Raw genomic sequence first — 72,089 nt, 5'->3', positions numbered from 1 at the left:
AGTCTTTGTTACCATCTAACAAATTTTATATATATATAGTATTCTTTGATCTTTTATGGCCAACACTTGTATATGAGAATTTCAAACTTTGAAAGTGTTTATTCATAACTCAATGGGAAATGGAAATTCTGCGGAGGAACTAATTAGGTAACAGCTGCATTCAATAGTACTCCAATCACCCCTGTGTAGTCTAGTAACCCATACCCAATCTACTAGCTACAATAATAGTAATTTTTCTTCCTGCAAATATCTTTTTGCTTTACGATCAATTGGATTTCCAGTCAAAACATAACAATCTTGAAATGGTTGAATTTCAAAAGCTGTTTATTAACTAAAGTAATGAATTTATGTTCAGATGACTGTTTAATAAAGTGAAATGGCTACTTTATTGTATGATAAATTGAAGCAGGTAGTTAAATTAATATTTAACAATTTTAGACTATCAAGTTAACTTGATATATATCAAGCTAATTGTAATTCTAGTAACACTCTGGTGGACAGGTAATTCTTTCAGTCTTTTTGTCATGGTTACTAACATGAGAATATCATTAGAATTAGTATGAGAATATCATTTGTAGAAAAACTAAGTCTGACTAGGATCTTTAAAAGACTTATAAATAGAATAAATCTACAGTCTTGAAAATACTGAGTTTAATTGGTGATATTGAGTGAGTTGATCAGCAGTGAGTTGACCATCCCTTATTTCAAATTTTCTTAATCTCTTCACCCAATTCACACTCTTATTATTTTGTTTAAGCATGGTTCTATGATTGAAGGTTAAAAGAAAATGTATATCTGCTGGCAAAATCTGAATCAATTAATACATTTAATAAGCTGATTTTATAGAATACAGAATTTTTAAAAACTACTTTAAATTCTGGTTTTCTTCATTCAATATTGTTCTAAAATAAACAAAGGGCAATATTCCAATCTGATATTAATTATATGGATTGCATAGAGGTCAGATTGAGTAATAAACTTTTGTATAATTAGTTATTTTTTTTATAAATAATTCACCCCAGATAAACAATATGTAGTATGATATTGCAGTCTCTAACACTTGAAGATCGTGCATGAGAATGTAAATGTAATAAAATACAATCATGAATAGATGAAAATTATATTAACCAAAACCATCAATAACTTAAAGCATATTTTAAATGTAGTTTTAAAGTATATGCAAATTCCTACTTAAATTATATTGAAAAACCATAGTTAAAAACACACTTGAATTTTTTCTTTATAAATACAAATAATTTGCTGTATATAAAGAAATGCCGGCCTCTGTGGCACGTGTGGTAATGTCTCGGCCTTTAATCCAGAGGTCCTGGGTTCGAATCCTGGTCAGGCAGGGTATTTTTCACACATGCTACAAAATACTCATCTCATCCTCTGAGAAAAGAATTGCTTGACTGCGAACCCAGAGGTTAAACAAAAAACAAAAAAAAAAAAAAACAAAAAGGGTATAAAGAAATAAAACAAGTGAAAGAATGATAAAATTAGTTAAAACACAACATGATTTATCTTGAAAATGGGTACTGCATTATTAAGAAAAGCTGAAGTTTGTGATAACAATTTTTTCTGCTTAACAAAACCGTTTAAGAAAATAGTTTTGCTGGGAAAATAAACTCAACATTTTGTTCCTTTATAAAGCATTCTTGTACTCTGCAAAACTGAGTAAATTCTATTAAGCAGAATTATAGTTATCGAAAATTTTGTTTATGATTGGCAAAAAAAAATTTATTTAGTTAATTTAACCTGAATTGTACAGTTTACAGTTAACCTTAACTACATTATAATACTTAATGAATGAATTCAATTTTGTTTGATTGACTGTGCTGAGTTTTTTATAATTTATTTAGTTTTTAATACATTTTTCGATTATTTTGTTACGACTGGATTACTGAATGGCAAAAAGTTGGCCATTACCATTCTTACAAAGAGCATACAACAGATTACCTTTACAATCCAGCTGTTACAATGTTTGAGAGTAAAAAATGTTTGAAAATATTTTCTGTTGCATTATGGAATTAAAAAGGTTAGAATGTAGAAGTTAAGAAGGAGGAATCTAAAACATAATATTGCTGCTTAGAATGTTCAACAGTTTGTTTGTATTCAAGTTACAACTAAAATTGTAGAGATATAAATGCACCATCTAAATAAAATACATCATCATAATGATTGTGTTACAATTTTTAAAATAGTTTATGTAAATTTTTTTACATGTTCATTTTGATTAGTTATCAGTTTGATTTTTTCTATATTTAAAAAAACGTTTTAAAAATATATATAGTTGCATTGCTGATTAACCTTAAAATGCCAGTTTTTTGTCAGTCACATTTATGAACAAATAAACTCTGTTCTGTGATGTAAGCATTGTATCCAGTTCATATTTGGATTATCCACTGTGAGCTAAAAACAAAATTTATAGAAAAAAAATCAGATCTTTGCTACAACATCAGGTTCTTAGAATTAGTTAAATTCATAAAATTTAGTTCAATGGATTAAACAGATCTATCATGTGATATTAATGTAACAGTTTGTTTTGAATATACCAGTGACATCAATGGATTTACCAATGGAAAAGCTCTATGTTTTTTATAGTTCTGGTAAGACTATCAGACTTGTATATGTATTTCCTTCTAGTTATACATTTTTTTGTTATCAGGCTATACAGAATTAAGCTTTGTGAATGAAAATATATGTATATATTTATAAATTCATAAAATTGCTAGGAAAAAATTGTGCAGTTTGTTTTAGTTAAAAGTAAATACTAATATTATGTACTAATCTTAGTTTATTTTACACCCATCGGTTGACCTCATTACCGTGCTTTATGTACTGCATACTTACAGCGTGAGGTAATTCAAAATTTGTTTTCTGTGTCTAATATGAACACTGCTAGCCAGTGTAATCAAAAACAGTGGAGTAGTCAAAACACTAATGACAAAAGTATATGTGTTTAGTTGAAGGATGTGGTTAATTATGATTTCCAACTTTTACTGTATTCGGTTGGCTATGTTCAACTTTTTATGTGCCTGTTACATTTTTATGTTCGGTTTGGATATTGGACTCACAAATCTGATTTACAATATTACAATAATTATTGCACGTTGTTGACCCTAGGTAAGAAGAAAAGCTGGTAACCAGCTTTTCTTAGGGCAGAGAAAGTAAAATTGATGTAGTATCAATTTTACTTTCTCTGCCCTTTATTTCAGGGTAGAAAAGAAGGCAGATAAAAAGGCTGTTTCCCTTTTATCTCAGGCGATGGCCGTATTGGGTTGATCATCTCTCTCTCTCTCTCTCTCTCTCTCTCTCTCTCCAACCGTACACTTTATATTTTTAATTCCCCTTTTTCTTTGAAAAGCTACATATTGACATAATCTGGTTGTTAGTGAATTGTAATTTTCTTAATATGGCTTTTTGAGGTAAAATTTGCAAAAACCCTTCATTAAAAAAGTTTGTAAAAGATTATAATCACATTATATTCAGTAGTAAAACAGGGCTAATATTTAAACACATAACACTATAATCCAGTACTTGCCCAAAAATAGAATCCCAGATTAATTATATTGTATGAGCAATGTTATCTTATAACATTGAAGGAAGGAACATTAAAGGAGAGCTGGATCAAACCAGTCAAATGACTGAAGACAAAAAAAAGTTATCTTATAATTTGTAAAATAATATCTTAAAATGGCTCTTTTTCTTAAGAAATGATCCCCATAAGAATAACTCTTCAAATTTTTCAAGGGTATACTATTAACCAGTTATTTATTATTTTATTTTCTGTTTCATTACCAGATTCTTAACCCAACAATCTTACCCGTATATTCTTGTAATAACTGGATCTTTTTTGCTCTGTATAAAGTCAGTTTTCCTCTTAGACGGAAGCAAAGTGTTTTCATTGGGGATGCAATTTCAATTTGCATAGAATAATTATTTGAAGAAAATTTATAAATATAATTTTTCACCCACAAAAATTATAATTTATTTGGCTACTAATTTATTTAAATATTTTTCATCTGCATATGTTTTTTTTAATATCAGTGAAAAATGTTATTTCTTTCAATAAGAAGACAAACATTTATTTTAAATTGGCTATTCTATTGAATAGGTTTTTAACTTCAGATATTTTTCTTACATGTTTAATGTATTTTTAAAACACCATTGTACATCATGTATACCAAAATTCAAACAGGTTTATAAATCACTAGGTAAATCTTAATTCTTGGTGATAGTTACAAAAACTTTATTGGCTATAAATTAAGTTTCTTTAGTGCGTGAAAATGTACTTAAATTACACTCTAGTAATAATTTAAAAACTGTTTTGTGATATGTATATTTGAAGTAAATAATCGACCTAATAAAACTGGCAAATTAAGGCTAATAATTAAAAATAAATATAGAAGTTGTAAAGATAGTAAAGAAACTTTTAATGTGCTAAATAGGAGTAATAAGCATTTGGTACTCAGTGACTGATAAATCAACAAAATAAGTATCATGCATGCATGAATACTGGTCACTGTTACTGAACATTAAACTAGTTTCATCACTAACTATACAACCCCCCTTTGTGTATAGACAATGATAAAATTCAATTATTAATTTAACAATCAGTCAGTTTTCATCTTTTAAAATATTATTCTTTCTCCATTCTTCACGTTTCTTATTATAATTAATTATAATAAATAATTCTATTAATAACATTACTTTTATAATTAAATATATTTTTATTAATTAACATTCATAAAATATAATTTTAATTATTATTGGTAGCAACAGTAATTAATTAATAACCTTATAGTAAAATTAATTGTATAATTATTTATAATTTAAATTACAGTAATGAATTATGCGGTATATATATATATATTTTTTTTTTCTTACTTGAGGCCTATTTATAGGCATATATAAATAATTGACAACAATACAATGGACAATGTTTATTTATAAAAAAGTACTATATTCTAGAATACCTTTATGCTGGTAAATATGCCTTTGAATCATTTTAAAGTCTCCAGTGATTTCAGATTAGGACTGTGGTTACTCAGATTTCATTTTTTGAATACTTTCAGAAAATGAAAAATGCATGTAAACTTTTTTTTTAGCAATTTATGTGATTTTTATTTTAATTTAAAATTTTGAACATTAACAATGACTTTTGGATTTAATATAAAATTACTTAAGCTTAAACATTATTAAACATTACAATCTCTTATTTTAAAAAGTAGTTCAAAATAACCATTACATTTTTTAGCATCGGCCGAGAGCCTAAAAGATTTTACTGCTTGTTTTCTTTCAGCCTTAAATAAAAGTTAACAATTGACTAAATTGTAGTTATTAAAGACACATTTGTAAGGAAATTAATTTTAAAAAAGATACTTGCACAAGAAAACATGATTAAATTATTAATGTCAATAAAATAATTAATTTTTCTTTTAACATAATGGTTAAATGTATAAAATAAATTAGAAATGATTTAATTATCACAACTAGTTGTAAATGAAGTTTTATCTCCTTGAACATTAAATTACCCTCCTTTTTGATTGTTGTACCTTTTGCTACAATATTTTCATATGATTTTTAGACTGTATGTAGTCCATTAACAAACTTTTATTAAATTACCCTCCTTTTTGATTGTTGTACCTTTTGCTACAATATTTTCATATGATTTTTAGACTGTATGTAGTCCATTAACAAACTTTTTTAATCTTTTCTCAAAGGGGATTATAATACATTCATCTTTCTTTGTTCAAAGGGAATTCAGTTTTAGAAATAGAGAAAAAATTTGCAAAAGCAATGTTGGGAGAATATAAAGGATGAGGAAGCACAATTACTATTTTATTTATTTATTTATTTTTTTTTAGAGTTCATGAGTTTCAATAAATTGTTCATTTTTTGTGATGGAAGCATTAGTATCAGCTTACAGTACAAATCGTTTTTCTTCTGTTATTTGCTTCAGACTAACAAAAGTAATGTATGTTTTAATAATCTTTGATTTCTTGGACAGACATTGATTGAAGTACACAATTTCATTGATTTTACTCACATGAACAACAATTGAAACAATTGAGAAATCCTTTCACTGGCTAAAAGTTGAAAATCTTTATATTATAACTTTGGCTATTCTGCAACCTGTACTGCAGTTAAATTCAGTACATACATGCTAATATGTAATTATAAAATTTATCCCAATTTACATATACTCTTCTTTATCTATATCTTTATGTGATACCAGCTCACCTTTCCTACACAAATTTACAAATAAACCTTCACAATAAACATATAATTTCACATAAAACAATATTTTATTGTATAATTATAAGACATTATTCATTAATATTGTTATTAAAAATAGTAACAAATATTGTAATAACTATTATCTACTTGCATAACAATTATATGTGTTTACTTTTGTATTCATATATTTTATAATTATTATGTCTGCTTGTATGTTTATACTAAAATAATTGAAATGCTGTTGACATAAATATTCAGTCATTTATGAATTTTATTTTTCGTTTCAGTAAATGGACGAATTAAAATTAATAATGCCTGCATTTCACTAACAACATAACTACCACTATTTTATCAATTTCAGGCCATAAGGCTAAAATGGAATTTCACACATTTATATGAAATTCCGTTCAAAAGCTCTATCATAATTTTTTGTAATGCAGTAAACTCCACATGTTATTTCATTTTTACGTTTTTCATATAATTGAGCTTTTAACCAACCTTTAAAATTTTATTTTGAGAGTTGCTTTATTTATACTTTTATAAATTTTAAATTTACTTTATTAAATTATAAAATTTAGTGTTGTTTTTAGACCTAATTACCTTTTAATGTAGTGTAATAACAATAGTATTATGCATTAGCCTAAATTTTATAAACATTATTAAAAACAATCTGTAAAAAATCTGATCTATCTGCTCAATTTCACCTCTTAGAAACAATCACATTATTTTCCTTGGAATGATGATTGGGTTCACTAGCCAAGAATCTCAGTTTCTCACAGGAATTAAGTTGTTTAATTATTATTTACTGATTATCACCAATATTCAGACAAAATATATAACATTAGATAATATTGTAATTCTCAAACATGAAAATTTGAATTTTAAGAATACAAAATATTACAGTATTGCTATGCTTTCATCATATACATGTTTCAGCAGTAGACTTTGTATCCTTATTTAAGATATAAACTGAGTGTAATATTGTTTCTTGCTCAGAGTAAGACAGTTACATTGTTTGACCTTGAACTCCAATTTTCATACCCTGAATTTTATGTCAGTATTAAAAATATAGTATAAAAATTATTGATTACTTGAAAGGAGAGGTCAGTGAAAGCACATGTGTAATGTAAACTCTGCAATTATATACATTCAAAATTAAAATGTTTTATTAGAAAAATAACACATTAAAATATACAAAAACCTGGTGTTCTATAAAATGAAACACACAGAATTCTATAAATATACAATAAAACTGTATTCTACATTATCTCAATTCCACTCAGTGATGTAAGCAAGGGAATATTGGGAATAGATTTCCCTAATATTAGATCCTGTTAACAAATACAAATTTTGTTTATTCTGATAATGACTTTTGTTTATTCATGATAGTAACTAAGTTATTATAATTTATAATTAGAGCCTCATAAATTCAGTCTACATCAACAAATATAATAATAAATAATAAACTGAAACATGTGGAATTTTATACAACAGCAGTTATAAATAATCTGGTTCTCTATGGGGCTACTCCTATTAAAATATATCTCTAGCTTCAATTTGATTTAAATAAAAAATTATTATTTACTTTTTTTTATAATAATGATTTTGTCAAATTACTATTATTAATCACCTTTGAAACATATTAAATTATAAATTTATATATATATATATATATATATATATATATATAATACACAGTGTGGCCGTGAAGTAATAGTGGGGGTTTTTTGAATTGTTATAGCTTTGCAACAAAGCATTGTAGAGAGATGAACTACATGTTAAATGAAAGAGAAACACTCCAAGTTTCTTGTTCAGTAGATTTTGATGAATGCTTCTGAAGTTGCTCTGAAGATGTCAAGCCTTCAGAGAATATCCAGCGAGAACAGCTTCAGTGATTCTGTCTTGTAAATGGTCCAGATTTGGAGAAATTTGAATGGAATACACTTGTATTTTTGCGTAAACCCTTAGAGTAAGGTCTGCAGACTGTTGTGGCCAGGCAATCCACCCTTGTCATCCTACCCATCACTGAGGAAATGTTTCATTAAGAAAATCCTGCATGATTGTGTTGCAATATGGAAGAGCCCCATCTAACTGGAAAATGGAATTCTCTGGTATTTGGAGCGTTGTATACCCTAATAATATATCCAGGAAGATGTTCTCCGTTATTGTTTTTTCAGCAAAAAAGAAGTTGCCAATAACTCTGTCTTGTCCAGTAGCACACATCACATTCACTTTTTCACTGTCACGCTGATGTCCAATAATGACATGTGGAGGTTCAACATCCCATTATGCCTATGTACTTGCTCAGAAACATTAAATGACGCTTCATCACAGAAAATGAATATGTTTAAAAAAAAATCATTATCCTGCTCTAACCTATCCAAATGTCTACAGCAAAATCAAATCGTTCACTTTGTCCTGTGGATAAAGTTCTGGTAACACCTGACTTTTGTATGCAGTGAAACATAACTGTCCTGGACGTTTTTGCTTCAGTAGGCTGCCTGTTTATTTGAATTGTTTGTTCCATCACCTAATGTTATTTTCATGCAGGAATCTTCATTGTACACACGACAGTATTCACACCTAACATGTGCAACTGACTCAAACATAGCAAGCCACAATACAAATTGAACCTTCCTCTCATTGCAAAGAAAATGACTAATGTGCATGTTCTGCTGGCATGTACTGGAAACAACATGCATGCGCTAGCTTTTGCATATATAAACTTGGAGTATATCTCTTTCATTTAATTTACAGTTTATCTCTCTACAATGCTTTGTTCCAAAACTATAACTATTTAAAACCCCACTATCATTTTATGGATATACTGTATATATAAATATATACAAAAAGAAAAGTATATATATATAAATATATAATGTTGTTTTTCTACATAATATTTTTTTTTCTACATATATTTATGTTGTTTTTTAATGAATTCTCAAACAAAAACTACAATATGGTAAAAACTTACTGCCAAACAGCTTATAAATCTTATTTATCTTTAATTGAATGGTAAAGAAACAGAATTACAAAGTTATAAAAATGTAAAGTTGCTACCTGCAAGTTGTAAAATTTCTGTATTCCATTTGTTTCTTCTTGACAATTTGATATATTTTCAAATTGTCACTCCATCCTTGATTGATTTGTTACTGAATATATTTGATTGAGGATGAAGGGAAAGTAAGAAGTGTTACATATTAAATTAAATTCACTGATTACTTGGTATACTGTTAGCTGTAACATTGTAATGAAAATATGTTTTGCATTTTTTTATTGAACTGTTGGAGTTTGTTAGAATATGTAAAAAATCTAAAAAAAGCTGCCTGGGATTTCATTTCTTTGTATAATTGATTTTTTTTTGGCAAAGTATAAAATAAATAAAACTTGTAGAATAATTCAACTGGTAATTTTGTATCACAAGTTGTTTTTATTTGGGTTTCAGTAATTTTGTCAGTGAACAATTATATAAAATAAATAAGAAACAACAGAAAAAAAAATATATATATAACAATACACATATTTTATTAACTGACTAATATAGAATATTTTCTGGTTGCACATGTAACCTAAACAAGTTTTCTTTCTCCAACTAAAGGTTTCATAGATGGACAGCAGAGAAGGTCTCAACAAATCATTTCAAGCTTAAATTAAGATTGAATTGTGGTAAGACCCCTCACATAAATTTATAACCATTCGTTCATGAAAACCAGACTTTGTGGACATTTTTGGGGATCACAAAAAACAATGTTGGGTTTAAGCAGAAGAATTGATTGAAACAGGAATAAATATTTGTGTTTAGTCAAACTTCAATGATTGTTTTAAAAATTAATGTAACTTTTTATTAAGACATAAATACATAAAGACGAGCAAAGATTGTAAATCAATTAATGACAAGTGGAAAAAGAAAGTAAAAATAAAATTATGTATTTCCAAATTTAGTTTTTAATTCTAATCTGTATATAGTTTTGATTCGTTTTTAATTCTCAAAATCTGATTTAATTGAGCATGCAAAAGAATTAATCATATTTAGTTTCTTTCACATCTGTGGACCAAATCCATGAAAATTGGCACTTTAAAGAGAATAAAATATAAACTATTATTATAGAATAAAATATAAAATATAAATTATTATAGTATAAATAATTTAGTGGTTTTATGATAGGGAAGAATCTTATCCTTTACTTATTTTTTGTTCTATACTAGAGTATGAAATAGTATCTTCAGAATCTGGCTATTCTCAAAGATCAATTGAATATGAAAGAAAAATTCAGCAAATTACAACATTCTACTTCAAAGAAATTAATGAAAAACAGTCATGGAAAAAATTTTCCATGACTGAAAAAAAGAAAAGTGTGATACTTTGCTTTTATATGGATTTGAATGCTAGACCATGGATACTGGTGTTCGTTGGTGGTTGGGTTTCAATTAACCACACATCACAGGAGTGGTCGGCCTGAGTCTATTCAAGACTATTCATTTACATTTACACGCTAGACTGCACACAGATGCTTAGGCATCTCTGCAGAGTACTGTTGACATCATGTAACAGTGCTGTTATTCTGTAACCTGGTATAAATAAATAAAAGAAAGCAAACTGATTTAACTTTACTTATGACAATTAATTATCTGCTTATTTCGTATCAAGTTGATAGGACCACTCAAAACAATAGTTAAAAATAATTATCGAAACTTTGTTATAATGGAAATTTTATATTTACTTGTTTCTTCCTTAATATGGTAGTATTCCTTGGAGATGTTCCAGCTATTATGGACATATCATAAGAATCTAATTATTTATTATTATTTTTTAAAAATAATAATTATTAAATATTTTACAGCAGTTACTCTAATAAGCAGCCCCTTTTTTTTATTTTCATTACATCAAAAATTAAAAAAAAAAATTTTTTTTTGAAAACTGCCTCTGAATGGTAGCAGACTGGCTGGGCAGAAATCTCAAATAAAGCCTTATCTACTAGTAACAGGACTAGAATCTTAATCAGCAGAATGCTATTAACATAAAATATATTTTGAACCTAATGACCAAAAATAACCAAGGTAAGACATTTTTCCTGAACTACTATTTTTACAAAATAAAAAGAAAATGATTTCAGAGGTTTAACCAAAACAAAATACTAATCATATAATGTGCCTATTTATCTGACCCAGTAATAGCCAGTTTTCTGTGTTGAGACCCTCTCCCAAAAAACTGAAAATTCAAAAGTATAGAATAAACATAACATAAAAGATTACTTATTTTAGTTTTAGAAATTTTAATTCAAAGTACAAATTCATTTTAATATAAATTTTTGTTTGCTATAATTGCGTTAATGTTTAACTTAAAAGTAAATTTAAAGATATTATGTTATTTGCTAATTTAAATACCATAAACCTTTTTTAAACGACGATTTTTAATCAATCTTTTTAAACAATGATTAATGTTCTGTGTAGATAAGAGATGAAATGTTTACAGATGAAGCCCAAGCAATCAGTCTTGGTATATAAGTCAATTGCTGTACTAATTGACCTAGCTCACTTGGCAATTCAGGCTGATTAGAGTCTTATCAGTTAAAATTACATGAAGTAGTAAATATACTATTACATAATTATTAAATAAATACACCATGTAACAAATTTATATTAAAATTATGTTACTATTAAAAAAAATGTTACTAGAAATACAGTTTCACAACATGAACAATAACATGTAATAATTGTCAATAAATTTTTATTTAATAGCAAATGCAATATCCATGTAAATTAAGATTTATTAATTATTTACATATGGAAAAATAATTTTAGAAAATCAATAAGTTAATTAATTACGTCAAAAACACAACCGTTTAAGACACACGTAGGTACAACACATTATATTTTACTAATATTTTTTTTCATTATGTTCGTTATATAAATCTTACCAATAAGTACTACATAAGGGTATATGTACACAATTAATATATATATATATATATATACTGTGTGTGTGTGGTGTGTGTATGTATATGTATGTATGTATGTGTGTGTGTGTGTTTGTGTGTGTGTGGTGTGTGTGTGTGTACACATGCACGTGTCTATGTAGCAGAACCCTGAAAGCCTGCAATAATGTGGACTGACTGTTTTTTTATAGAATTATTTAATCCACTGTCTTGTAGAATAAATAAATATATATACATACATTTATTTATTTATTATATATATATATATATTTTTTTATAGTAAAAAATTCTTATAAATTTGAGATTTATTATGCTACTCAAAATAAGCTTCTCATGTTAATGCTATTTATCTAGGTTGTATTTAAATATGATCCACATACATTATGAGTTCTGCTTTAATTTTACTATATTATGTTAATAATGTGTTTTTATAATTTCTTGTTAGCTAATATACACGTTTGTACAAGAATGGATAGTTTGTAATAATATCATCGTGACACCATAAAATATTAAATCTAAAATTCAATAAAATTATTTTATTATTAATAACAATAAATGATGCATTCAATCGTGAATGTACAAATAATCATTGGTGCTGCAGCTCCATCTTACACATGGAAAAACCTAAAATCATAATTCTAGGATTATTGATTATTATTATTTATATAATAATAATATGCAAATTTATATGGCAAATTATTGAAAACAATGAAGTAGTTTTTTTAAAATTTTAATGCTATAATATTTCAAACTACCTGTATGAATCATGAAACCATGCCAATGGTTAGGGGGCTTGAGTGCTAAGTGATACAAGAGTAGCTGGACGAAGGTGCAACCATATCGGAGAGATATTTGTTGAAAGCCAGACTAAGGAATGATTCCTGAAAGAGGGCAGCAGCTCTTTCAGTAGTTGTTTAGGGCATAAGTCAGGAGGATTTAAATGGTTATATCAACATCACTCAATCTTCTGAGTACTGCGCTGCTGAAAGTATGGAAAACTACAGCTGTTTTATTTTCCAAGAAAACATAGTTCTCTTTCCATATCATGAAGATGGAGGCGCCTTCCTTGGTAAAATATTCTGGAGGTAAACTAGTCCCTCATTTGGATCTCTGGGGGGGGGGGGACTAATAAGGAAGGGATCACCAGAAAATTAAAAAAATAACATTCTACAAGTCAAGCATGCAATGTTAGACATCTTAAAAAGGTTGGTTGGTTAGAAAACTTACAGAGGGATATGAATAGGTTAAATGTAGATGTAGTAGGAATTAACGAGATTTGGTGAGAAGAAGAAAAACGACTTTTGGTCGGGTGGTTTTAGAATAATTAATTCAGCTTCAAATAAAGGTCTGGCAGGAGGAGGTTTCATAATGAACAAGAAGACAGGGAAGAGAGTAGAGTATTTCAAAATGCACAGCAATAGAATCATTGCAATAAGGATAAAATCAAAACCTAAGCCAACAACGATTGTTAACGTCTACATGTCTACAAGTGCCCATGATGATGATGAGGTAGTGTGTAAATGGAGAAACTGACGAAGCAATTAAACACATAAAAGGGGATGAAAATTTAATAATAGTTGGAGGCTGAAATGCAAGCATTGGAAAAAGCAAGGAAGGAAATATTTAGGGTGAATACGGGATGGGCAAAAGGAATGAAAGAAGGGACTCATTGAGTTATGCATGAAGCGTAACTACCAACACCCAGTAATTTACCAACACCCAGTTTTAAAATCATAATAGAAGAATATACACATGGAAAAAGCCAGGTGATAGTGCAAGGTATCAGGTTTAGAAATCAACTCATCGACTGCAAAGCTTATCGTGGGGCAGACATTGATGGTGACCATAATTTAGTGATAATGAAATGTAGATTGGGATTTAAAAACCCGAAGAAAAGGTGTCAGATAAATCGGTGAAATTTAGAGAAGCTTGAGGAACAGGACACACATTGAGGAGGACATTGCAAGAGATCTGAGTAAAAAAGATAGGTAGAAAATATAGAAGAAGAATGGGAAAATGTTAAAAAGGAAATTCTTAAATCAGCAGAAGCAAACTTAGGCAGAACAAAGAGAACTGGTAGAAAACCTTGCATATCAGAGGATATATTGGAGCTGATGGATGAACGTAGAAAGTATAAGTATGCTAGTGATGAAGAAGGTAGAACGAACTATTGACAGTTAAGAAATACTGTAGACAGGAAGTAAAAATAAGCGAAAGAAGAGGGGATTAGTGAAAATTATTCAGAAGTGGAAAGAGAAATGGTTATTGGTAAAATAGACAGAGCATACAGGAAAGTTAAGGTGAATTTTGTGGTACATAAATTAAATTAAAATAGTGTATTAAACAAAGATGGTACACTGACTTATAATACAAAAGAAAAGGTCGATAGGTGGGTAGAATATATTGAAAATTTATATGGAGGAATGAATTAGAAACTGGTGTTATAGAGGAAGAAGAGGAGGTTGAAGAGGATGAAAATGGAGATACAATACTGAGATCTGAATTGAAGAGAGCATTAAAAAATTTGAATGGCAGAAAGCCTCCTAGGATAGATGGGATACCTGCAGAATTACTATGTAGTGCAGGTGAGGAAGCTTAACTTCTCATACATCAAAAATCTTAACTAGAATTCTGTACAGAATTGAGAGAGTAGAAGTGTTAGGAGAAGACCAATTTGGTTTCAGGAAAAGTATAGGGACAAGGGAAACAATTTTAGCACTCAGATTAATAAAAAGAAGATTAAAGAAAAACAAACCAACATATTTGGCATTTATAGACTTAGAAAAGGCGTTTGATAATGTAGACTGGAATAAAATGTTCAGCACTTTAAAAAATGTAGGGTTCAAGTATAGAGATAGAAGAACAATTGCCAACATTTACAGGAACCAAACTGTAACAGTAATGATAGAAGAACATAAGAAAGAAGTAGTAATAAAGAAGGAAGTCTGACAAAGATGTTCCCTATCCCTGTTATTTTTTAATCTTTACATAGAACTAGCAGTTAATGATGTTACAGAACAATTTAGATCCGGAGAAACAGTGTAAGGTGAAAAGATGAAGATTTTATGATTTGCTGATGATATAGTAATTCTTGCTGAGAATAAAAAAAAATTTAGAAGAAACAGTGAATGGCATTGGATGGATTTAGTAGAAACAATGTAGATGGACCACTGAAAATAAAAATAAGAAGAGAAAAGATTGCGGAGGTAGAAGAATTTTGTTATTTAGGAAGTAGAATTACTAAAGATGGATGAAGCAGAAGCGATATAAAATGCCGAATAGCACAGGCGAAACGAGCCTTCATTCAGAAATATAATTTGTTTACATCAATAATTAATTTAAATGTCAGGAAAAGATTTTTCAAAGTATATGTTTGGAGCGTAGCTTCATATGGAAGTGAAACTCGGACGATCAGAGTATCTGAGAAGAAAAGATTAGAAGCTTTTGAAATGCAGTGCCATAGGAGAATGTTAAAAATCAGATGAGTGGGTAAAGTGACAAATGAAGAGGCATTGTGGCAAATTGATGAAGAGAGAAGCATTTGGAAAAAACATAGTTAAAAGAACAGACAGACTTATAGGCAACATATTAAGGCATCCTGGAATAGTCACTTTAATGTTGGAGGGACATGTTGCTGGAAAAAATTGTGCAGGCAGGCAATGTTTGGAATATGTAAAACAAATTTTTAGGGATGTAGGATATAGGAAGTATACCAAAATAAAACAACTGTCACTAGATAGTGAATCTTGGAGAGCTGCATAAAACCAGTCAAGTGACTGAAGACAAAATAAATAAAAGATTTAAAAATTCTAAAACTTAATTTTCTTTTATCTTTCTTTTAACAGGAGTGTTTTATTGTTATCAAATTAGTTTTCCCTAATTTTGTAATATACTCTTTCTCAATATTTACATTAAAAATATTTGTATGCATTTCATTAAACATCCATCACAGATGCAGCGAGACATTCCTTTTCTCATAAAACAATTATTTGAATGTTTTGTTTTCAGTATAAATTAAACTGATTTCATGATTGGGGAATTTGAATCTCATTATCAGTTTCATATCATACAGATTCAGATCTATTAATAACTTTCTTTTAAAAAGTATACTTTAATAAAATATTAGTGAAAATACTAGTTGTACATTTTTCAGTGCCTGTTTTGTTGTTCTTTTAGAACAGTAACAATAGTTATAACAGTATGTTTTTGTCAATGACTTTTGAAATTAATATTTGTCTTCATAATGATGATAAAAATTTGAGGTTGGTCTTATTTTATTTTCCCAAAATTTTTCTGTTTATTCGATGCAATTTAATTTTCCTTTAAGAATTGCAGGAAAACTAAAATTAAAGCATCCTTTTTTATTAATTGTTTTTTATGCTAGTCATTTTATGTCTATGTGAAATGTGAAACAAAAATTCTAAATATATGCTCTCTTAATTACCTTGTAACTAACCTTTTTTTTTGGTTGTCCTCAATGAGTTTAGGCATTTTCATAACACTGATTTCTAATTATTAACCATTCACCAAGTAACTGTCACTTCAGTCAGGAATGGTAATTTAAAAAAATTCAGAATGTTAAAGTTTAGAAAAACAGTAATTATCATTATTTTTCAGTAATCATTTCTTTATCTTTCATTTTATAATTAATTTTGTATCTTATGGAACTGCTGTGATCAAGATTTTATCATGATCAGAGCAAATGCTGATCATAATTTTTACCTTGATGTATCTAAGCAAATGCTGAACCATTTCCTTTTTTTATCTGTGAAGTAGTACATCAATCTATTCCTGACATGATCAACATAATTATCTACTGACCACAATAAATATTTATTTTATTTTTATTTTACTGATATTAATTATATTTTAAATTTAATGTAATCTCTTATTTTCTAAATTTCAGAATTTAAACATGTAAACAGCAGTACAAAACAAAAAACACAGTCATTTTCATAAATGAATGTAATCTTTCATAAAAGTGATATGAATGTACTTCAAACATATTTTTTAAACTGTAAGATTCATATTTCATAAGATTTCATATTTCATAAGACAGCCCTGCATGTTTTCCTCTTCCTGCAAATTAACGTGTTTTATTATTTATTCTTCTTATGTTTTATTTACTAATCTTATGAGATGAAATTGCGCTTTACAAATATCAAATATCATTAACAACTTACTTTCTAATAACATGGAATTGTGGTTCAGTTGATTTTTTATTAACTATTATTCGGTTCCATCAGTAGTGCAGTAAATAAGGCTGTTGTTAATTAAGCATGTTCTGAATAAGTAAGGAAATCTCTTTAGTATCTGTCTCACATAGTATATTTGATTTGTGTTGTTTGTGTGTGCAGTAAGCTGTTTCTATCAGATGTATATTTGTACATTTTTATAAAGTTTATGTGTACTGAGTTTCTGACTTTTATGTGGGATGTGTAAAATTTGCATGTCGTGCTTATTGCCTTTACAGTTAAGGCTTACTTTCATGAGGTGATTTTCAGAGGTTGTGTTTATCTATATATGCTATTTTTTATGACTTAGATCAAAGTCTGGATGATATTCAATTGGAAGACCTAGCAGAAAACGTTTTTCTGGCTTTCATCGATGCTGCTGAGAATTCAATTCTCCGATTTTGGGTTAAGAGAGAATTGCCGCTTGATGAACTAGACAGTAGACTTTTTAAAACAGTCTGTGAACCTCTCAGGAGAGCTACTTAGCGGGGAGTGATCCTGAATGGTGAGCAGTTTTGGTAGTTGACTATTGAATGCAGAGGTCTGAATATTTTCATTTGATCAGGCATCAAAAAGGGATTCTTGACAATCTTTTATTAGAAAGTAAGGAAATAAGTATCCTTTGGGTGTTACAAAGTCCTAGAGTATAAGTGTAAGAAAAATATTCTTTTGTCGGCTCTCTTGACCCAGCAGGGTGTTGTTCTAACAAAAATGAGATTTGAAATATTTTATTGAATGATTAATTGCCAGATGTTGTGAGTAATGAAACCTTGTATCATCTCTGAATCCAAGAAGAATTTACTGCTTTTCACTATGATGTTTTATCTTTGGAAATCACAGAAGCACAGAGGTACATTAGGTAATTTGCAGTTCTGGAAGGAAAAGCCCCAGTTTCAATAATACCCAGATTTGTGTTGGTATTTTGACTAGAATTTTTAAGAGGATGCTCTTTGCTGGCTACTTCCCTGTTTGCTGGAAAAATAGTATTATTAAATTGTTTAAAGGTGGTGTGAGCTCCTCTTATAGGCCTTTAATGCTCAAGTCAGTTGTTGGAAAAGTATTTGAGAAGATTTTGTACCTTTATATTACAGATAGATTGAATTCTAGAAAGTTGTTAGTTGTTAGTTATAAGTAACTTGTAAGTTGTTAGTTGTATGGATGATAAGTATTGTTTTCACCTACACAAGGGCATGGAAGATGCTGTTCTTAAGATTATAAATCGTTTCTTCTAGCAAGTTTGAGTATGTCTTAGGAATTTTTTGGATGTGTCTAGGGTCTTTTAACAATTTAATAATTTGTGATGGCTCTCTGCCCTATTTCGGCTGCAGAAGCATGATTGTATGCAGAATGGGCTAAATGTGTCATATAGTTATTTCAGCAATCGAGATATCGTTGTTTGAGGCTGTGTCTTGGAAGTAGGAAAAGTACTCTCTGAAGGTTGTGTGCAGAGTAGTGTTTTAAAACCCCTGCTCTGGGTTGTTGAATTAGATTCTTTGGAGCAGTTGAGGTTACACAGTGGGAGCTGAATCATCATGTATGTGGTTGATGGGCTTTTGCTGGTTGAAGGAGATTGAAGAAATAAGATCGAATTACAGGCAGCCCAGGCTTGCAAGATATTCCAGTTATGGACTTCACAACATAATATGGTGTTTAGCTCATAGAAAACAATAATGATGTGGCTCAAGGGAAGACTAGCTGTTACATGACAACCTTGTGTAATAATGGCAGGTCATTGAATTAAGTGTCTGCTGCAGAAGTATTTAGGTGTAATCCTTGATGAGAATCTTCAATTTAAGCAGCACTTTCAATATACTGCCAAAAAGGCTTCTTTTGCTTTCTTCAATATTCGGAAAGCAGTTTACCTCAATTGGGGGCTTAATTTCAGAACCATGTATGTTCTATATACGGATGTATGCTAAGCTAGAATGCTGTATCTGTCTGGGCTCATGAAATGAAGTACAAATGACAAATGTTATAAGAATATTTTGTTGAGACCCCAGCATCTCCTATTTATCTGTGATTGGTGCCTTTAGATCTGTCTTTTGAGAGCGGTCCTGATTATTTATGGAATATTTATTATTTGTGGAATTCTGATTATTATTATAGAGGGTTGTAGTATGTACTAAAGGGGTTTTCTAACAACTTCAAGACATATACAACGTCCTTTGTGCTACATAAAGGCTAATGTAAAAATGTACTTTACTGCTGATTAATATCTCAAAAAACCTTTCTAGAAGCAAAACTCCACCAGTTTAAAAAGTCAGTTATTATTAGTATTTTAAAAGTATTATCATGTTTTATTATGTTTTTCAATGAACAAAATGTAAAATTATTTATTAAAGCATGAAGGTTTAACTAAAATAACCATTGTGGTTATTAAGTAAATTATTTCAATAAAAATTCAAACTGAAAAATGAATATGTGGATGCTTTTACAGCCAAAATTTTGAAAACGTACTTAATTCATCACCCATAAGACAGATATCTCATAATAATGATATAGAATGTTTTTTTGTAACACTATTTAATTTTTTCTATTAGTGAAAACACAAATGTTCAATGAATACACCAATCTATGCCAGCTGTGAAGAAAATCACTAATAATTTTCATAATTAGTTTTGTTTCTCTCCTTTAGAGAACTGTTTATAAAATAAAGATAAGAACTACTGATGTTTGATTTTGTTTTATTTCGCTTGATTACAATACATTTTCTATGAGCTGGTTAAGTGCAAATCAGATTGTAGTCAGTAAATATAAAAAAATGTACACTATAAAAATTACATACACTCCTTGTAAAAATTCTGAGGGACAAATATATCAACTCCTGTAAAGTTATTTTAAATGAAAAAAAGAATTATTTGAGAATATTTTTAAGTTACTGCATCAGTGGAATATTCTTATCTTTGATTTCTGTAAAATGACACTTGTTTTGTTAGAACAAACTGCATTTTAAATAGAAATTTGTCTGTATAAACTTTACACTGAGTAACATTTTATTAAATAGAATTCAACCTGATCATCAATCGTAGAAACTTGTGCTAAAACAAAAATTCCAGCACCAAATTCTAATTTTACAATATATAATAAAATAGTCAATCACATTCCAACTGAAATGAGATAAACTAACATTTTTCATAATAATCAGTTATCAGCTTTTATTGTGTGAAAGATTAAAATAAAATGTGATAAATATATCTAAGTTAAAACTAAATTTTTTGAAAACAATTTCATGTATTACTTAATTTTTATTTATTTAAAAATTAATGAAAAAGAAACTAAATTTTGATAATTTCTTTTTTTAACGATATAAAAGGGTACAAACTTTCTTTAACCAAAGTTTAGTTTTTAAAGTACAAAAAATAAATAGTATTATTCTGAAAAGTTCTTAAAAAAGTCTTTTGATCATTATAAATTATTTGAAAAAATAATTATTGAAACAGACATCATTAATTATAAATTTATATATGTTTAAAAATTATTAAAACTAAACAGAAAAACAGGAAGAATCCTTTTCAATTGTTAAGTTACCTCAACCTCCGTTATATGTAACTATATTATTTATGATTTCATGTCTTAAAACTACTGAATAGTTTTATGAGTTATGATAAAAAAGGTATTATTCCATATGTATCTAAACATAACTACACTTCATATTTTTCTATAGTTAAGTTTAAATTACTGTAAATACTACAATTTGGGACAATTAAACAACGAATGTACATTTTTATTTCCCATTGTGTGATTCAACAGCTGACTTGCAGAATTTTTATCCAATTTTATCAGTAACTTCATCAATTATCTTCATTTTTAGGTATTTTTAATCTCTGTAACAAGATTAAACTTATTTGCATATTACACAAGTCATACAGTGATAACTCAAATTCAACTACAAAATATTATGTTAGTTTAACAAAATCTACTTACCAGGCTAAGGTGATTTTATTTTTAAACAATTTGCAAGCAAATTGTTTCTAGTTAAACAGAAAAAAATATGATATTCTTAAAAATTCTCAAGAGTATTTTTAAATCTGAAATAACAAATTTATGTTTTTGTATTCTGTATTTTATTTTAGGGCTCCTGATTTTAATGTACAAGTTTTTACAGAAATGAAAAAGATACTGAAAGAGTCAGAAAATTTTTTTTAAAATGATTTCACCTTTCATTTTCTGTAGTCATTTGAAGTGGGATTTGAATAAAAGAATTAGAAAAAAATAAAAAAATTAAGAAAACTCTCTAAAATTTATATTTATATAATTTTAAAAAATGTAACATCAAGATAACCTTGATAACAGTACATTACTCAATTTTTGATCTGTATAAACTCCAGAATTAAAACTCTACAAATAAATTAAGAAGTTTTTGAATAACAAAAAAGATTGATTAGGATTATGCACTGGTAATGATTGTATGGTTATTGTATTGATTCTTACTGGAAAAATTTAGGATTCTAATGTTTTTGAAGTTCAGAAAATATGTATTTATTTGGACCAGTAGTATTAAACAATTTCAAAAAAATAAAACTCAATGAAGAATTAATAAAATGTTAAACTTAGAATAAAAGAAAACATCATAACACCATTCCTAAAGACTAAACTGGTTTAGAAAAACCTATATTTTATGGAGACATAAAATTATCCAATTTCATCTCCACAGAAGGATAATTATTTTTCTCTAAAATTAGTTTTGAAAGAGATTTAAAATGAAATTTATTGAGACACCATTTATTGAATAGAGGAATTTCTTGAAACTATTTATATAAAATCTTTGTAAATTTTTAAAGATGCTTTAGTAAATACAGTAATAAACCAAGTATATTACTGTCTTTAGTGTAGGTTGTGTATTTGTATTCTGTAATTTATTTTTACTATTATTCTATAGAAAATATGATGTTATATTTATCACGAATCATTTAATTAGAGAATACAGATATTTATGTTTAGTTATCTCAAAGAAAGATAAGTAGAGAAATAAGGCCGTGAATGTTGAAGCAACAGATGGAACTACACTCACAATGGCCTTCTAAAAAGAAAAAGTGTTTAAAAAATTCTTAATTAAAATATGCAAATCTCTGCTTTCAGTTGTGATCTATGTATTGTTTGTGTCATATCGAAAGGGTGTGAAAGGAAATTGATCACTTTAAATAAAGTTTAAAAATATGTAATAGGCTTTCTAAATGATAAAAATAAAAATCCAGTCTACTGATCTATTCATATAATAAAATAATTTACTGACCATAATACCTTGTAGATCAAAATGCATGCCACATACAAAATTACAATGAAATTTATCGCAGTGCATGCCACATGGCAACTGCCTTCCTTGGACTTTGTTGCATATCAGTCCAATGATCCTGAGACGGTCCTTCTTCATGTGGACCAATAACACAACATCCCAGCATACCTTTATTGGATATCATATCAGCCTGATCCATTAAACAAACCTGTAAAATAATATAAATTTTTAATTCATAATGACAGCAAATATACTATTTCATGGTATAATCAAAACGTATTAAAATTACACTTACTGACAGTTTCTTAATATCTAAGTTACATATGTTATTTTATGAGGGGAGCAATTGTTGTTAGTAAGAATATAATATCAGAAATTCTCTGTACATTGTATTTACTCTAATAACATTGTGATCATTTTTGAGACATTGTCTGATCAGCTTGCTAGAGAACTGATAACAGAAGGTATTTGAATAAAAGAATTGTTGAATAATCTACTGTGTTCAATTTAAAACTGATGTTTATTATAGTTTTGAAATCTTCTACCAATTATTTACATACAAAATCTTTGCAAGGTTTTTCATCCCATATTTTCATCTTATTTTTAATGTTGCAGTAATTGGTTTTATTTTTATGGGTAATATATAAAATTATATATTTTTTTAATTGTTTGTTGTATTCGCTATTTTGAAATTAGATAATTATAGATTTGTTCAGTATTTGTACTATACTTACTATACTATATATATATGTATTTGTACTATACTGTACCTCTCAATCTATTTCTAATTTCCTTAATATCTCTAATTATATTAAAAGCCTCATTTTTCATTGAAATTTTCTATGTTGAACTCTTTTTAGATATCATAAAGTACTTTTTTTTTTATTTCTTTTCTTCTCCAACTCCTTAGGAAATCACTTTTATCATATTATTTTTTCTTCCAACAATATTCTTTTCCTATTTATTTTTGCTTGGGAATAAGCTTTTTTCTCCTTTTCTTCTCTTCTGTATGCGTTTTTCTTCTATTATACCACTTTTTTTGTTCATTTCTCCATAGCATCTTTTTCTCTCTCTTTGTCACTAATTCTTCTGACCTTTTTTGCGATCACAATACTTCCTTTACTTCATACAAGGAAGTAAAAAATGATTTCAAGAACACATGCAATGTTATACATACGTAAATAAGAAATTTAATATCAAGATCATAGAAGGAATAAATGCAAAACTTTTGAAAATAGAAGACATTACTTCTAGAATTAAAAGAATAATTTAATACAGTCTAATATACACAATTTAATTATAACAGTGAGATTTATAAACAAAAATTAGAATCTAAATTTAAATTTTTAAAAATTTATATACGTGAAATGTAAAATATTACCTCAATGCAAGAATGTGGTATACTGCTTGATGGAACATTAAAAACAAGAGCCTCATTCCAAACTGGATTTGTACCGTTTTTACGTGAAGCAGTCTTCTTCTTCTTTACTCGTTTTCCTCCAATAACTAAATAAACTTTGACATATGGATCTGTAAAAATAAAACAAGATATTATTTTAAATAATGTGTAACACTTAAAAATTGGTAATACTACTTGTTTTAAAAAAAACCTCCTGGTTTCTTAGTATTGTGTACAGTTTCGACCAATAAGTTAAACATAAATGAATCTTAATTCCTAATCTATGATTACTTAACATAATTATAATTGGAGTTGATAGAAATTCATTAATAAAATTAAAGCATTTTCAATTGAAAACTACTTTAGCCTTTTTATAAAGAATTTTATTTATCATAGGTACCAGTGTTCTATGGTGAATTTTTTAAATGAATTTTGGCCCTTCAAAAAAACGTTTTTCTAAGAAGTTTTTTTATACTAAAGTATGACTACTTAAAATAATATTTCTTAAACTACTCATAAAACAAATTAATCCCTGTAATTTAAAATGCAAGATCCAATTCTATGACCACATTTGTTACATGAATGCTCACTTACATCAAAACTCAGAAGAACAAGAGATGGATTGTCAATATTCATAAAAATATCCAAAAAATAAACATCACCAATTTAGAAACTCATATTTTGAGACAAATGTTTCTCACATATTTTGAGAAACATATTTTGAGACAGTCAACAATTTGAATGGGTTTCAAGAATTAACAAAACAAGTCAATAGCAACTTTGTCTGAGGAAAGAAAACAGCTCCATTCCCATTCACATAAGATTAAAAATTACTGGAGTAAAAAGATTAAAAACATTTGCAAAGTTGTTTACAACTCCACATAGATGGCCTAAATAAAATTAAAAAAATATATATTTGGCATAGGAATGTGTGTTTGGGATTTTGTAACCTTATTGTCCAGTGTTTCGATACTGTAGATAGCCTGGCTGAATGATTATCGGGATAAGAAGTTCCCACCCACTACCAATTACCAATTATAGTTACATGTTTCTCAAAGTTCCTTTTTAATTACATTACATGTAACAGTGTTTTTTTTAGAGTGGCAGAACTTTCAATAGGCATGGCTGTCATTGTTTTGTTTTGCCATATCAAACCAGTGAGCATTGACAAATGATCATGGAAAGACTGTCACTGCAACAACGTTAGAAATTGTGGAAATATATTTCCATAATCAATGTTCTGTTCACCAAATGTATAGAGCACTTTGTAATTTTTATGGTACACAATCGTCCACCCAGGAGCGATATAAAATGCCTAATAGCACAGGCGAAACGAGCTTTCAGTCAGAAATATAATTTTTTTACATCAAAAATTAATTTAAACATCAGGAAAACATTTTTGAAAGTATATGTTTGGAGCGTCGCTTTATATGGATATGAAAATTGGACGATTGGAGTACCTGAGAAGAAAAGATTAGAAGCTTTTGAAATGTGGTGCTATAGGAGAATGTTAAAAATCAGATGGATGGATAAAGTGACAAATGAGAGGTGTTGTGGCAATTCGATAAAGAAAGAAGCATTTGGAAAAATTTAGTTAAAAGAAGAGACAGACTTATAGGCCACATATTAAGGCATCCTGGAACAGTCGCTTTAATATTGGAGGGACAGGTAGAAGGAAAAATTGTGCAGGTAGGCAACATTTGGAATATGTAAAACAAATTGTTAGGGATGTAGGATGTAGGGGGTATACTGAAATGAAACAACTAGCACTAGATAGGGAATTTTGGAGAGCTGCATCAAACCAGTCAAATGACTGGAGAAAAAAATAAAAGTTGTCCATCAGAGCAACTTATTTGTCGAATTATTGATAAAGTTTGAAAAGCGTTTACTCTACTCGATGAAAAATCAACAGGACAAAGAACTGTACGTACAGAAGAAAATATTGATGCTGTCAGTGACAGTGTTAAAGAAGATCCAAATGTGTCTACTCATCGCCGTTCTCAACAACTTGTACTTTGTCCATCCACTAAGTGAAACATTTTAGGAAAAGATTCCTAAAGTCTTTTAGTTGGTTTACACCATACAAGATGTGTAATTGGTGCAAGAACTGAACCTGCAAGACCTTAATAAGTGTCGTTTGTTCGGTGAATGGTACCTAAACCAATTGGAAACTGACGCACTTTTTTATTGAAAAATTGTGTTTAGTGACGAAGCTCACTTCCAGTTAAGTGGTTATGTCAACAAGCACAATGCTGTATATGGAGTAAGACCAATTCTCAGGAAATTCATGAGGCTTCATTGCCTACTGAAAAATGCACTGTATGGTGTGGGTTACATGCTGGACTCATCGTCGGTCCTTATTTCTTTAAAAATGAGGCTGGAGCACGTGATGCTGTTAATGGTGATTACAGATCAATGATCAGTGATTATTTGTTTCCAAATTTGCATGACATCTACCTGTAACAGTTTTGGTTTCAACAAGATGGTGCTACACCTCATACTGCTACCGAAACAATAGATTTACTGAAAGAACAATTTAGCGACATAATTATTTCATGAAATGGTCCAGTGAATCGGTCTCCAAGATCATGTGACCTGATGCCACTGGATTATTTTCTTTGGGGATATGTAAATTCTCTGGTTTATGCTGATAAACCAACAACAATTGACACGGCACAACTGCTTCCAAAGTGGAAGCAATTTATGCTTTGGGAGTAATGTTTCCAAAGCGCAAGCCCACATAACTTGTGTTATTAATGAAATACGTTCCCAATTACTTGATAAAATGGTTCAAAATTGGACTGATCGAATCTTGTTTCCTCAAAACTAGGCGTGGTGGACATATGCCTGAAATTATTTTCAAAAATTTAATGTCAGAAAGTTATCTTTCAATTAAACAAAATTGGCTTCAAACTTACTTTTTTATGTGTTTTATTTCAATTTAAAGTTCTTATCACTCTAAAAAAACCTCCTTTAGTATATTTTGGGTTTTAAACTATAACTTTTTCAAGAATCAGAATTAGTTCTTCTGTCACTCATATAATTTTTATTTTAGTAGTTCTGTCATTATGAATGAAGTGATCAATAGTTGTATTACCATTTAAATAATAATGTAATGATTTATTTACTTTAACTGATCAATCTTGGGCACTCACTGTAATTGTAAATAAAGTACTCACAATCCTTGTAAATAAAGTAATGGAAAGTTTTGTTAAATTTCATAACTTATTCAGAATTACACACTTCACTTTATTAAAGATGAAGCAAACATTAAATAACTGGCTTAGTATATCTCACAAAAAACAAATAATCCACTAGAAAATACGAAGTGTACTTAAACTTTAAAAGAAAACATTATGATATATGAATTGAAAAAGAGATCATTATAAAGAAATAATAAAAATAAATAAAGAGCTTTTTATCATTATATTTTATATATATACATAATTATTAGGATTATTAGGTTTGCATTTTCATGGATAAAAAAAGGATATGATCCAGTGTTTTCTAGAAAGAAATAAAGCAAACAATTTAAAAACCTTGATCAGAGCAGCATTACAAGTAATATTATGAAAATAAGAAAAAAATGATTATAATCAACATTAATAGATATATTAATAATTATTTTATGAAATAATAATAATAATGTAACTATGCAAAGATAATAAATAAATATAAGTGATAAACAATAAAATAACTTAAAAGCTATTAAATATTAAATGATTGATATATATTTAAAGTGAACAAAAAGTTCTTCAGATATGTAATTTTGGTATTATTTAAAAACTTAACAACTTGATATTATTAATATGAAAGAAAATATTTTAATTTAATTTTAAACAAATTAAGGTATTAAGGTAAAAATCATATTTAAGTCTTTTCTTGTAGAGAATTATGCTATGCAACATGAAAATAGTTGTTTTGTTTGTTTTTTTATAAATTATTATTTTTTATTTATAAGGTGTTACATATTAATAAATGTAAACATGTGGAGATGTCAAAATTTGAAACTTGTTAAAAATTGCTATTTTTGCAATTCTGACTTTAGATGTAACCCTAGGGTATAATAATACATTTTAGAGAGTATATGTATATGTACTAAATATCTAACAATGATGCCAAGCTTTAGAAATGATTAAGACACTTTAAAGCAAAATGTATCATTTGATCTTGCTGCCAGGAGAATTAATTTGGTCATCTCTTGAAAATTTATCACCTGTCAATACGCCCGAAAAAAAATGTTATACCATGAGCAACAGAAATGTTACTATTATCATTAATGTAAATACTTCATTTAATTAACCTTCTATTTTAAGTATAGAGATTAGTATAATTCTATAATCGTCCTGCCTGACAAAACATTCCAAATAATTTTAAAACTTATTTAATTGATTTTACTATTTAAAGCATAAAATTGTCAATTCAATCCTTTAAATATAACTACTTTTAAAATCATGTAAAAAACTAAAGATTAATTTATGTTATTTTCAAAAAAAATTATTCAGAGTTTTTCATGATCCTTCCAGGGAAATTTCATGGCAGTTTATTTTGTTATACGTGAGGTAACACATCTATTCATCTTTGATGTGATCTGTGCAATTTATAATTAAATAAAAAGTAAATTTTAGCCAGTCAATTGTGTTCAACCTTGGTGATTCCAATTCTTTGGAATTTTCTTGGCAGGTTTTACGGGTGGTTTGCCACTGCCTTCCCAATATGTGGTTAACTGAAACCCAACCACCAAAGTACACCAACATCCACAGTCTAGTAATCAAACCCATATAAAAGCAACTGCTTTTACAAGCACTTGAATCTTAGAACTCTCAACTTTGAAAATCAGCCGATTTTGTGATGACAAGTTAATCACTAATCAGACTAACCCGGCAGGTTAGTCAAATTAATTAATTTATAATTAATGAGTACTAATTTGAGTAAAATAATTTTCTTATTTATTCATCTTTTAAATCTGTTTTGAATAAACTAATTAAAATTTTTTTTCTATTTTTTCTTTTTTTTTAATAATTTTAAATGGTAATCTTTCTGATCCGTAATTTTTGTAATAATGGAATAATTATATAATAAAATTTTAGCAATAATATTACTATTTAAATACTCAGATTGATACTGACCAATAGTATCTTTATTTTGAGGGATGAACAGGTTTCTAGCTTTCAACAAAACAACTGTTAGTCTCTCAGCTGATGGTAAATAACTTAATGACAACAAAATTTCTTGTGTCTCTTCAGGTGGCTGAAACATGATGGAAATATTAATAGACACTATTTAATAACAGTAATAATGTAAAAGTAATATCAGTACTGTCTAAAAACAGTACACCTTTAGAATAACAATAATAACTATATTTTCTTTTAGTAGTGTTTTTAGGTTGTTTTGTTTGATAATGCTGTAAATGATTTAGTCTTTCCAATTATTATATTGATCTCCATATTATAAAGAACAAAATTCTAAAAAGTCAAGAAAGTAGAATAACTAGTTGTAAAAAAAGTAGATTATATCTTTTATTGTTTCAACAGACAACTTTAATTTAGATATTAGCCACTTTTAAATCTAATTGGCATCTGGAATTTACTGATTAAGAAAATGAGGAAAGTTGACTCTTATGATTAATTATAATTAATGATAATCTATTAGGAAGATGAATCTTCCTGAAATAAATATTGCAGTGTGGTGTAAAATAAATGTGTTTAGCAGTTAACAGATAATATGGATGGATAACTTCAGTGTTGAAGTTCTATTTTTGTGAATTTGAACAAAGTTGGCTAATGTCAAGGGGGAAAAATGAGTGGTATTGTGTTTAAGGAATAGAATATTTTTTGGCAGTATGATTAGATTTGGATAAGTATTACAAACAGAAATAATGTATTAGTTACAGAAAAATGTCTCATTAAATCTGGTTTTATAAAAGGTTATCTTTATAACTACTTCAGTATATTAAAATAAAATTATTATCTGGTAGATTTAGAAAAATTTTTTTTTTTGTGAAGAAATTGCTAATTTTAGAGAAAATTCTAATCATGATCTAAATTTGATAGAACTCTGAAAACAGAATACTATTTATACAGTATCTAGAAAAAGATAGTAATAGTAGGGCTGATTAGGCTATACATATTAAGCTAAAATAAGGCTAGAGCAATGGTTCCCAAAATTTTTAGATTCTTGGCATCCTTTCTGAATTCAAATTTTCCCAAGGCGCCCTATGTCAAATTCTAATAAGTACATTTTGCAAAATAGTCAAAAATATTTTTTAAGTTGGGTAAAAATAAATGAAGCACACTTTAGATCACAAAAAAAAACTGACAAATTCTACTAATTATAATAACACTGGACAACAAAATTTTGTGTTTTTCTTGTTACAAGAATGTTGTAATATAGTTGTCAGGGGTTGTTCTGGAGGATAACTGAATCTTATAGCATTTTTCACGTTGATTTCAAATATGTAAGTGGTTTTTTCTGTCAGGCATAGTTTTTTTATAATTGCCAATTTTTGACGTTAAAGAAAAGCACTGGAAAGTAGTATAACGATATTATACATGTAATTTCTACATGCCTAAAATCTGCTTCTGTAAACTTTCTGTGTAGTTACATAAATCTTAAGATTCCAGTACTAGTTAGCCAGCATTCTTGGAATCCATTTTCCCAGGTAGCATGTTTCCATGGTGAATATTTCCTGGTTGAAGCATTCAATATTTTATCACTCACAGCTCTAAGATAGGTAGGGAAAAATCCAGAAGAGAATTCAAGCAATCAATTTTTAATGATATATGTCCAAGTATTTTGTAAATTTTTTTGGAGTTTTTTTGTAGAAGCTTAGTCAGAAGTTCTTTTTAGTCTTATGATTTCCAAGGAAGTTGTGTACAAAGTTTTAAAAAAATTTCCATGCTGAAACCTCTCAGTCATTCAAATTTTCTTTTTCTGTTTAGCTTCTGGAATCAACATAACGTATTACTTAAGAGGATGATATGTATGAATGTAAATGAAGTAGAGTCTTGTAGAGTCTCAGGTCGACTATTCCTGAGATGTATGGTTAATTGAAACCCAACCACCAAAGAACAGTGGTATCCCTGATCTAGTATTCAAGTCAGTATAAAAGTAAGTGCCTTTTCTAGATCAGTCATTCAAACTGTCTTCAAATTCAATATCATTCATTAGTTTTCTTATTTGCTATCCAAGAAATATACCTTCTTTATCTTAGCTCCACTTATATTAGGGAACTTGTTTTTTAGAAAGTGAAAACAAGTCTTATCACAATCCATTGCTGTAACGAAATTCTTCATTAAATGTAGTTTAATACATAGTGGCAGAAGGTAAACGTTTTCAGGTTTTACTAGTGCTGGACTCACAACATTCTTCTCGCCTACAGTCAGTGTTTCTCTTTTTGACCACTGTTTTTTAACGTAGTGATTCTTTCTATCTCTACTGTTCTACTCACACAAGAAGCAACAAAATTTAGCATATCCAAGTTATTAACAAAGTAACATTGCTATTACTTTCAGTACTCCACAAATATGCCACAAATGCTTCTAATATTGTATCATATCCAACACAAGTCTCACATTATCATATGATTCCTTCTTGTGATCTACTTGAGCTAAAGGGATTGGTGGGATATTATTTCCATCATTAAGATGGATTGCTTTCAAAGTACACTTTGAAGAATATATAAAAACACGCCATTCATCAGAATGGTGCATTGCTCCAAAGCTTCTAGTTAAGATTTAACATCGTTACAGTAAACTAAGTCCTGGTACTGGAAGAAGAAATGTTCAAATTCAGACTACCTGTCACAGAAAGCATTTATTTTAATATCATGTTGTAAAAGATACCAACCTTTCAATAGTAATGCAAAAATTTCTGCTTGCGTCTTATATAAATTTAGATCATTAATGAGATAATTAAATGCTGTCTCATTAATTATGTGTGGTTCAGTATTTGTATTTTCCAAAAAGTCTGGGTCTCCTTTGTTCATCATCTAATAAATCTGTACAACTTTCAAGATCAATAGTTTTATCTTCGTCTAATTCCCATGTAATAGTGGAATTGGAAATTTGAACTGTGAGGCATAGCACGTCTTATAGCAGAGGGAATATTTAACAGTACATCTAGTATATTTTGTATATTTGCTATTATCCCTGATATCTCTGATATTTTCATTGTATAAGAATAGCAGTCCATGAAGTGATCCTTAAGTTCTCTGTAAACCATTGAAATTGCAAATGTCATGTGATAAGGTCCATTTAATCAACCAGTCAACATCATTACACATGAATTGCAGCAAATATGAGGAACCCAGGACCTGTCCTGATCATCTACTTTACATCCAATATAGTTCATATGATTTTTTTTTATCTGTGGAGTTATATTTCTCCTTTGAGTCTTTAATGTTACCTCATCACAAATGTAACAGAAACTATCTGGATGGTTAGTGCAACTGCATGGAATTTTTATTAAAAAGTTTACTGCAATATGCTCATAAACACTTATTACAAAACTTTAAACACTTTATACACATATTAATGTAGTATAAACTCTGACTTAGAAAAGGAAAAATAAAATCACAAATTTATAGGAAAATTAGCTGACCAATGTTATATGCTACACCAAATGTTATATAAACATTTACTTGCACTTGACTGTAGTTAGGATTATTCTTAGCCAGCATAATAAATTGTTTATTACATCCAGCAGAGTTACCAAAACAAAATTCCTATTTGCATCACAATATGTGATTAATTGTTGACATAATTACATTTAGAAAAAATATGACATGAATCATATGTTTATCATTTGTAATCATTTGTAAATATTAATAAAAAAAAATTTGTTTAGCAACTTAACTCTGCAATAAATAAAATAAATAAATAATATATTCTATTTGGATTTTTCATGCACATATATTTGCTGGGAAATATGAAGAGCAATTACAAAAAATCTGAAGTTGATAGGGAAATTCTAACTTCATATTTGAATCATATTTGAAATACATAATATTCAGCAAATATTGTTCAAATAACAAAATCATTGTTGACCAGTGAAATTAGTGAAATGGATGAGACTCATTCATCTAGACAGGCTGTCTGATCATCACACTTTTTTCAAAACTTGGAATTAAACTGGATGTAGCCACTCTCATTTCCTTTGAATTTGAACATTTCTTCTTCCAGTACCAGAACTTAGTTTACTGTAACGATGTTAAATCTTAACTAGAAGCTTTGGAGCATATACACCATCCTGATGAATGGCGTGTTTTTAAATATTCTTCAAAGTGTAGTTTGAAAGCAATCCATCTTAATGATGGAAATAATATCCTAATCAAAGTATCATTCTGTGAATGATACTTTGATTTTCATTAACAGAACACATTTTGACCTCTTTCTTTGCCATTGACTTCTGTTGACATAAAACCAAAGTCCAAATAGCTTCATCATATTATTCGATGTTTACATTTCTTTACACTCTTGCCACTGATCAACTATTTGCTCTCTTCTTTTATTTTCCACAAAGCTTATTGCTTTCTAGTAAAAACTGATCAATTTTTAAAAATGTATATGAGGAAATATACTTCATAAACTTTACTTGACTTGATCACAACAATATTCAGTCAATACAATCTCCATAAACTAATTCAACCCTAAAACTATGTGAAATCAACATTTATTTGTATATGAATATGTAATATCAGAAAATTCGAGAAACCATCAAAACAACTGACAAACTAAACTAGTAACTGACAAACTACTTGCAACATCTAGTAACCATTTACCGAGGCTTCACAAAAAATAACTAAGTGGTTTGCACTAGATGTTGCATCCTACGACATGAATTGAAAACGGAAATAAAATTATGAAAATTCTGTAATATTTTGCAGCACCCCTTGAGCCGCAAAAAAGGAAAGTTTGAGGAAGTTGGTTCTCCAGGAAATTGAGAAATGAGTGGTAGTATCTTGGTCTTTCATCCAGAGGTCCTGGGTTTGAATCCTGGTTAGGGATTCACAGCTTTTTTACATGCTATAAATTGTCATTTCGTCTCATCTTCAGAAGCAATATCAACGTTTGTCCTGCAGGCTAAAAAATTTAATAATTAAAAATTAAATAATTATCTTTTACCAAATTAAACAAATCAGGTACACCTTATATGAGATCTAAATAGTATATGTTGAACTTCTTATGCTTCCAAATATTAGTAAATTCAATAATTAATGTAAGAATAGAATGAGAAGTAGAACATAAAGTAGATAATAATAAACTTTGTTTCAAAAAACTTAGTAATATGGAAACATTTTTACTTCTCAAATTAAGTTTAGATGACAAGTTGAATGAAAACAGAAAAGTTACTTTGAAAACTTTTTCAGGTCTTCAGAAACATCCCATAATGTTCAGTAGAATAGCATGTAAGAATTTAAGAACAATAGGATTAAAAGAGAGAGATATGAGAGAGGAAGAGGAGACTTTTTATAAGTGTTTATAAGAATAACATAGCTATATAAGAATAGTAGAAAAGTTACAGTAAGAAAAAGCGAGACAAGGATAAATCATTCCTTACTTTTTAATTTATTAATAGAAGAAGCAGTAAAAAAAAATATAAAACTTGAGAGTGGAATATAATTTAGAGTCAAAAAATGAGAAGTTAAGATTTGCTGCTGTTGAAGGTATTGTTATTTTAGTTGACTCTAGGGATGAATTAGATGAAGTAATAAATGTTATGGATTCACTAAAAGGAGAGGAATTCAATCTGAAACATTGAACTTTAAAAAAAATATATACACTGAGAAAAAAGTAATATAAAGCAAACTGTATTACAGAAATCATAGATTTTTGTAATTTAGGTATAGTAATAAACTTACAAAGCAGGGATGGAATAAAGAAGTTATATAAAGAAGATTTGCACAAGCCAAGAAAGCTATTAAGCAACAAAGCAATCTGATTGTACCAAACACAGATTTAGAAAAATGAAGAAAAATTTGAATAATATCTGTAGATTAAACTTTTGTAACAGCAAACTGAACCAAATTGTGTAATAGAAATGTTTTTAAAAACTTATTTCAAAACATTTTCAGTCATTATGGTCAACCTCAGCGAATTTTATCTGAATAACACTTTATAAGTGAAGCACAGAAAGTAAAAAGCCAGATAATAAAGAACAGAAGTTTCAAAATGAGCTGCTGCTCATTTTACTGGATTAAACCATATGAACAGCATTTTGCGCAGATCTACCCAAATTTCAAATAACAATAAAAGATGTAAAATGAAATAAATAAAACTGATTTTTAAAAACATGTAATAATGTTACCAATCCTGTTTTAAATTTTACTTTTTGAAAAATACAAAACCAAGGTTTAGTAATTTTTTGGTAGTTCCTTGTTTTCAGAGAAATAATTACCAAAAGATTACCATTTTAAAATAAAATGGTAATTTATTTTACCATTTTAAATTAAACTATACGTATATAAAATTTTATTAAATAAAGAACAAGTTGTAATGTAATATTAGAATGAAAACTTGGACAGTAAAAGATATTTCTACGTAAAAAAGATTTTTCTTTATACTCTGGAATTCTTAAAATAATTGTTGGCTAAATCAGTGAGTATATTTATGCATAAAGAAAAATAAAATGAAGTCATTTATTAAAAAAAATATATAAATTTGTTCCAATGAACTTATATAGAAAAGAGAGAGAGAAAATGATTACAAGTCTAAACAAATTTTCAATAAACCACAATCATTTAAAGTATTATTAACACTTCACTGTGCCATTTTCACTTTATTTCACTTCAATTTATTTCTGATTGATGTTTTCACTTCATTGTGCCATTTTTACAGTAAACCTATTTAGCTGAATGTCAGTTAAACACTTTCTGATTATCTGGAGAGAAATATTGACATTTAGTAATAAATACTACTGAAAATAACTAAAAATACCTCACTTAATTGATTACTTTCCTATAAATTTTAGTAACACTCTTGAGAGCTGTGTTATTATTTAAACTATAAATCCCAAAGCGTGATGAAACTTTAGTGCTGGTCAGTGAAATCAGCACTATGTGGATAGCTTTTAAGTATTTATTGAATCTATACTTAAAACTACATTTTCTTTTACCGTTGTAAAGCAATGGAAAAATACAACTGGAAAATTTTAGAGAATGAAAATAATAATATTTACATGAAATAATATTGCATGGAAATGTAAGTGATTTGTTTTTATTAAGTTTAAAGACTGAAAGAAATTAAATTTCCAGAAAGTTATCACCGATTTAAAATTAAAATTTTTGAAACAATATACCAAGCTAAACAGAGTAAGAAAATGTTTTTAAAAAGCTTAATACAAAAGATTTTTAGTGGTTTTTCAATCATCTTCAGTGATGTTTTCACACTAAAAATCCATCAATTTCATCCTTTAAACTTCAAATAGCTTATCAAAAAAGCACTTGTACACTTGTATTACAAAAATACAAAAGATCAAAACAACTTATTAAGAAAATACGCTTAATTTTACAAATTTCCTTCAACTTTTGAACAGTCCATTAAGAAAATGTTCTGGAAAATTTTATAGCTAGTGCCTTATAGGTATAATATACCTTCTTGTGTTTTGTAATGTCACTCCAGATTTCTACACTGTTTGTAATATCCAGTTCACACATATTAATGCGTACTTCACCCACTACATTATTTCTAGAGAAACGATCATAATCAAACACCTGAAAAAAATATAAATACATCAGATAGTTTTCTCTGTGTTAGTAAGTCCCATAAATTAATAATTCTTTAATAGCTTTTGATGAAGTATTCTATTATGATTGAACTATTTAGCTGATATTTACTTATCTATCCAGTATTTCTTAGGACCAAGGTGCTTATAAAACACCAGGACTTTAAGAAGATTAATTTGATTCGCTTTCTCTGAAAATAATTGTATTTCTTGTATACCATTTCCTATGGAATACCCAACAAATTAATTAATTTTTAGTAGAGCTGAATATCCTCTTCATTTTGGTGGGCTTACCTTGCTGTGAGCAGCTAGGCAACCATATATATATATATATATATTTAGCTTAGTAAAAGCAAATGATTAACCATATGATAAAAAAATTAATTTACTTAAAAATCATTAATGTATGATTATCATTCATACGTAAATGTTTATAATAAAATGCTATGTAAAATGCATTTGTTTTTTTCCCAATTTAATCAAGGGAAGTGCTTAAGAACCATTTACAAATAATAAAACTAAAAATAGTAGAATTTTGATTGTTAGCTATTCATCCCCTGTCATATAGAAAAAACAGTAACAGAAAGTATAGTAGAGAAACAAAGCATAAACAAATGGAAAAAAATTGTAAAAATAAAAAATTAAAAAACAAAAGATTAACATTTTGAATTTCTAGCTGTTTTTATAAAACAAATAAATAAAATAATGATAATGTGTTTTAGATGGTCCAAATTGAATTGAAGGTTAGGGTATTATACTGATCTAAAACATGTGACCTCCCCACTCAAACTACTGAACAAATGTCAGTAATAAGTTTAATACATACATATATATATATATATATATACCATTAGGTTAAGTACGTAAACTACCTTTAATTTTTGATTTGGCCTTTCCAAAGTAGAGTTTTATCATTTTTTTATTTACAGTTATTTTTTTCATCTATTAATAAAATGCATATAAAATATATACAGAATTAAAATTTAAATCTATACATATACTTATCAGTTCCATTGCATCTAGTGATGATGATTGCATAGAGTCAAATTTTGCACTTGGTAATAATTTACCCGTATATGTTTAAAAGTAGTGGTCGAGTGTTTCTCTTCATGATTTTTATTCAATAACCAAATATTATGTTGTTATTAAAAATCTTCGTAAGTGCATTATTGGTATTTACAGTTATCTTCAAATTATGCTTATTGAAAAATTGTTTGATCCACTAAACTTCTTTTCCTGTAAATGTGAATATAGTCCATTTATAAGTTTATTTATTGTTTACTGTTTTTTTTAATTCCGCTTCTTTTATTTTTGATCATTCAGAAAAGTACTCTTCATATCAATTACATTTTTTTTTTTAATAACATAGAAGAAAAGGATATTTATAACAGTAATGGTATATACAAAGTAAAATGTAAATGCAATGCAATGTATTTTGTGCAAACTGAAGAAAATTAAAATTAAAATTTAACAAACATGCAAGCTCTTGTAAGTATGGAAAAATTATTAATATTATGCAACACATTTAATAAAGGAAGAACATACCCCATTGAAAATGGAGGACTCTTTGAAAACTGATTCACAATCGTGGAAAAGAAAGAATATTGAATATTTTCGAAAATTTTGAAATTTTTTAATTGAAAAATAGTGGAAAAACAATCATAAATGAAAAGATCAAGTGGTTTTTTAGTAACTGGATTTTTTAATAACTTTTTCTAGGAATCTTAATTTGCTTAGAATAGGAAATAGATAATTATAAAATAAATAGAAGTTTAACTGATAGGTAAAAGAACAGGAAGAAAGACTGCTAGCCAGAAAACATGATTTGGGGGAGAAAAGAGGACCTAACAATATATAAAGCCTTACAAACTGGAAGAAGTGCCAGGTACAGTGAGTTTTGGAAATGTGTATATCCAAAACGTGTTAACCATATGATTTAATTATGACGAAGCTGAGAAAGGTAGATAATTATACTCAGTACAAAAATTAGTGATATTTGCTTTGAAAATAAAGTAATGTAAAATGAAACTGGAAGTTAAGAAAGGAAATATAATTATAAAAAAAATCACATGCCACTATTACTGAAAATTTTACAAAAAAAAGATAAAAATACACATGCACACTGGTTTTGGGGGTTTTTTACATACAGATGTGCAAATAAAGTTTTCATTACAAAATTATTTTTTTTGCAAAAGATATGTATTACAAGAAAAAGTAATTTGTGGAAATGAATTTTCATTGTATTTAAAATTTAATCAGGTAACATAAAATACTGAAAACTTAATGCTTTAACCAAACAGTGCCAATAAAAAATTAACAAAAAAATTTACCTGAAGTATTAAAGTTTTGTCCTGCAAATCTTCATGTGATACTGGGAACTTAAAGTTCTGATCAAAAAAAGGATTTGGATCATTACGATGAATGTTTGTTTGTCTCTTACGTGAATCAACTTCAGGGCTCATTGTCAGTTTAACATAAGGATCATTGAAACCACCTTGACCACTTCCTGCGAGATCATGAGCTGAAAATAAAATAACTTTATTAAAATAAAATATACATTAAGGCAACAAAAAATACAATCTTACTGTACATGCATTCTAACAAGAGTTTTGATTTATGTATTTAATATAACACCAAAGTAACACATTCTTTGTTAGGAATTTAATTGAGCGAGGTCTTTACATTTAATGAAATTATCAGAATTGGCTACATACTAGTTAATTAAATGACATCAAAACAGAACAGATATCAGAAAAAACTCAAAATTATGTCTATATGGAGGTTCTCTGATCAAGGCTCAATGATACTAAATAACAACTGTCCAACTAAAATGTTTTTATGTCATTTCCTCCTTTTGTAATAACATTGGAGTAACAGTGCCATCATTGTTTAATTCTTTTTTCTAATGCTAATTAGCAGTAATAAAGGTCAATTACATATTGTTATTAAAGTGGTATATAACAAAATAAGTCCAGTAAACAAGAAAATTTCTCAGGTTGTTTATATCTATAAGTGAATTTTTAAATTACCTTAAGAAATCAGTTATATTACTTTTAATTAATTTGAGCAAGATTTAGTAACTAACTAGTATATATTCCGCAGTTCTGTTTTATTAATTTATTTTAGGAGGCCAAACTCAAGCTTTTAATGGTTTGCATTATTCTTTTTATGCAGCAACTGGGCAATAGATGTTTTGTTCCTTGATAGATCCAAAGACATTTAGCTTCATTAGATAACAATAAGAATCTACTAGTTTTCTACATCAATAAATAAACCTAGTAGGGCACATTTAACACTCATAAAAATTAAAGTGAGCAAAAGAGATTAAAGATAAGGAAAAGAGTAAATATACAGAGTAAAAGTACTCATAAAGTAAGCAACATAGAAATGATGGAAATAAAAGAAGTAGTTGCATGGACAGAATAAGAGTATTTCTTTTAAGAGCAACTTGATATGAAATAAGTATATACTAATGGAAATGACATAGCACATGTTGAAAAGACAGGAAGAAGTAAGGTAAAAGGGGATTTGAATAAAAACTGCATATACCATTTGGATATTCTTGAAAATATGAAAAAGGGTATCAGGAAAAGTATAAATGAATGAAGGGTGATAGTGAATGAGGAAAAATGAAAAGATAAATAAATATAGAGGTTACTTGGAAAATTTCAAAGTTTGACTAAACTGTTGTTTCTCAGAAAAAATGAACTGTTATTTCACTTCGGTAGTGTTTTTTTTTTTTTTTTTTTTTGTGCCCAGTAGTAATACTGGACAGCAATTTATTAAATCAAATAGTTCAGGATTTATTCTCAACAAATCAGTATTTTTAGTCTTATTCTGTCTGAGATCTATGTTTATTTGTTATGTGTTTTTATCTTTAGTAGACAGCTTTGTTTGTCGCTTTGGCCATTTTATATTTACACAAGTATTTCGATCTAGATAATGAATTTGTCTATATGTGACTAATAAAAGAAGGCCAAACTGGGAATTGAGCCCAAATTCTTGTACATTAGTGTTTCATCAACTGATCTGAAAAAAGTGACAGCTTTTAAATAGGATATCAGTTTGTGATATAATTCTCATGTAATGAGTTTATGATATTTTAGGTCAAATTTGTTGAAAATTTATTGTAAATGAAACTATAAACACCTGTTGAGGTCAGTCTTATTCAAATATAGAGCTGTAAGGGTATATACCAACAATTTTTAATAATAATTCAATCTTTAATAATTCACAAAATAAGTGTTTGTGGAATGCAACACAAAAACATTATGCAAACATTTATATACATTATGCTGCTCTAATAATTTTGAAAATTATATTTTTGTGTACAATGAAATATTTTAAAAATAAATTGAAATTTACTATTTACTTATATTATTTTTATTTTTTTTTTAAAGAAATTTATTTAAAACGGCTCTGCAATATTCTTTTCACTGATCTAAGTGAACTGCAATTTGGTTGTAAGTACTTGCACTCGTCACTTCAATAAGAGCATTTAATTTAATAAACTATTGTGAATGTGATTAAAAATTGTTTGATTTTTTTATGATTAATAAGCTTGAATGGGAAAATAAAATTTTTGTAGCAAATGAAAACTACCGTACTTTCCCAGGATTCAAATCTGGGACCTCTGGATGACAGGTCAAGTTGCTACCACTTCACTACAAAGATTGGTAGATTTATTTCTTGTTTACTGATTATATTTTAATCTTTGATTAAAAAGTAAAAATACATATACTACTTGATTACTTGCAGGACAAAATTTTCAGCCACAATTAAAAGGTAGTAGTATGTTACAGAGTGGTGCATGAAATGATCCAACATTTGTTTTGACAATAATTGTTTAGGTTAATAGTTATTAGTAAGTTAGTTAGTTAGTTTTTAGGTTAATAGTTAATAGTTATTAATGTGTTTTATGATGGGAGAAGTGACAGCAGTTCATGAATATTAGTTTCTTCTTTTTTCCAAGTGCACTGTTTGTGTATCGTTCCAAAATGGCTGACAAAGGAAGACTGACTTGAACAGCATGTAAGACTGTATTGTTTTTAAATGAAACAAAAAGTTTGGTGCTTACACAAAGATGACTTTGTTCCCCTTTTCCAACTTAGTAGTCCCCCTCATTTAAAATAATACATAGACTTTACAAAAAATCTAATAGTGATGGTTCAGTGTTATTTGAGAGTAAGCATGAACAGCCTGCTGATGTTAGTTCTCCACAGAATGTTGAAGCTGTCAGAGCAGTGTTGCTAAGAAGTCTGGGCAAATCAACAAGAAAAGCAGCAGCATGACTTGGGATTTCTAGGCGATCTGTGCAGAGAAATTTTAAAAACTAATTTGTATTTGTATCTGTAAAAAGTAAACAGTTTTGCCTAAGTTAATGGTTGACAACAAACATCAAAGAATGGCATTCGCTGAACAGGCTGTGTACCAAGACGTATTGTTGAACAATGTTTGGTTTTAAGATGAGGTACATTTTCACCTAAATGAGGTTGTTAATAAACAAAATGTGCTTTTTTGGGCTTTCAAAAATCCACACACGCTTCACAAAAAGATGCATCATGCTCTAAGAATTATGGTACGGGCCACTATCTCAAGTCATGGGGTAATAGGGCTACTCTTTTTTGGACAGTGAACAGTGAACGTTATCTAAACATACTGCATAACAATTTTGTTCCTCAGCTTCTTACAAAAGGATTTCGATTAGAAAACAAGTGGTTCATGAAGCCAGACCAAATTCAGCTAATGTAGTTTTAGACTTTCTGCAAAAACTTTTAATGCAAATGCCATTTCAAATCAATTTCTTAATCATTTTGCACATGGACAGAACTGGTTCCTGAACAGTCCTGATTTGAATCCGTGTATTATTTTCTTTGGGAATTTCTAAAGGAAAATAATTTTCCCTAAACATCCTTGTACAGTGATAGAACTGCAAGAACTAGTCATTGAGGCATGCAATGATGTATTTTACTTTTCTGTATTGCGATTTAAATAAATATTTTTTAAAAACCAAATGTTGGATCATTTTGTGCGCCACTCTGTCTGTATATGAGCTAACAGCTGTCGTACATTATAATTGATGATTACATGTCAGGTAAGATTGAAAAATGGATACAAAATTCAGAAATATACATATTTACTTTTGATTTATTACCTAATTTTAAATAATATTAAAACAACAAGTCTATTATTATAAATGCTATATAATCAAAGTTACCTTCAATAAGATGTACATGTAAATCAGAGCGATCAAAGTCATAGTTAAGTCTAAGATGAAGACGTCCTAAGGGAGGTCCAGATAGATTAGAACTTTTAAGAAAAAGAGGTCCTTCTCTTGGTTGGTATAAATCAGGTTGCAGTGTGCCAAGTGGTGATGCTGGTGGTGCATCTGTGACTGAAGATCGTGGAGGAAGCAGTAAAGGAGATAGACTATGTGCACGTACAGATACTGGAGAATTACTACTACACACAGAGACAAGAGAACTTTGTGATGGTGAAGGAGTACGATCAAGACTGTGTGGTCCAGGAGATGGTGAACGTGGTGGTAAATCTGATTGATGAGGACCAAACATTCTGATTTGGGGAGACATTGAACCTCTTTGTTGACTCTGTAAATTAATTAATACAAAAAATATAATAATAGTTTGTAATTCACCTGAAATCAGAACATACATATTGTTTAAAATAATGCTCACAAAACATTCAATAATATTAACAGGGTAATCCTTACTTCTTAACAGTTTGTCTGATACTCTCAAAAGCTGATTTGGTCTGATTCAAAAACAGGTTATAAACTATTTCAAAAATTTACCTTACAGCATTACCCTCATCTTAATAAAAAATCAATTTTTTACCATTTTCTTTCTACAATTTTGTTTTAATAATAATTAAAACTAATAAAACTTAATCTTTAGAACATAATGAACAATGTTTTAATATTTATAATTTATTTTTTTATTAATAAATAGAAGGATATCTTTATAACATATACTAATATCACATAACTTCATTGCTGGTTAGCAATTAAACAAATACATCTAAGTTTTTACTGGAAGTTATTCATATTTGTGTAAGTAAGTAACTTTTAAAGAAATAGCAATAATTTTTTATTGTTTAGATATATGAATAAACATTAACTTATTGCAGTAAAGAAATAATAAGCATGTTATCTTATTAATATTGTGGTAAAATGGCCCTCTAGTATTTTGTTACCAGCCAGTCAGGACTTGCTTCACTCGCTGGACTGTCTAGTCAGGTGGCTCTGTCACTGGACCCCTGGATCATTATAAATGATCATAAAATATTCTTTCATAAAATGTTTTAATGTTTTATTAGCTTTTCGCTGCAATGGACTTATGTAGTGATTTTTTAGCTACAGCTCCATTTATGGATCTGCAACTTATGGAACCAAAAGTGCATCTCAATAGACATCTTCAAAGAGAACATTCTTAAATTAAAAAAAAAAATCTTTACTCAATAGCACTTGCACAGTAAATTTTCATGTTTTACGGCCTTAATACTGGGTGAAAAAGGTTGTAAAAACTTCAGAAGTTCCTAAAAATCGAGACTTATCATTGTCCTGAATTTCATTTTTATATGATGTTTCATTTAAAAGTTATTTAAAAAAAAAACAGAAATTTTAAAATCTTTGATATCCAATAACTTTAAATAATGATTGATAACATATGCTTTTTATTTAGCATATTAATAAATAATTAAAAAATGAATCTTTTGGCTACTTCGGAAAATAAGTTGGCAGCGAGGTTTGTGCAGTATAAATGTGCAGCTTACCGCCGCATCAGCAGTCACATCCAAAAAGAAATTTTTGCCAAATTACAATTTTTTGTATAACTATGGAGTTCTTAATCTTGTATTTCAAAGAAATCAACTTGTTTTTTATATATGTATAGAAAAATGTTGACACAACAGATTTCTTTATATACAAGTAGTCAGTTATTTGTTTGGGAGAAATCAAGTTTTTCTTTTTAACTATTTTTTTTTATTATGTTAGAAATCAGTATATTAAAATTCAAATTGAATTCAAGCAGAATTTAAAGAGTTGATTCAATTTCATAAAAAAAAATTAGACACAAAAAATAATGCACCAAGTTAATAGTTTTATTATCTATTATGAGTAAAATACCTGTTTAGAAATAGCGCTGTCAAGACTACTCTGTGATGACATTGACAGGGTACGAGGACTGCTAGGACTTGGGTAAGAACGTGACTGATGAGTCAAGTGACTAGGAATTGAGGTTTCTATAGGGCAAGGACAATCAACTATGGTGGATGTAACAGGAGGCTGTGGCATGTGTTGATTCTGCGTAGTCGTCTGTGGTAAAGATTGTGTCTGGAGTTGTGGTTGAACCACTCGTTGTTCCTGAGATACATTGAAAACCTGAACAAAAAAAACAAAAACAAATTACTCTTCTTTATTATTTCTACATTCATAACAATAAAAATCACTATTAAGTCATTTATCATTTTACTGTTAACTATTAACATTAACATTTAACTACATACTATTAATATTTTTAACAGTCATTTCCTGATAAAATGTGAAAATAGAAAATCTGTAAAATAGCAGTTACTACATTTTGATGGAAACATTTTTCAGGTAGTTGTTTCCTTACAAGACTCTTTGTTAACAAATTTAAGGCGAGTATCTTTGGTGATTCAAAACATTTCAGACTAGTAAAATTGATTTGTCACTAAAAAGGCAATACACATATATTAATTATAAATGGAAATTATATACATTTTATAATTTATGTATTTCATTATAATTTTAACATAAAGTTATAGTCATATGTAGAATAATAAATAATGCTAATATTATTTAAAACTATCAGCTCTGAAAAAAAACAACAGTTTTTAATAATACAGAACTAGTTTAACCTTCAGAACAAGAAGTAAAACAAATCATTAGATATGGAACTTCATCATCAAACAAGCACAGTGCCCCTGGGAATGTATAAATTGACCGTTTGATTGCCCACTGTGTTACTTTGGTTAAATGGGATGAAACTTGAAAGAAAGATACAGTAAACACTTATAAGCTCTATACAACTGTGTGGAGTGAAAAATTTCCATCTGATTGAGGAAAATTACAAATCCACCTACTTAAACACCTTATTATCTATACATGCACCAAAAAGAACCATATCACTGAAATATGAAATACAAACAATTACCAAAAATACATTAAATTAACAGACTAAATCCATATCCAACATACTTTCAACCACATTCTAAATTCATATCTGCTAAGTCCATCATTCTGCAGAAAATCCATCAATAAAACATCAGTTGATATCAAATTGACAACAGTAACACCACTCACTGCAAATGACCACTAGAGCAACTAGAAGATGAGATGATACAGATATTGTATCTCTTGAGATCTGTCATGGTATGTCAAACGTAAAGATTTGTACTAGTGAAATATGAAAATATTTCCCAAAAATAATGTTCGAGTTTTCTGACATTATATGCTATACTACAGATCTTGTTATACTAGCCCTGATAAAAAAAAATTGTTTAATTAAGATAGAGTCCTTTAAACTGAGGTCGAGTCCTTCAATACAGGATACTTTTCTTAAGATTCTCAATACCATTCTCGAAAATGCTTTTCTTCTGTTCAATCGTTTTAAGCAAGTGATGATAATTTTTACATCTTTTTTTAACTGTCTGGACTGTTTGGTTGATAAAGAATAGTAAATTGCTACTAATAATCAAAATTTTGGAAGAAATTTTAGAATCACCATTAAATATTATCAGTAATTGTGTTACTGTAATATCCCTACTGAGTTGAAGCTTTGCATAAAAGAAATTATTTCATGAAAAAAAGAGGAACATTATCTGTCTCAGCCCAATATTTTGATACATGTAAAGCACCTGAGGTATAGGAGGCACTAGTCAAATTTTTTTTTCTGTGAGAATAATGATGTTAATCATGCAGCCAGCCCCTGTGTAAATAAAAAATGAAGGTGTCACTTGTACCAATGAATATCACCTAAATTTTGGTGGGATTGACATGCTGATATCCAGCCCAGGGAAGGCAAGCGATTACCACTTAATTTTTCACTTTCTAAAATTACCCTGGCATGGAGTATGTTATTCTCAGTGCTTTTCATTTTAGAAAGTGACTTAAGTCAAATTGCCTCTAACTTTATAGTTATGGCACTTAAGATGTATACATATTATTGCAATAGCATTTTAACAGAAAAATATGTTGGTGCAAAGTGAAATTTGGAAGGCTAATTTTTATATATATATATATATATATATATAGAGAGAGAGAGAGAGAGAGAGAAACAATCTTCATTACATTATTGTTACATTTATGTGTAGATATATTATGTCATATTTAAGTCTACAGACAGACACATTACTTCATTTGAAGGCTGTTATCCAGAAAAAATTACATTTTTTTTATTAAGAATTTATTTTTTCTATAACAATACTGATGGAATAGAAACAGATGGAATAAAAAAGACATTTTCCCAGTGTAGATTTCTTTATAAATAAGTAGGTTTACGCTGGAAAGTTATTAACCTCTTCTTAATAGCATCACTGTATCTGCTACGTACTTGTGTGTTCTGCACACTTTAATTTATCTTACTTTTTATACGAATTACTGATATCATTGTTTGTATAATAAATAAGCTTAGAGACTTATTTATTTTCTTTTTTGGGGCTTCTTATTAAAGATAATATTTTTTATGTGTTCGTATAAGTCAGATATATTTTAAAATAATTTTTCAAATATTGAAGGTGAAAAAAATGAGGACTTTTAATAAGAAAATATAAAATATTATCATTATCTTTCATGCTATTTCAATTAAGTTTTAAAGTAATTTTTTATGTTATTAATTCTAGAAGAATAATTCTAAAAACTGTGCTGATCGTGAAGGTTATATTTACCTTCCAGTGCACTTAGTTTCTTAATAAAAACTAAAAATAAGGTATTTATATCAAGAAATTAAAGGATTACGCATGCATGGGTTCACTATGAGACTTATTAGCAGCAATTTGGTAATTTTAAATGGAAATCCATTTTTATATAATTAATCTTCTCAAAAGAAAATAACAAAATATCATATAAAAAACAGTTTAAAGCTTTTTTTTTTTTAATTACTTTTATTGACTGTTGCAAAGAATTGTTCAGTGAAATGAGAGTGTTGATTAGTTGTGTGGGTAAATTTATTTTTTATTTGTATTTCAGTAATATTTTAGGATATAATTTTTTCATATGTATTAGGTTGAATAATAATTTTTTTCAATAAACAACCCTGTGAGAGATTAAATTACAATTAGACAAAGCTGTTGAGGATATTATTGGGAGATCGGTAGCCATCTAATCTCATAATAGACAGTCATTGTCAACATTCCATGTCATGAATATTTATACACTAATTACATCAGTAATGCTTTTCCCTCAATCACTGATCCAATAATTAGTTAACTAATATATCTGTAGCAAGCAGTAGTGATCATATTATAATTTGTAAGCTTCTGTTTGGTATAATACACTAAAGCATAATTTGCTAATTGCTAGATTTTTGTTGGACTCCTGAAACAATTATACGGTAAAAAAAAAACTGTCTAAATTTAGAAACTTTCAAAAATAACAATGTGATTATTACAATAACAGTACATATTTAAAATATAAAAAAATAATCATACTTTTATTCAATAGATATCATTTTAATTACATTTTCTTTTGTTTAATAATTAAATCACAAAACAATATGAAAAAACCTACATTTTCATCCATTTTTTTCTTTATGTACAACACCTTTCCTGTGGGTTATGGATCATTGATAACTGATGATTCTTGTTAATAAATAACAATATAGAACATATTAGGTATAATTGGTATAATAAAAGTAAAAATTGCCAGTACAAGATGAGCCCAAACCTTTTCTAGGTAAATAATACACTTGATCTCATGATAATGAATAATGCACTTTTATCTCTTAGTAGCATCCTCTGTCACGGCTTCACTTATGCTATATGCATGTAGAACTTCAAAAATTAGAAATAGTTTTTTAGTAATTATGTATGGGCTGTGCTCTGAGTTAACACTGCTCACAACTTACAGGATGAAAAATTAATTTTATTTAGTAAAATAGAAGATGATAAAATAAAAGAATTAGAAAACATCCGGGTAAATATACTCATATTTCTTTATTTGTCACGTGTTGATATCAAAATTACTTGGTTGTTACAATTTCCAGTTCTAGAAAATACTACATATAATTGATTGTGAGAGAAATACTCTGAATGCAGATCACTTCAACATGATTGAAAATTTTGCTTTGCAACTTGTTAATAGTAATAGCAAAAGAAATTCTGATTAGAAATTGCAGAAATTTAAATTTAAATGGTAGATCTGTAGGGATCATAGCGTTTTGTGGAATAAATGCAATTTCTCCTGTTGCTAGTCTATTAAGAATTATAACTTCAATGATACTGCTATGCAGAGTTCTGATTTGTAGTCTGGTATCATTACACAGATTGGGAAGTTGAAGGTTACATAACAACATAATTGGAGAAATTGTAGGTTATTTATTTATTTATACAGTTTTTTAATATATGATTTATATTGCGTGAGATTGGTAAGATTTGAACTGAGAAACATTTCAAGAGTCATAAGAAAGCTACAGTTATAATTTTGTAATTATTAGCTCGTGTTTTTTGCAAATATCAGGAATAAACAAAAAAGTCATTTTCTCTTTATGTAGTAGTGAGATGAGTAATAAAAATATGTTTTTAAATAAATTTTCATAATTTTTTTTAAAGGTATTTTATATATTGATAAAAATGATAATTGTTTAATTAAATGATCTAGGATTTAATTCAAAACAGGTTTTAGAATTACAAAAATAAGAAAAATAGGATTAGAAAAGAAATAGGATTAACCTGATATTCTTTAAGCTGCACTAAAGATGAGAGATATGATTAACAAAAAACATTATCATACGAGACATCTCACATCCAATCAATACAAAAGTAAACTCTTTTATAACAAGCACTTTAAGAATTGGTGGATGCCTAATAAACTATAATCAACTTATATAAAATAATATTTTCCACCCACCAACAATTTTAATAAAAAAAAATTGGTGGAAGTATTATTTCATATTAATATCAATGGTGTCAAATGCTTGGAAAATTAAATCTAAACCAAATAATTAACTTATACAGGTATTTAGTATAATCCAAATATAATCAAATTAACTAGAAAAAGAGGGGCCGAATGGAAAATTATTTTTCATTCTGTACCAAATGAATGTATCATAACATGTTACTTTTCTTCCAGCAATATGGAGTCAAAAACTAATGAAAAGCCTAGGTTGAGCTTGAAATCATCCATTTTACCTGTTACTAACATAATACATGTAGTATCTGACTGTAATACACAACATTCAACTTAAAGTTTACCAGAGATAGATTATTTTACCAGGACTAGGACTGTCACATAAATTGCAATCCTTTAGTGCTTAATTAGATGTTATACTGTCATACAGCTTAGCTTTTACAAATGCACTTTTAAAAGAGATTTTACTTTAATCTTTTATGAATTTTTAATTAATGAAATTTAACAAAATGACTTAAGACAGTAAAATTAACAGAGTGACTTCACTGGCTTTTAACATTAAATTAGGATTAATTATTTTGTGACCCCAATCAACTCTGATAGAGTTGAAGATGGGCTGATTGTTGAAAAATAAATACTATACAAACAAATTCAGCCTTCTTAATATGAAAATAGAATCCTTTTCTTCAGAGAAATGTTTAAACAAATGAAACAATATATACAAATATGGAGACATTAAAAAATCCTCTATACAGGATAGGAAATAACCCACATAAAAAATAACTACATGAAGAAATAAAGACAAATTCAGGCTTTGTCAACAAGAAATGGTCAGTAAGAACCAAATCTATTCAAAAGAAGAACCACTCTTTGAGACGTATAATACCATTTAGAGGTTAGGTTTATGGTCATATCCGGCCAATGGATGCAAACCACACCTGTAGTCTCTTAGGAGATTAAACCATTTTAATCCAGGGTATGGTTAGTACATCATTCAACGACTTTACACTGCTCAACTTAAATACATTCAGCAAAAACCTTTTATTTTCCTTCATACGAAAAAGAACCTCTAATAAGGCTCAGACCTTGTTAAGGAAAGCACGATTCCCCACAATTATGTGGTATGTGGAAGTGTATCCAAATGCACAACATATCATGCAATTAGTTGCCTCCCCTCTCGTGTAGAGATTACATATATAGAATTAACATGAAATTTAAAAAATAGAAATTGAAACTTTCAATCTGATGCTTCTATCCAAGAACAGATGGTAAAAATCTCTGGACCTTAAACTGGCTGGGAATTAATTGGAAAAAAAGCTTGTAAAGTTTATTTACAAGCCCTTATTTATTGTTTAATAAATATTTATTGTTAAATAAAATGTACGATTGCATACTGTGATTAGGAATTAGTAAATGTAAATTTGAATATTTCCATGGATTTAAGAATTTGTAAATTCGAATGATGTATTTATTAAAGAAATGCAAATAGTTGAGAAAAAAGTTTTTTTAGAAAGTAATTTTTATTTTTCAGTAAATTATTGTAAAACTGGTAAAGTAAGAAAGTCTGCGATTAAAATGTATACTATGTACAGTAATGGAGAGTTGGCAATATTAAGGAATGCAGCTCTTACAAGGTATGTCTACATGATGTAAGTTTCATTATATTTTCAAAAAACTAGGAATGTGATATATTTGCTCATTTATTTTGTAAAACCCCTAATATTGTACATTTCTACCCCACTTCCCTTTTCTTCTTTCATTAGATCACACAAAAGAAGAACATTACCAAAGAAGTATTGACTATACCTGCATCCAGATACTGTACACAGACCAGTACAGTCTGTACAGTATGAACTTTATGTTATTTATCTGTTTTTGTTACTCGCATAATTTCACTCTTTCAGTAACTGTGTAAGAAGAATTACAATATTAATTTAGAAAATTGTATAAAAAACAATGATAGGTGGTTCCATGACAACTCTTTGTCAAGGAAATCGTATCAGCTATCAAGACTTCTTCTTCATCACAATTCAGTCAAAATTTGCGAACTATTTTTCAAACTACATTAGATATAGATATTTATTCTAATAAAAAAAAAAAACTTAAAGTAAACTTTCAGATTAAAACCATCAATAAAGAAATTTTCAGCTGGATGTCTTTTTTTATTTTTTAGTCAGTGTAAGTATAAACAGTCATACCTATAACATTAATACTCATGACAAGAAAAAGAGACCCTCTTGGTCAACTACTCAGACATTCTCCTTGTGCTGTAACTACTGTTACTTTTACATTTAGCTACGTATATATGAAACTCAGCTTACTACTCATATAATAAACAGTACTGAAAGTAGATACTGCAACATTGCACTGACTAACTCTAAACTTGAGGCTTGCATGTTTGTATACAAAATTTAGTATTACATTTTTATATATTAAAAAAAAAATAAAATAAATTGAAAAAGTGAAATAATTACCCCTGATTGATCATTAGAGTTTGTTGAGTTTGAAGATGAAGAAGTAGTACTACAAATAGTAGCAGCAGCTCTTAATTTAGCGACCCTGGCCCAAGATTCTATACGGTTATGAGTAGCCCAGATACCTGCTGGGCTTTGCGGTTTACTCATGTTGCTTTCAAATTATAGTAGTAACAGTAAAAAATAAAAATCAACATGTCCTAATATTAATTACACCGTTACTGCTCTCAATTTTAAGTAATTTATTTGTATTTATTAAAATAACGCTAGTAAAATACTTTTTATTTATATTAATCATCACAGTAACACTGTTAAAAAACTTCATAATTCTATTTGCGTTGTTGCCATGTCATTTAATATTGAAACAAACACTATCATAGCTTATTTTGCATAAATATACAAGTTCATAAACAAATTTACCAATCATTTATAAATTTTGTAAAACCATGTTTTTACAATCACTTCAATTAATCACTGAAAACATTTCTCACACTTTATTTATAACAAAACACAAATAAAAATAATACTGTACTTTAGCGCAAATGAAAAACATGTATGAATGAAAAAAAATCAGGGTTGTAGGATCACAAGGTTCAGTGTGAGTATTGAGTATTAACATTTAGGAAACTAAAACTACAGGGGTCCATCCATAAAACATAATCTCAAAATTTTAATTATTTAATTACCTTTTTCATCAGAATACCAGGTCAGAATTTTGATACCACCTGCTCTATTAGAAAAAATTGTTAATTTAAATATTCTAAAGAACCTATAATAAGGGGAAAAAGCATTATTCTAAAATATGTAAAAAAAATTATACAAAGATCCAGAGTTTACATTTTTACTTCCTTGTAGTTCCTTGTTCCTTGTAGGAGGTATTGTGATCATGAAGAATTTAGGTTTTCAGATTTCAATGAAAATATCCTTTTTGACCATCCCTGAATCCATTTTGACTAGTTTTGGCATGATGTCTGTAAGTATGTATGTATTTCACATATCTCAAAAACAATTTGCCATAAGATGTTGAAATTCTGAATTTAGGACTGTTGTAACATGTAGTTGTGCATCTCTCCAAATGATTCCAAATGACTGAACCAAAAGTGTCCTAAAATGCTAAAATCAACAGAAACTGGATTTTGGACTTTTTCTTAACTGCAGTAATAAGTCCTTATTGAAAGCTTTTCAACAACATATGATAAGTGGTACTTATTTTTACTGGTTCCAGAGTTATAGTTAAATAAAATTTTAATTAATGAAATATTTGGATCTTACAAGGGAAGGCCACATCGGTTTGAATCAGATTTCACCTCCTTTTTTTTAACTTAAATATATTGATTTATTAATAATTAACCTCTGATAGTAAAAAGGTTTTATAATAAATAATAATTCAATAATAACAATAATATATATATATATATATATATATATATGAAAAAATATCAGAAGTTATTAATGAAATAAAATTTTATGTACTTTTCATTTAAAAAAAATATGTATATATAATTTAATAGGTGTACAAGGAAGTCATGTGGTGTTCACATCAGATTTTTTAATATTAATATTATTAGATACTAATTTAATAAGTATTTATCTACTCAACACCATACATATGTAATTAAGTTTACAGATCTCTAATTTACTTTAAGAAGGAGTTACACAGATCAGAGTGTAATGAAAATTATTGTGTCTTAACGTGCAGGAACCAAGAGATTTTAGACATATTTTGCTGATATATCTGGTTTGTTCCCTACTGCGATCAAGACATATTCTGCCTTTTGCGAATGATAAAAAACGAAAAAAGAGATATCGTTTTTTATATAAGGAATGGTAACTTGATTATGTTTATATTTACACTTGTGAGGAACTAAAACTACTTAATATGGCCTTAAACACTGGAAGAAGTTAATTTTTTATTTATAATTTTTTTAAATATATTATTGCAATTGTTTGTAGTTTAAGTTTAATACAGTTTTATATTTATTATTGATACCTTATAATAAGAAAGGACAAAGGAAGTATGAAAGAAGATTTATGTATTTAAGTTGACTGTTAAATAGTAAAGGACTTTTAACGACATTATTGGAATGAATGAATAAATCATAATACGGTAAATGAAATAATTTATAGTTGTTATATTTTAATATTTAATTGATATTCAGCTCCTTTGTAATGTACTATTGTACTTATACACGTAAACAATTGTTATTATATTTGTCATTCTAATTGAACAATATGCATAATTTTTTAAGCCTTTCTGAAATAGTATCAATAAAATACAGTGAGTTATTACTAAAACGGAAGAATAATGTCACCAGAAACTATTACATATTTAATCTACACATTGTTTTTTGTTAAGTAATTAATTCACCATACAAGCTTGAATTTTATAAGCGTGAATAAAATATGAAAATTTTATATTGTACCAAAATACATGTAAATCCAAATTCAAACTTCTCAGGTGAAAGGCATATTTGCTACATCCCAAGACTAGTTCACTCCAATTGAAATATGTTATGTTACCTTTACATTTTGACTAACAATATATAACTTTTAGATTTTGAAAATTTAGGTTAAACAATTTACTGAATTGAATGATATATGGTAATGTTTAGACGCTTTGCAACGTTCCCTTAAGGCAATAATGTATATGTGTAGGACAGTACTCCCCTATGGAATTTTTATTTTTAAAGAAAGATAAAATAAACCTAAACTAAGAAAAAAATAATAAATGCTTTAAAAAGTAAAAAAAAATTCTTTTTAGTTTTCTTTAAATTTTGAGTTTTTAAGTTTGAACCAAATTAAAACCTAAAACTTCCGTAAACTTCATTTTAATGTTAATTAATTATGTTGTCTTCAACAGATCAAAATTTAATTTTTTTTTTGGTAAATTTTTTACTTCACCATATAAGCTCAAAGTTTGTGCACATAGGACTTTGGTATATTTTGTAGGATATAAAAAGATACCAAACATTACTGAAATTCAAATCTGGTATCTTATGGATGAGAAACCAGGACACAACCGTTCATTACAGAAGTTGGAATAATCAAACATCTACCTAAAAAAATATTATTTAATTCATTTTTTGAATTCCACTTTATAAGTAAGTTTATTTTACTGAAATTTGTTTAGCTAATTTCTACTCAAACTATTTGAAACCTACAAAAAAAAAAATAGCTATTTCCTAGGAAGTCAAAAGGTGAGAAATTTTCGTCTTCATAAAATACGTATAGACAAATATGAGAATTATTACTAGTGTTAGTTAAGGATAACTGGAATGTGGGAATATATTATACCTGATAAATATATACTATATATATATATATATATATATATATATATATATATATATATATATATATATATACACAGTATCTTTCATAAGTTTAAGGACACCTTAGAAAAACTGTTTATGTCAGTTTGTCTTTAAACTTATGAGCTACATACAAATCTTATAGGTCTGTGAGAAACAGCTTTAAAAAATACATCTTTTGGTGAAAACCGCAAGCTTCCAAGTTAGATGCTTCAAATTTTATGGAGTCATTAAATATTTTCAATGAGCTAAATTTAGCCCGATTTTTAATAAAGAAATTACATTTCTCGTAAAATATGTAACTTAGGCTAATGAGTGTGATATCATTTTAAAGCATACAGAGACATTGCTGAACATTTAAAAATATCAAAAACATGTGTACAGCAAGTTGTTAAAAAATATCATGATCAAGAAACTGTCGTTACTCTTCCATGATCTGGTTGACATGAAAAACGTCAATGAGGCAAGACAGAGCAATTATAAAGGTATCAAAACTTAATTGGTCTGCTAGTTTGCCTGATATAGCGTCAGAAGTAGCAAAAAATCATGGAATTCAGGTTAGTACTGCCACTCTTTCTAGACGTTTAAAAGAATCTGAAATGGAATCACATTTTGTATTAGCAAAGCCTCTTTTAAGCGTTGTCCTCAAGTCAAAATGTCATCAGTTTTGCAAGCAAACGAAGAACTGGTTGAAAGAAGCTTGGCGAAGGGTTGTCTATTTGATGAAAGTAGATTCCAGTTGTATTCAAACAGAAAAATTAGGGTCAGGCGAACAAAAACTGAAAAGTTTCTACCACCCTGCATCATTCCTGCTGTGCAAGGTGGAGATGCTGTCTTAGTGTGGGGTTGCATAACTTCAGAGGGCGCTGGACACCTTAGAATAATGGATGGGACAATGAACAGCATACAGTACATAAAAACAATGGAAGAATTCATGCTATCTAGTGTCTATAACCTGTTGGGTGAGAATTTCATCTTCCAGCAAGACAACGCACCTTGTCATAAATCACGAGTTACCAAGGCATGGTTTGATGCAAATGATGTGGAACTTTTGGACTGGCCTGCTCGTAGTCCTGACCTAAATCCAATTGAGAATTTATGGAATTGGATGGCACTGCAACTTGCTAAAAGAAAACCTAAAAATAAGGCTGAGCTACGACTTCAAATCGCAAGTCTGTGGCAACAGGTGACAAAAGAAAAAGGTCTGGAATTGATTGAATCAATGCCTGATAGAGCATGCCTAAAATCGTATGGAGGTCATACAAAATATTAAACATTTAAAAAATGATGTAGCATTATCTCTGTTATTTTTATTTTTAATTTTTACTTGTATAAAATAAAGATTTTGTAATGAAATACTGATTTTTCGGTTATTTTTAATTTGTCCTTAAACTTATGAAAGATACTGTATATATATTATATATTATTAATTTATATATACACTTTTTTTTTTTTAATGAAAAGTATATAAAATTTTATTTCATTAATAACTTCTGATATTATTATTGTATTATTATTTATTGATTTTTTTTTAATAATTACAGTTTAATAATCAATTATCAATTAGTTTAATTAATAAATTTAAATCAAATAAAAAAGAAGATGAAGTCGGATTTGAACCGATGTGCCTTCCCCGTGTAAGATATAAATATTTCATTAATTACAGTTTTATTTGGGTATAACTCTGGAACCGTTGAAAATAAATATTTTTTTATGAATATCGTTGAAAAGTTCTCAATTAGGGCTTTTTACTGCAGTTAAGAAAAAGTCCAAAATCCAAATATTTTGGATTCTGGGCTTTTTTAGACACTTTTTGTCCATTTGATTGCAATCAAAACGGGAGGTGCACAACTAGATGTTACAGCAGTCCTAACTCCAAAATTTCAACATTCTACAGCTAATTGTTTTTTTTTTTATGCGAGATACATACGTACATACATAAGTACGTACATACGTCACGCCGAAACTAGTCAAAATGAATTCAGGGATCGTTAAAATCGATATTTCCGTTGAAATATGAAAACTGATATTTTTCGCAATCACAATACTTCCTTTATTTCGTGCAAGGAAGTAAAAAATTGTCGTTTAATGTATAATTTCCTTTAGTCATGGTTCAACTTGTTGCATTTTACGATTTTCCTCCTTCCAATTTTGGTTGTAAAGTCTTTTATGAATTACTTCTAAGAAATTTTAATAGAAGTAACTAATAAATTATGTAAATGTATAAGAAACCGTATTTAAAATTTGTTAAAAATCTTACAAACGTATAAAAATACGGTAAGGGAAAGCAATTAATTAAATAAATATGATCAATTTTTTACAAGTCTGCAATGTTACAATAAGTTAGCTTTGGAAAGTAAAAGTTAAATAATTTGTAATATTATTTAAATTGCACAGATTGAAAATTAATGTTTTAAATGTTTGAAAAATATGATTTAAGAAAGGCAATTAAGGAAATTTGAACAGCACCTGAAATTTAGTTATAGAAAAAAGTAAATACAATTAAAATTTAGCAATTCTTACGTAGAAAACTATTTAAATTTTAAACGATTCGAATTAAAATAAAATAAACATAATTCGTTTAAAGAAGTTTAAAGTGAGGTAAGGATTTAATGAAATAGTTAATAGCTAGTAATAATTAGTAGATTAAAGGTAGAAGGAAAAAGAGAAAATAATAAATGATCTGAAAAAGTGGGTAATTATAAAGCATTAAAATAAATAGTTAAAAATAGAAAAATATGATAATATCATCGATATCAGAAGCACTTTTCTAATTACCACTAGATAGGTAATGAATACTTCAGAAAACGATCAGCAGGATAAAATTATCTACTTTTGACTAAAACGGAGACAAAAAAAACTGTAATTCATAAGAAAAAGTAAAAAAAAACATTCAAATACAGAGCCACAACAAGTATATGCTCCCGTTATAGCGGGAATCTAAATTGTTTTCTAGATCAGACTGACTAACTGTGTGCATCAGTCTTAGACGCAGATTAAATTCACGACAGAATAAACAACGAACAGATGTAATAGACCGTCAAAGTCAACCATAGTTGGAATTTTAATTTAAATCCTAGTCTTAAAGTTGTGGTAGGTCGTCGTAGTTGGAAGATCCTTACGAAGGCGATAATATAGGGTATCCATAAAGTTCATTCACGATTACAAAAATTTATTACAAATAAACTATTACAGTTACAGCTGTGCGGTTTGTTACAAAAGAAAGAAAAAATTATCAAGTTTCTTTTTATATTGGTTTGTTGCAGGTACAGACAGAGAAGAAAGCACTGTGATAAATTTTTTTATAAAATGTCGTCAATGCAGGAGAAAGCGCAATGTGTGTTGTGGTATCACGAGTTGAAATCACCGATTACTGTGCAGCGAAATTTTAGAAGGGAGTACGGACTGGCAGCACCTGATAGTAAGAGTATCGTTGCGTGGTACGCAAAGTTTAAGGAGAGTGGAAATGTAATCAACCTTCTGCGAACAGGGCGGCCATCCGTTAGTGATTGAGAAGTGGTAGAAGGTGGAGGTTGTGCAGCAAGCATTTCTACATAGCCTTTCCAAATCTATCCGTCGTGCATCTCGTGAACAAGGGATTTCCCGGTCAACAGTGTAAAACATTTTAGAGAAGAAACTAAGGTTGCACGCGTATAAAGTTCAGATATTACATCTACTGTTAGATGAGAGCTCTCGTCGAGCGAGATTTTGAAATGGATTGATAACGACAATGACTACCTGCAGCGTGTGTGTTTTTCAGACGAGGCTACTTTCCACACCTCAGGGAAAGAAAAAAGGCATAATGTGAGAATATGGGGTTCAGAAAATCCTACTTTACAAGGGAAAAAATTAGAGATTTATCTAAAGTAAATGTGTGGTGCGGTTTGATGCACAGCAGAATCATTCGTCCCTTCTTTTTCAATGAGCAATCAATAACACCTAACATTTACCTGGATATGCTGCAACATTATGCTATATCTCAATTAAATGACTTGCAACCTAGGGTGGTTTTCCAGCAGGATGGCGCACCACCATATTGGGGATTAGTAGTTCGAGATTTTCTGAATGAATCATTTCAAAGCAGATGGATTGGGCGTGACGGTCCCACTCCCTGGCCACCACAATCACCAGACATAGCTCCCTTAGACTTTTTCCTCTGGAGTTATGTTAAGGACAGAAGCTATTCAACACCCATACCTGATGTGAGCACACTGAGACAGAGAATAACTGAAGCTGTTGCTAGTGTTACCGAAGAAATATTGATCAACACGTGTCGTGAAATTTATTGTCGGTTGAACATTCTACGAACGACAAAAGGCGTACATGTTAAAGTTTATTGACATGATAAAAAAAAATTATAATATTTTCTTTCTTTTGCCATAAACCACACGTTTGTAACTATAATAGTTTTTTGTATAGGCATTTGCATCGGTGGCATCCTGACAAAGACCAAACTGTTGGCTGTATTACGTGATCAAGTTAACATAGTTTAAAAGACGACCCCCGGTAAAGCCCATCAGAGCTAGGAACAGAGAGGAAGATGTGGTGAGCGAGGTCGTCAGAAGACGGGTGTCTTCCCCTATGGAGGTAAGTCCTACCAACAGTTATTATTTCTTAATTTTTTCTTCGTTTTTTTTTTTTTTACTCTTAATTCTTCATTATTGAATTTTTAGGAAAACTGCTATTTATGAGCAACCATTTTTTATATTGTATTGTTAATCTCATTTAGAGTTCTAAGGTTCAAATCCTAGTAAAGATAGTTACTTTTATACGGATTTTTATAATAGATTGTAGATACCGGTGTCCATTGATTAGCTAGATTTAGATACACCGGTATCCATAGTGTAGCATTCAAATCCATACCGTTCGGTGTGATTTAGTGATGAAATCTCAAATCAGCTGATTTCGAAGTCGAGAGTTCTAAGTTCAAATCTTGATAAAGGCAATTGCCTTTACTACCGGTATCCACTACCTATTTTTGGCAAATCCGTATAAAAGTAAATAATTTTAAACCGATTTAAATAATAGATCGTGGATATCGGTGTTCTTTGGTGGTTTGGTTTCAATTAATCACACATCTCAGAATGGTTAACCAAGACCACAGTTCATTTACATTCATATATATCATCCTCTGAAGTAATATCTTATGGTGGTTTCGGAGGATAAAAGATACCCAAGTTGCTAATTTACGTATTCAAAATGAAAAAAAAAAAATTTATTGTAATCGGTACATAATAATTATGTAGTTCACGTCAACAATGGGTAGGTGTGCGAATCCATAGATAAAAAATGAAACTATCTCAGTATTTACTTGGAAGAATCAAAGGTAATACTACAATAAAAAATCTTGACCAAAGTAAAGCAGTGTCACATAGCAAAAAGTAAAAAATAAATCTGATGTGGATACCACAGAACTTTCTTGTACGCCTATTAAATTATATATACATATTTTATTACAGTCAGAGGCAATAATTATTAATAAATCAATATATTTAAATTAAAAAAAGAAAAAGGAAATGAAATTGGATTCGAACCGATGTGCCTTACCCTTGTACGATCCAAATATTTCATTAATTAAAATTTTATTTGGCTATAACTCTGGAACCAATGAAGTACTACTACTTATGATATATCGTTGAATAGCTCTCAAAGAGGGCTTATTACTGCAGTTAAGAAAAAGTCCAAAATCCAATTATTTTTTAATTTTAGGATTATTTTGAACACTTTTGGTGCAGTTGATTGCAATCAAAAGGGAAGGTCCTAAATAACTAGTCCTTACAACAGTCCTAAATAAAAAATTTCAACATTCTACGGCTAGTCGTTTTTGAGTTATGTGAGATACACACGTACGTACAGACACCACGCCGGAACTAGTCAAAATGGGTTTAGGAATGATCAAAATTGATATTTCCGTTGAAGTCTGAAAACCGAATTTTTTTTTAATATAAATATATTGATTTATTAATAATTATTAACCTCTGTAAAAATTTTTGAATTAAAATGAAAAGTACATAAAATTTTATTTCACTAATAACTTCTGATTTTTTCATGTTCTTTTTTTATTATTATTTAATTATTACTTACTATAAAATGATTTTTTACAATAAGAGATTAATTATTAATAAATCAAGATATTTAAATTAAAGAAAAAGTTAAAAAAAAATTAATGAAGTAGGATTCGAACCGATGTGCCTTCCCCTTGTAAGATATAAATATTTCATTAATTTAAAGTTTATTTGGCTACAACTCTGGAACCAATGAAAATAAGTACCTTATGATATATCGTTAAAAGGCTCTGAATTAGGGCTTATTACTGCAGTTACGAAAATGTCCAAAATCCAAATTGTTTGGATTTTGGGCTTTTTGAAGTCTGGACAACTAGAATTTACAACAGACCTAAATCCAAAATTTCAAAATCCTACGGCTAATCGTTTCTGAGTTATGCGAGATACATACGTACAGACGTCCCGCCGAAACTAGTAAAGATGGATTTACGAATGGTCAAAATGGATATTTCCGTTGAAGTCTGAAAACCGAAATTTCTCGCGATCACAATACTTCACTTCGTACAAGGAAGTAAAAGTGCACGTAAATTTAAGATTTTTAATTTACCTATTATTGGTTTGTATGATTAATTTACCGGCCTTCAAATAAAAATTTCAGAGCCACTTTATTTTGTATCTTGAAAAAGGTTTCTGACTTTTTAAAGGTTCAACAAAATTCAAATATTATATGTTTTAAGGGGTACTATGCAGCTATAAATACTTAGGATTAATGTAAGAAAAGTTAGTATATAATTAAGGATCTTCAAATTATAATTTTTTTTTTTTTTGAAGGCGAAAATTTATATTCTATGAGAATTATCATTTATCAAAATCTCAGAAATTTTTATATTACATGAAACAGATATAATAGCATTATTAATAGTGGAATAATATACATATAGTAACAAATCACGCCTAGCTGAGAAGAGTAAAATAACAGTTTTATCTATATTTTTAATATTAGTTGTCCATCCATTAAATGATTGAACTTCTAACGAAGAATTTTCTTATCTTAAAAAATAAATAAAAATTGCACAAAACTGAAAAATTATATACGGGGGATTAGAGACCTAATTTTACTTTAAATTAAGTTTATTTTGATTAAAAAACATTACTATTTCTTTTAATGTAGTATATGGAAAGTAACAAATTAAGATTTTCAGAAATTTCGTTAGTAAATAATAAGAAAAGTTAGGGAAGGAAGATGCTTCTCAGTGGTTCTCTCTGTATTTAAATCTTTTAGTAAGGACCTTAAATTTAAAAAATGGATGTTTAATTGACCGTAACAAAATTTTTGTGTCATCATAACTGAAAAAAATTACTACATATCCTTTTACTCTTAGGACATAATCATGACTTGTTTTACTTTATTTTTCTGTTAATAACTAAATAGCTATAATTATAGTTATAATTAATTATTTATCCATATCGAGTTAACATAGAAATTTAAAAATATAGTTTCCAAATAATGTATGCTCATTCTCTAATAATTTTTTATTAATATTTTTAAATCATATTCAGCATGCTTTTTTAATCATTATCTTATAATTATTTAATGTGAATAATTTTTTTGTACTAAACATTTTTTATAATTTAATTTGTAATGTTTAGAAATATTTAACACTTAAAAGATCCTTAAAATATCACATGAGAAAAATAATTTGAATTAATAAAAGAAGTGTGGTTTTAGACTAGATTGATTTGCTCTAGATTTACAATGTACAATTAATTTAAATGTTCCCCAACATTTGTAAGATTTATAGCAATTTTTGGTAAAATACTTACTATTTTCAAAATCCGAGTTTTACATTGGAGTTAATATTAGTGGAAACACAACTTTTTACTATAAAATTCACATCTTTTTTTTCCATCTCTACTTACAATAAATAGCAAAATTTCTTTAAAAAAAAGAAAAGTTTGATGTAAAAAAAAAAAATATTTTAGAAACATATTCTTTTCATTCCTTCCCTGCTGTTGTTCTTAAATAAATATTTGAACCGTTACCCGTTAGCTATAACTCTGAAACCATTGAAAATAAGTACCACTATGATATATTGTTGAAAACCTTTCGATGAGGGCTTATTACTTCAGTTAAGAAAATGTCCAAAATCCAAATTGTTTTGATTTCGGATTTTTTTTGGAAACTTTTGGTTCAGTTGATTGCAATCAAAAGGGGAGGTGCACAACTAGATGTTACAACAGTCCTAAATCCAAAATTTCAATATCCTACGGCTAATCGTTTTTGAGTTATACATAGTATACACATACATACATCCATACATACGTCACGCCTTCCTTTACTTCGTACAAGGAAGTAAAAAACATTACATCAGTTCTATCATACAGGTTTTTACATACGTAAATACCTATATGATACAAAGGTATTTTTTATTTTAGGTTTTTTCCCAGGTTTTTGCATCCGTAAATACTTGAAATAAAAATACTATTTGGTGAACGAATCATTTCGAAGGGGTTTTTACATCCGTAAAACCTGAGGAGATTTAGAACAGTAAATGAGAAAACATTTATTGAAAATCGTTTTTTTCTCTGCTGTTACTGTGTACTTGCTAAAGTACTCATTGAACTCATTAACACACACACACACACACACACACACACACACACATACATATATATATATATATATATATATATATATATATATATATGTATGTATGTATGTATGACTACTACGTACATTACCAATAAATGAATTTATATATTTTCTACTGGTTCATCTTTTGTTTATTTGAGTGAAAACGAAACTAGCTATTAAACCTCGTAATTATTATCTAAATATTCTTTACCATTGCTGAATTTCCTTTGTATTGTAATCGCTGGTGCAGCTGATTAGGACCAAATAAAACTTAAGTGTTGATATACATAATTCGTACATACATTTATGTAATATGGTGTATACATATATACACATTTATAAAATTCATTTTTCTCACTTACTGTTTTTTTTTCCTCCATGAATAATATTTTTGTAAAGATTTCAAAACCTTTTCTTTGTTTTAAATAAAATTTAATTTAAAAACCTGATTTCAAATGTTTACACTATAGAGATGAATGTTTAACACCCGATTAAGTTATATAACATGAACCATTCTATACAGAGTAATTGATTTACTTGGATAGAATAATTCATTTTATATCGTGACGGAGATTGTAAACATACCTCTCTATAACTTTAATATTTTACATCATTTTTAATACAAAAATAAAGTTTTGATAAAGAAAGTTTTCTGTATAAAGAATAAATCAAATAAATAAAAACAAGAACAGTAGATGGGAAAAAATTTATTGAAAATAGTTTTATTTTCTGCTGTTATTGTGTACTTTGCTGAACTACTCATTAACATACATACATACATATGTATGATTACTATGTACATTACTAATAAATGAATTTATGTTTGTTTATTTATTTATCTAGTAACTTGATGTGCTCAGTATATAAAAAATAAATAAAAGAAATTAATGAATGATACGGAAAAAATATTTAAAAAACGTTTTCGTTACATAATTCATTATTTTCAAACTAAATTAACATAAAATTTAAATAATTATTATATTTATCATGTTTTATACCGTTTACACATTTTATATTTTTTGATCAATTTAAAAAAAGTAATAAAATTTATAATTTAAATTATCATACGAGTAATCATTTCATATTATATAAAATATCTTTTTACGTATCTAAAAATATTGATTATGGTTAATCATGTTATGTTGTTAATTAATATAATAATTAATTAATAAACGAACGATAATAATGATATTAGAATAATAAACCATGTGCTGATAGCGTGTATAGAAATATAACTATACGAAACAGTTGAACACATGACAATATTTACAACATGATAATCTACGTACGGTATGTAAAATGTAAAAAAAAATTCAGTCTTAATTTTTTTTTTGTTTTTTTTTTTTTTTTTAATAACGCCTACTTTATCAAATAATATCAGTTTACTTTTGTAATAAAATAAAAAAATCAAATTATTATGAAATTATTAAAATATTTGTACGTTTTAAACATTTATATCAATAAAACAACTGATAATTACAAAATTATATACATACACATTTACGTTTAATATTTATTTGGATAATTCAGGATTATTAAAAAAATAGAATAAGGAAGGATGGAATTTAATTTTATTTACATGCTTTTTACGTATAAAAATAATAAAATAAAAAATAAAACAGACTGTAATGGTTTGAATAACGTAAATGCAAGCAGGCTTTTTTTAATAGAAGGGTAAATATTTACATTAAAGCAGTAGAGAGCATTATTCTTTACATAGGGTAATTCCATATAAACACTAAAAATTGGTTCAGTATGACATATAAGAACGACAATATTTAAAGGAAGTTATGATTGATTAATATATATAGCCTACGACAATAACAGTGCACTCGTAGTAATAAATATGACGTAGTTGATCATTGTCATGAAGATGGTGTTTTGATGATGATAATGGACGACTGTAGTAGAGAAAATGGTAACAACACACGCATTAGATGCAAACGTTAAGCCAGGAGGCAACTCCCGGGCCCCAGCAACAGGTAACCGAGAACGGAGCGGATAGAGCAGCAGCCCCTTTAACTAATACTGCGCATGCGTACAACCTTCAAATCGTTTATACCACCCGCCCTAGAGCACTGATTTTCAACGCAACACATATATAAACAATATTGTATTATGGTTGTAACTCTCTTACACTCTCTAACCGTCTCACTTTTTACTAATACCTAAGTCTCTCTTACTCAACCCTATATAATAACTGAACTTCGACATTTTATACATACATATATATATATAAAAATATATGATATAAAAAAAACCGCAGCGGATTTATTACTATTTTTATCCTGTTTTACTATTATTATGGTTCACGTTAAAAAACAAACAATTAATAAACGAAGGCAGATCGTCTTTTAATTAAAGAACAAATTTATTACGTTGCTAATTATTTGTGACGTAATATTATAACTAATTATAAATAAAAATACTGGTAACATAAATTTTTTTATTAATTTTTATTGTGCAGTGAAATAAATCATATTTACCAACCTAAAAAAAATAATTAATTCTCATTATTTACTTAAATAATTTTATTACTAGTGTTAAATATTTATGCCGACCAGATATTAATAATTATAATGATATCTCAACTAACAAGTGCTAGTATTTAAGTTTTGATCAATTAGTGGATAAGTTGTTAAATTGAGACAGTATCATAATGTTTCACATCAAAAAGAGGTAGATTAGTTGTTTTGCAGTTTGTCCTTAGTCTTTCTTATGATTGTGAAGCAAATGAGGTATAATATAAATTATTTAGGATTGCTTTCTCTGAAATTAATGATATTCATTATATGAATAGTCTTGTTTTGAATAAAGTGAAGTTGTAACTTGTAGTACTAAATATCATCTTTATTTTTATGGGCTTGCGATGGTGGGAGAATGAGCAATAGGATGTTTTTTTATTATTGAGAATGACTATGTTATTTTTGTGAATGACTTTTGTTTCATATAGCATTACGATGAGCTTAACAACAATGAACAATTTTTATTATCTATACTATTATATAAAAAGGAATAGGATTTTGTGCTTGTTCGAGATAAACGAAAAAACTACTTGGTCAATGGCAACAAAATATTTACCCATGTTTCTTAGCATATTTGAGAAGATTTTTAGATACATTCCATCTCAAAAAAAAAAGAAAAAAGAATATATATATATATGTAGAAGTGGAGGTTGCCGGTTGAAGCACCAACTTTAATGAATTGAATTAATGAACTATGAACTATGAGTCTTTATCACTGTGTGAGCTGGGTTTTACTAGTTTATATAGTGATTCAGGAGGAAAGAGAAATAATTTGGGAACTAATTCTAGAGCATGAAATAAGGAAAAACATTCATATAAAGATATGCCAAAAAACGTTTGTTATCGAGTTACGGCTAGAGAATAATTTCACACGGATGTCAGTTCCCCCGGTGAAATGGAGTCATACAGAAATTTTTAAGGCGTTATGTAAGAAGTAAACTTGGTGATTTATTATGTTTTTTGATCTGAAAAAACGAATAAAACCGGTCTCAGAACTGTATCTTCCGTAGTTATCATAATATGTAACGTAAAACAGAAAAATTCGGTGACAGAAAACAAGTTGTATTAGGTTTGAAGTACAATAACATTGTTAAATGATTGCACTGCCTAAATTTATGCCTTAAATGCCTAAATTTTATTATTAAAAATAATAGAAAATTTAATTCTGAGAAAATTGGTGTAATAAATTCTATGAAAAACACAAAAGTTAAATTTTGTAATTAAAAACAAAACAGAACAAAATTTTAAAGAAAAATATTATGAATTTGTAAAAATTAAAAACAGTTATTTTTAGTACAATAAACTTAGATCTTTGAAAAATTAAAATACTTTTCATTTACTAAAAAAAATACTGACTGTGGTTTATTACAATCACAGTCAAATTATAAATATATTAATAATACTAACTGTATTAACTTAAAATAAATGTTCGAAAATTTCACCATTAACATCGACGCACTTTTCAACTCGTTTCCTTACACTTTCTGCCCCCACCCAAATGATATTTTCGTATTACTTGATGAGGGCAGCAGCAATAAGAATGCGAGCGATCAGTTCATCACGTGTGTGATGAACTGCTTGCATATCATTATGCAATATACATTTTGCTTGTATATCTCGCATTTCATCCATCCCCAGAAACAGTAATTAAAGAATAAAATCCGGTGATCTAGGTAGCCTCCTACGTCCAATCCATTCACCAGTAAATTTTTCATCTAAGAAGTGTCTTACCTGATTCGTGAAATGTATTGGTGCACCATCAAGTTGATAGTACATTTTAATTCAATTCACCGATGAGAAATTCTCAAGTTTTGTAAGAAATTCATTGTTTAAAAATTCCAACTATCTTCATGCGACACATTTTTCCAGTATGAAGAGCCTATTAATTGGTTATCAATCATGCCACACCAAATGTGCACAGAAAATCGTTGCTGGAAATTTGATTCAACTGCAGCATTTGGGTTTTCTTCAGGCCACCGATATGAATGCCGTGCATTGTTTATGCCGTTACGGGTAAAAGTAGCTTCGTCTGAAAATAGTGGGTGGTATTTATTGTTAACCCACTGACAAAACTGCTGTCGGTCTGACATGGTAACCAAGCTGGAGGTATAGAACTTTCTGGACATGACAAGAATGCAGTCCTTGAGCAGTTAATATCTTTCATACTGTACTTTGTGGAATGTTGAGTCGTGTAGAAATTCTTCGCGTGCTTGTTGTAGGACTTAGCTGTACCACTTGCAGAATGTACCACTTTCATCATCATGAACCGATTGAAGTCCAGATGATAAATTTATAAGTTTTGATAATAAAATTTACACAATTATTAGTCATTTAACAAAATTATTGTTCTTCAAACCTAAAAAGAATTTTGTGTTTTAGGTTGGTTTTTTTTTTTTTTTTTGCTTAAATTCCCGAAGACCACCGGCCCCCGCCGTTAGGCAATGCGCGGTCGTCTCAGGGAGTCGTAACAGTCGTTTCTGCCCTCCTGTCTTGCTCCCTCCTAGGGCGTCCCATCGAGGTCTTCCCAGCTTCATCGAAGCATGCCGACCTCCGCTTCTGGATGGCCGATGCGCCCCCCCGCTGGGAAGCTACCCTTCCCGTTCCTAACCTATCAGCGCCGAATGTGCGTTGCATATATCCGACGCTTCCCCGCGGCCGTCTCAAATCTCGAAGGTCCCTGATGCCTTCATCGGGAAGCTCCGACCCTCCTATCTTGTATGTGGGCGGACCAAAGCTCCCTAAGCAACGGGGCTACCTTCCGGCCCTACACGGCAACCACGATTCATGTTGTATTTTTTATTTTATTTTTTTTTACAACCTGTACCCCCATTGCTTCAAGTAGCAGGAAATATGCAAAACGGTGTTGGGGTTGCCGAACGATATAGCCATCGTCAAAAAAGTATTATTTAACCTATAACTTACCCTAAATATTATCTATAACAAAATTTTCAGTTTGACAAAAGCTTACACATACTATTACAATGAGGATCCTGAGATGCCCCTATGACAGGTGCCCTGAGTAATCGTCGACAGTTACGCGTATAAAGAATTCTAATAACTATACACTATGCGGAGATCGAACAATAGGGTGCCTTCACTTTCTGCCTACTCTATTTTGAGACTAACTCTTTTATAGTTCCCTTCATTCTTCTCAACTGTGTTTTAGGTTGGATATCATGAAAATTACGGGAGATACGGTTCTGGGATCTTTTTTATTCGATTTTTCAGGTCAAAAAACATAAGAAACCATCAAAATTAGTCCTTACATAACGTCTTAAAATTTCAGCATGACCTCATTTCAGCGGGAGAACTGAAATTCTGGCGAAATTTTTCGCTAGCCGTAATTCAAAGACAAAACATTTTCAGACACGTGTTTGTATATTTCATGCTCTAGAATCAGTTCCAAAATTATTTCCCTTTCTTCCTGAATCACCTGTATGTAATATTATTGGGAAAATTTACACTTTCACTGAAACTCTCCCCTCCCAATAATGTACCTCCTAAAAACAACAACGAAGAAGAACTGTGGTAAATAGTGTTATATTGAGAGTGAACGCGGTTATTCTTAGACTAGAACTTGATCTTTTCACTTCATGATAGTTTTTTTTTTTCACAAGAGATCCTATTATTACGCTAACAATTTACCCAATCATCAGGTCGAAATTTTTTTTTGTAATTATTAAAGAAACAATTTTACTAATTTTTTATACGAACTTTCTTTTTTTTAACATTTTTATTGCGTATTTTTACTCATAAGTGAATAAAAATAGATACAATAACTCATATTTTTTGAAATACAACAAATAGTTATATTTTTTCCGTTTTAGAAGAGATCTCTAAAAAGGAACACAGTTAAACATATTTATATAAAAGAGATATCACCTGCTTTAACAATCCTGTAATTGTACTGATTTCAACATGAATTTATTATTTTTGACGACTTAACATATGGTTATCAGTTAAAAACAAACATTGCTTTCTAAACAAGATAAGAATTTTATGTTTAAAATGTTTGATTTAATAAATATTATCCTTAAAACAAGTGGGTTATTTATTAATGAGCATTAGTAATTCGTACTAAAATTGTACATATATTTTTTTATCTTTAGCCTCATTCCAAAGAATATTTCGTTTACTATAGTCTTAAATGGGAAAATTTGCGATCACTGTTCAAATATTTTTACTTTACTTCACTCTTTTCAAGGTCAAATTTAAAAAAAAATTATAAATTAATTTTTAAATATTCACATAAAGATTACATACACAAAAAATCAAGTTGGCATCTTCATTTGTTACCGAGAAATTAAAAAAAAAAAAATTAAAATTTCATTATTACTCCACAACCCTTTAAACTTGGAATTTAAAAAAATTCTTTCTTAGTGTGCATTTACATCAAAAGAAAAACATGTATACAAATTTTCATTAATTTATCTTCTGTAGTTTTTGCTGGGCGTTGATGAATCATTCAGTCTGTCAGTACAAGTTGCTTTTTAGGTACAGAATATTAGCCCATCGGGCTGTTCTAATGGTTACCTCGTCACAAATCAGTTATTTAAGAGCTGATTTTTGAAGTCAAAGGTTCTCAGGTTCAAATTCTAGTAAAAGTTACTTGCTTTTATAGAAATTTAAATACTAGACTGAAGATAATGGTGTATTTTGGTGGTTGGGGTTCAATTAACGTCTCAGGAATGGTCGCCCTGAGTCTGTACAAGATTTCACCTTATTTACACACCATATATCTTATTGAGCCGTGCTTATTGGGTTACTTATTATTCACTAATTGAACTGATTGCAACGTACATATTAGGAAAATAAATAAAATATATAAGATTATTTAAATAAAAGTATTGAACTTTAAAATTAATCCAAAGGTCTTTCTGAACTTATTACCAACGTTTTTTTCAGTAGAATTTAGTGTACAACGTTTTAACTACTTTAAAAATAATTAGAAACCTCTTTATTATTGTAATCGAATAATATAGGTGTTCTATCAATGTAGTGTTTCATCATTTACTAAAAAAATTAAGCGTATTTATAAACTTTGCACTGTTAGATCGTGGTTTTATGTACTATACGAAAAATTTGTTTGTGGTTGCTTAGAACTTTGTATGTTTGACCTACTTCTGTGAGAATATCTGGAAAATTTGATTTTAATGAGAGTAGTGTCTATACATATGTGTTTGTTCTGTTGGCGAATGTGCAGCCAGTCAGTCTGATGTTATAAGACTATTTAGGGCAATCACTGCAATTTAATTTGTATGCTGTT

The 72,089-nt window shown here is 28.5% G+C and overlaps 1 protein-coding gene across 1 annotated transcript; it reads right to left on the bottom strand.

Annotated features, from left to right (window-relative positions):
• Positions 1-22,679: 22,679 nt before the first annotated feature.
• On the bottom strand, positions 22,680-52,497 carry Sytbeta (Synaptotagmin beta). The gene is made up of 8 exons (XM_075357562.1): positions 52,348-52,497; positions 44,912-45,166; positions 42,986-43,376; positions 39,099-39,289; positions 36,638-36,757; positions 29,175-29,295; positions 24,028-24,176; positions 22,680-22,854 (listed from the first exon to the last, which is right to left on the bottom strand). The coding sequence occupies exons 1-8, from the start codon at positions 52,495-52,497 to the stop codon at positions 22,699-22,701; spliced, it is 1,533 nt and encodes a 510-aa protein (XP_075213677.1). The 3' UTR covers positions 22,680-22,698.
• Positions 52,498-72,089: the final 19,592 nt, after the last annotated feature.

The sequence above is a fragment of the Lycorma delicatula genome, chromosome 2 (assembly GCF_047948215.1).
Source record: "Lycorma delicatula isolate Av1 chromosome 2, ASM4794821v1, whole genome shotgun sequence".
In the NCBI taxonomy this organism is placed as follows: domain Eukaryota; kingdom Metazoa; phylum Arthropoda; class Insecta; order Hemiptera; family Fulgoridae; genus Lycorma; species Lycorma delicatula.
Note: the sequence above shows the minus strand (reverse complement) of the source record. Positions and strands in the feature narration are given on the sequence as shown.

Excerpts from the sequence above, each read along its gene's own strand:
- Sytbeta (XM_075357562.1), bottom strand. The coding sequence starts at position 52,497 with ATGAGTAAACCGCAAAGCCCAGCAGGTATCTGGGCTACTCATAACCGT. Across the intron at positions 45,167-52,347 it reads ACTCTAATGATCAATCAGGG|GTTTTCAATGTATCTCAGGA; the intron begins GTAATTATTTCA and ends TTTTTTGTTCAG. Across the intron at positions 22,855-24,027 it reads TACCACATTCTTGCATTGAG|GTTTGTTTAATGGATCAGGC; the intron begins GTAATATTTTAC and ends ATTATTTTACAG.